Here is a 72,089-nt window from a genome sequence, read left to right on the forward strand (position 1 = left end):
CCTTCCATCTTGTTGTTTCTTGTCACACGAACTCAAGCAATTATTCGCTTATCAGTTCTTAAGATTCTTCACGTTCAATAGCAACTTAGCCTTTACAAAGTGGAGAATTGGCATCCGAAAAGTTTGCAACGGACCATGCCGTTAGAATCCGGAAAATTTACGTTGACCCCTCCAACCTTTCAGGTCTCTCAGACGTCCACGAATCCAATGGAAGGATTCGGATTTATTTTGGAAGCCATGCGGGCCTCCATGAAACCAAAGCCTTCAGTTTTCAGGATGACTTTCTAAATTTTTCCCCTTTCCTGCTTCCAAATAGCCTAATGATTCAACAAAATGATTGGACATAACGATGATTGGATTTTCATTAGGTAAAAGTGCACCTAATGAAACAATATTTCGGATATTGATATTGAAGATATAGATTTTACAGAAGACATTAAATCACCACACTCTCGACCCATCTTGTCTGTCGAAAATATCGCCATTGGGAATAATAGTGTTATTGCAAGTCTCCAAAAAGTCCGAAACTTAGAATCCTATACGGATTTGTTAATGTGTATTAGAACGAAATTATTAGAACGAACGAAATTATTAGAATTAAATTAGAACGAAAGAACTTAAGAGGAAATTCAGGGTGTCACTAACAAAATTAATACGTAGATATATGAAAAAGTAATTACGAATTTCATTTAAAGGCTGCGGTGCTGCAGAGCAAGTTATGTTAAGCGTACTTCAAACATTATGTTTGATTCTTGAATCGGAATATTTAGTAAGTATGTGAAAATGTTGTCCATTTTCTAAAATAAATAAATAAATAAAAAATAAAAAAATAAAAAAAAATCAGCATATTACCAAAAAAATATTCGGCATATTAAATCTCCCTTTTTTGTCGGAATACCCTTTTTTTTATATAAACAGTATGATTCTTTATAATAGTCAGTCTACACTTTTAATGGGTCTGATTTTACTCGACTTCTTGGACGTAATTTATTCGGCACAGATTCTTTTTTATGTCTTTACATGCATTTGTGCTTTTCTATAAAAACGATGAAATATTTATCACTGTAGTTTCATGTTTCCAGATGCGGTAGATCAAATACTCATTACATTCCCTAGTTCACTTCGCTTCATTATATGTGTATTAAATAGGCAGCCGTCTGTATGCTCAGCTGTAATCCTTCATTCTTTTCAAGGCACCAAATGGAGCTATTTAAAGGTTCGCGAGATTTTTTACGTTCATAAAGAGCAAAACTTCTTTTTTCTAGACGTTATGCAGTTCGGATACTTTTTGTGCTTAATCTGTTTTTTCAGCATTTTAAATGGAAAAGTTCAAGGTAAGTTAGAAAATATTCCTTGATTTATATATATAGCCATAAAACATTATAAGATATTTCTGCCGTCTTCTTGGCGTCCCTTCTTGGTGTGGTGGTCTGCACGCTTTGCGCGTATTCCAGAGGTCCGTGGTTCGATTCCCAGCGGAGGCGGTTGCTAATTTTTCATCTTTCCTGATTCCAAAATACCTAATGTCTCTACAATGGCGCCCGAGCTAAAAATGGTTGTGGTTGATGATTCTAATCACCCAGGATTTGGCGATTGGATCCCCTAAAAACCCCAGTCGCCCTTTAAAAGGGGGAGTATATAAGATATTTCTCCTGACATCTTGGCATGCCTTCGTGGTGTGGTGTTCTGCACGCTGGGCGTGTATTCCAGAGGTCCGTGATTCGATTCCCGGCGAAGGCGTTGCTCATTTTTCATTTCTCCTGTTTCAAAAAATACCTAATGTCTCTACAACATTATCTAATTACCTATATTCCCAGCAGCATGCATTCGTAAATTGCACGAGAAAAATACGGGAAGTTTACGAATGTCCCGTCGTATAAAAACGTTCAAGCTGAACGTAAAAATATCATAAAAAGTGTCCAGGAAAATATAGTAAATATTTACGTATATTTTTATGTGATAATATATGTAAGTTTTACGTAAAATTTAGGTATATTTATGCGAAAGATTGAGGTTCATTCGTGACTTTTACGCATAATATACGTAAATTTCAGGGATTTATGCATATTTTTGGTAAAAATGTACGTATATTTATCAGGTATATGTAAATTTCTCCAATTTTTTGCTTCACAAATTTCATAAATTCGTATATGTTTAGTAAAAATTTACGTAAATCTTCCCGATTTTTTACTGTATATAAATGTATGTATTTCATAGAAATTTCAGTAGATATTCTACGTATTTTACGGTAAGAAAACGTATGTATTTGATAGTAATTTATCTAAATCTTCTCTATTTTTTCTTTGCAAATGCGAATGATTTTGGTAAAAATTTAGTTCAATGTCCTCTCCTCTTTACCATGTATAAATGCACATTTTTAGTAAAAAAATTGCATAAATCTTCATTTACGTTTTTACTGCATTTTTCGTAAAACGTACATATTTTAATCTCTTATTTTTTATATAGATCTATGCAAAAATGTTCTGTATGTTATGATTAAAAGTGAAAATGACATTTTTATATCAAATTATTACATATCCGCCTTTTAGATATGTACGGCAAAATGGAATATATATGTAACTGGAAAATTTAAATGCTCCAGTAAATGGAAAAAAAATTCTATTAAAAAACTACGTTACAGTTAAAGGCTGAAAATCACTTTTAATATTTCATATTTCATTTCAAAGTGACTACAAAATATGCAATTAATTTCGCAAACTTGAATTCTATATTTTAAATCAATTAATGCTATCGTTCTTTTACATGGCATGAGAAAATGTTCTACGAAAAAAGAAATTTATTTAAAGTGTTATTTTGCAAAACTGAATTTAGTAAATAACTGTAGCAAACAGTTATTTACTACAATTACCGAATTCAGTAAACGACTGTAGCGCAAAACGAAACATCATACATTTAGATTATTTTAATGTTATTAATGCTAAATTTTAAAATTGTTAAATATAGACCAGGCGAGATATTATAGAAAACTTACCTTTTCCAATAGTTACGAAGTTGATTTTTTTGCTTACGTTCCTTTAAGACGAATGTTTTAATGTTTCAAATATTGTATTCATATCTTCAGATAATACGAATATATATATTTTTTCATTTGTTAATATTAAGTCTATCAAAACCATGTGGAAGAAAATATTTTGAATTAGCATCTGCAAAGTTAATCGAGTAACTTCTGACAATAAGCTTTTGTTTGTAAAGACAGGAAATAAATGAAATATAAAATCCAATCGCCAAACCTCCCAAGCAACCCAGAAAACTATAGAAATACTTAAATGCTAAATTATTCCTTTGAAATTAATACATGGCGATAACGTTGGGTTCTAATACTTAAAAGTATTACGGACATAAAAAAATTGATGTTCGAGGCTTATAAGCACTTTTAATGCTAGGTTTGTAGTTTTCTATTAAAGCTCTTAAGCCAAATTATTTTCAACGTAGCTCCTAATTTAAGCTATAGTCAATGTAGTGGTGAATACAGATGCTAAAAAAATTTAACGATTGAAATAACAGCAAATAAATTTACTTAGCCTTTAATTGCATATTCAGAAATTAAAATTGCGTCATGGCAGTGATAGCATATAAAACACTTATGCAGCATAAAAAACTACTGTCTTAAATCAGATCTCTATCCAGTTTCTAGACTAGATAGATAACTGGAAATATTTTGAATACCATAGATCACATTCGACTATTACCGCTGATACAGAAAGTAATCTTCACCAGCCATCATTTAAGCATCATAATTAAATCTCTTGCTCACATAATTCAAATTATTTTCATTCTTCTGGATTTGACGTAACTTGCGTTTAAGAAAACGAGGAAAATAAGAAAGTGAAATATCTAAAATTTCATTATTATAAATTAAATCAATTGTTATAAATTTATCTTAGTATTACTAACATGTTCAAAAAAGTAGCAAATTTTCTTTTGTTATTCTGAATATATTTGTCACGTTTAACCCGACTGCGTGAAAGAAAGGTAAAAATGATCCATCTTCACGTTTAATTTCATGACCTCATACAGCAAACTGCACGAAAAAATTTCTTCCATTCTCCAGACACCACAGGGGTTTTTGACACTGTCCGAAGAACACAGGCATCTACCAAAGGGTTGAGGTATTACTACTAAGTTTTACTTCGGAGCAAAATAGTAGCCAAAGTAAGTAAAACAGAGAAAGAAAAATAGGAATATATCATTACCAAACAAAATAAATAAATAAATAAATAAACAAAAAATAAAAATAGAAGTGATACAATGACTAGTAAGCTGACTAGATTTAATTTAAAAAATTATAATAATAGAGGAAATGTTTAGTGCATTGTTGCGTTCTACGGATTCGTGGATTTGGAGTGATTGATGACAACACTTGATGAAGAATCAAAGAACAATTTATTTGTCAGTCCTACACAGGAGAGTTCCAAAAACACGTTTACAGTCGTCGAAAAACTACGTTAAACACGCTGAAACAATTAGCAACACAGACTTCAGACTATCAAACTATTACGGTGAAAGCCAGCTTTACGACAAGGCTCTAAAGAACAGTTCCCGACTCAGTCGGCTGTTCTCGGAGCTCAAGACGCTACTACTGAATTCAACGTACTCAAAATACTCACTATGATAACTCAAGACACACTGCTACTTTGCATACAGGCAGGGTTTATATACTTTCTGACGTGCCTTCAAGAAAATTCAGCGGTTAAAACCGGTAAGAATTCGTTCTAGAATGTTCTTGCTCCGTCTATGGCATATTGGAACCAGTTTTGTCCCCAAATGGGCGATTTCGCACCAAATCTGGCAACCCTGTCTCTGCCATTTTCTGGCAACTCTAAACCCGCTTTGCGGGGAAGCTATCGTCCCACAGCTGGGGTTTTCGTAACAGTATTATAAATTAAGTAATTTTATAGGATAAGAATTAGATTTCCTATAAATTATTTAAGGCCTTATTAATTTGATACCTTTCTTGAATAATAATAATGAAATCTGAAGTGGACAGGAAATTTAATATAGCTGAATGACGTGATTATTCGTCAAGAAATTCTACAAAAGCGTGTCAGAAATATTTTTTGTTATTTAAAGTAATGACGTTTATAAAAATGTTAGTTAAATATATTTATTCCTGTGAGTTAGATATATAGTAACTTTCATTATTGATAGTATTAAAGATAAACGAAAACTTCATGCTCGTTGCTTTTAAATAGCTCAGATTAATTAAGTAAGGTTTTAATTTTAAACGTAAATTAAAGAATGTATATCAAATTTTCTCCCTTCTTTTAGCATGTGGTGCAACAGTTAGCATATTCGGCGCGTATTCGAGAGATCCAGGTTCGAGTCCGGGTGAGAGCATTGGTCATTTTTCATATCTCCTGCTTCAAAATAACCTATTGTTCTGTATTGGCGCCCGAACTAAGAAAAGGTGATGGATGATGATTCTTCATCACAGGATTTGGCGACTGGGTCCTCTAATCCCCAGTCCCCTTTAAATGGGGAAGTGTACCAGAAGAAGGCGCAGCCCGACCCACCTAATCAACAAGTTGGTCTTATGGTCATAACAGGCCACATCCAATTGCAGCGCATTTTCTCCCTCCTTTCTGCACGCCTTCGTGATGCAACGGTTAGCATACTCGGCGCGTATTGGAGAGTTCCAGGTTCGAGACCCAGCGAGGTCATTGCTCATTTTTCGTGTTTCCTACTTCAAAAATCCTAATTTTCTCGCCGAACAGAGTCTGGAAGGTAACGCAGGGCGGCGTCCAGATAAGTTTACGTTCCAGTTGTTGAGCCAAATCATTTCGGATGATAGTAACGTTGGCTCCTGTCAACGTTACCATCATTAGTCATATTGATATTGCAGGGAACTTCATTGATATGTCCCATGATGAAGGGCCCATCATTGCCGCCACTCATTGCAGAATCTGAAGTGTTTTAAAATAGGGCCTCTAATTGTCTGGTAACCTACGCCCCGCAAGACGGAAACTAATTAGATTCCCTGCTTCTTCCAGAGAGAGGTCTTAACTTCCGTGCCCTGGGGTGTTCTGCAGTTCCGTCGTATGTGGCCTTCAGCACCACAGCTCCAGCACTTAACGGTTGGTTTCTTGTCACTCCTATTCCGTCTCAAGGCATTGACTTGTCTGGTTAATTCGTCTTGACGAGCAGTCACTTGATTTACTGGTTCTTGGACTTGAGAAGATTTGATTGGGTGGCGGTCTCCACGAGTTTCTTGCTGGGCTGCCTCGAATTTCATGGCATACACAAGCGCGCTTTTTAATCATGGCAAAGCACTCAAGGGCTATCTGCCTAAGAGAAGGGATGCCTTCGTGGAGGACACTTTAAAGAAATTTGGCTTACATACATTTGGGAAAAACCCCGAAATGAATGACCAGTGTTCAGCAACTTTGCCGCTCAGCTGCTGGTGGACTCAAGCAAGAGTTTATCAGGGTTTTTTACACTCTGACCTAGCAGTCTACCAGTCTGCTCTTGCACTCACTTCTACTAACATTTTTTTTTCTTTTAGCATTATTATTAAGCCTAGTTTTCTTTGCATTTGCACCACATACAATTCAACAACACAACCACACACTTTTTAAAAGCTTAACAGCAGGATATGTTTAAAATTCCCGATGTAGTGTTAAATGTTAGCATACATTTTTCTATTTTTTCACTCTTTTCTTATTCATCATATCAATGTTAAATTTTCTTTTCCTGTTTTTATTATAAACTTTATTAAATATCACATTTTTTGCATTTAGGCCATATAAAATTCAATTCAATAGCAAAATCAGAAAATATTCGATACTAAAAGATAAAAATCTTACATTCCCAAATGGCAATAATCTCGTGTGTTGGAGATGAAAATATTTTATTTCAAACACTGTTGCTACATGTAGATTCTTCGTTATTTAATTTCTTATACAAAGAGATAATATTTGGTGGCAATAATTTGAAAAGGGATACAGCCATTTAATCCACTTTAAACGGCAAAATCCCAAAACGAAATTAAAAACCCTTTTGAGCAAAAAAGAGCCATGGATGCTTTAGCAAAGGTTTGAAAGTGTAAACAATTAGCATATGTTTGTTGCTTATCATATGCCAAATGCACACATCAAGTAACATATAATTTCTACATCCTAAATATTTTTCGCTTCAGTTATTTGAAGACAACACTTGGTTATTGAAGTACAATCAAAAAGTTGATAATACAGTTATGTAAAGAATATGATTAATCATCAATTTGATGGATAAAGCAATCCGCATTCACTCCTGGCATTCGGATATAAATTTACTGGCTCTTTTGCTCAACATTTTGAGAACTGACATGTTCACAACCAGAAGTACAAATTTACTTGTATACATACGTATGTTTATACTTAAGAACATAAAACATAAATCATTAAAAAACATTGCTCCGTTTTATTATTATTATTATTAAGAGAAGTATAAGTGCTAAAGTAATGAAATAAAAAAGAGAAAAACAAGAATTTGTCTATTTAAGAGTTTACTTGAAGAAATCAAATGTTTTAGGCTATTATGTGATTTCTGAAAAAAAATTTCACAATTTCACAATCATGTGTCATGTGTTTGACAATATATTGCTGTGGATTGCTTTACTTTTTGCTGTGATTTGCTTTACTTACTACTTGCATGATTTTCTTTACTTTTTCAAAATTTTTTAAATCTACATAATTTATTAATACAATAAAACATTTTTACATTCGGCTGCAACAACTACAAATAAATCAAACGCCAGTAAGTGCTTTTAGATAAAAACTTAATGCCAGGAACAAGTTAGGTGTTATTGGTATAAGAAACTCGTATATATTTGTGTATGGAACACTTTAATAAGCTAATCAGGATTTATGCTACCATGCACAGTGAAAACTAGTAAGCTTACAATATGTGGCAATTTTACTTAGCAGATTATTTTAACACCCAGTAACCTAATCCAGAAATTAAAATAACTATGGTGAAACACTATTCAATTTATATGTTTGTTTTCTTTTACTTATAATTCTTAATTTTTTAACGGTTTTTTTCAATTAGTAAAATTTAAAACATTGCATCGTTAGCATTAATTTCCTGTTTACATGATCTATGAGCAAAATGCATTCTCAAATGCTCCTGGCTTTGCCGTAATTACACAAACCAAACCTACTTCTGTTATGTGGCCGCAAGCCGCAAGGTACGAATTCCCGTGCCGGAGCCCTATCCCAGATTAATAAATATGCGATGCCTAACCTGTAAATATTATAGCATTCTTAGGGTGTAAATAGCATTTTAGATAAAAAAGTAGTTCCAATATGGCGAGGAGTAGGGCGAATCACTCTGCTTCCTGACAGGGAAAGGAGAACGAGACTCATTGTCGGCTTAATGTCATGTCGGCGAAGTGTCCTGTCGGCTAAGTGTCCTTGTCGGCTAAATGTTCTGTCGGCTAACTGTCCTTGTCGGCTAAACGTACTGTCGGATAAGTGTCCGTGTTGGCTAAATATCCTGTCGGCTAAGTGTCCATGTCGGCTAAGTGTCCTTGTCGGCTAAATGTCTTGTCGGCTAACTGGTGTAGGTTAAGTGTCCCATCGGCTAAGTGGTTGTCGGCTAAGTGTCCGCTACCGATTTCAAACGTTTTAGTTATGTTATTTCTAAACATACCATATCATGGAACACTACCATATTTGGAGATGATATTCAGAAATATTAGAGTTATAAATCAAACATTTTATGAGCAGACAATTATAAAGTAGTTGCTTCGCTTGCATAGACTTTTAAATCAGTTATTATTTCAAATTTTATTTTCATAATTGCAGGTGATGATCCCTTCAATTCGATGCTATCATTACGATTTAAATGTTTCAGCGAAGAACAGAAAGACTGCAATGAAGAATTCACAGATGTCTATAAAGATCTCTCTCGGTCGGTCAGGAATGATACTAAGGCTGATACTTACTTCTACCTCTTTACAAGGAGGAACTGGGACAAGCCAGAGTTGCTCCATAAATGTGGTGGCAAATTACCAAGCAGTACAAACTTTGATCCCAGTAAAACATTTATAATTTTCCTCCCAGGGTTTTTGTCCGGTGTATGTGACAATGCATTTCCAAGGGTAAGAAAACTAGAAATAATACCAATTAATATTACTAATTAATGTCCTACGAATAATGTCGAAAGTATAAAAACTGTTACGTCGTATTGTAAGTGTAAAAATTATTGCGTCAATATCATTCCTTGAGATCTTTTAATCATAATGTTATACGACGTTCGAAAACGTTCAAGTTTATATTCGAAACGTTGCAAGCTTTATACGAGTATTTGACGTGCTATTCCATTTACTAAATGTTTTAAAAATAAGATAAAAACTTTTACGGAAATCCTTCCTCAATTTGAAAAAAAGAGGATCCGGTAAATATGAAATGTTACTTTTTATATGGTCCTATAGAGCAAACATTTCAATTACTGAAGTATACCTAATTTTGTTTTACATGAAAATCTTTTACACGAATTTGATTTAACCCGAATTTCAAAATAAATATTCTCTTTTTTACGAGTGTCATTTTCATTTCACATGAGCTGACCAAGCTAAATTTTAAGAAATCACAGTTATGGATTATATCAATCAAGTTGAATTAGCGTTAACTGAATTAAAACTAGGAAATTTGAGCGCGTTTTGAAAAGCAGTTTAGCCATAACGTGTTAAAGCAAAGATACCATTATCTCTATTGTGATTGAATATCGCAGCATTATTACAATGACACACATAATCAGTGGAGAAGAATTTAACGATCTATCGGTTGAAGATATTGATGAATTATTAGTCAACAAAGCTTTAACGGAGGATAAAATGAAAGATTAGTCAAATTCCTTATCTAACAGAACGAAATGCTAATGAAGAAAATGATACACTTCTAAATGTAAATTTAAAAAAAGAATAAAAGAAAGTGAAAACTGGTTAGAAAATCGGTTAATCATTTTGCCAAATATAACTTTAATGATTAACACGTTGTGAAGTCTCAGTGTGAACGGAAGTCCTTGATGACCTTTTACGGAGAATTATATAACGACCTAACCAAAACACGAATACAAAGATAAAGAATAAAATTCTTTCGCAAAACCGGTGAAACATCAACACCAGACGAAATTTGTGCTGAGATTGGTTAAGAGCACGTGCTGACATTGATCACAGAAAGAATTTCATTAGTAGAGGAAGAAGATGATAGCCGCCCAGCCGGGGTAGTTGTTAGCGGCGCTGACTGCCGTACAGAAGGGCCCTAGTTCGAATCCGGGAGAAGGCATGTACGTTTGTAAATGTAAAGTGTCTGTGCGGCAGGGGGCACTCTAAATATGCGGCGACCCAAAATTCCTCTCAATAGGGTGTGGTAGGGCAAGAGAGGTGGGAGACCCTCGGACCATGTCAACTGTATGGTGCCCAAGGTTCTTGCACACGACAGGCTTAATCTTGCCTCCTTGTCACAATAAATTTTGTGGGCTTGCTCTGATATCAGACGAACAAGATTAGTCATAACAATGACAAACGACAGAAGATTATATCCATAATATTTCTGGTTATAGCTGTCGTATTTGGGGGGGGGTCCTGAAACATTTTTTCACTTGAAATGCAAATTTACTTTTATACATTTCATTATAGCATGCATTTTGTTAAGCTTAATATGAATATTTTTCAAAAGATTTGGTTTAATTATTTTTGATGATTTTTAGAACTAATTTTCTTCTCTCTAATAAATGCAATTTTTTTTTTACCGAATGTTTTTATATATATTCTTTAAGAACGTAAGTCGTGTAAAAACAGAATCAGGTGTGTTCATTATGCTATAATAAAATATTGCATACATGTATTCGCGAATATCACAGATATGCGCGCCAACTTTCGAATTTTGTAGTGAGGACATGGAGTATTTGTTTTTTATATATGAGAAGATTTTTTGCCCTGTACATCACTTTCACCAATGCTAGGTAATCAATCGTCTCCACCCTTCTTTTCAAAATTCGAAAAATACATTTTTCTTAAATTTTTCATATTTTTAATATGTACTATAGATTAAATAAGAAAAATATAGAAAATGTGTATAAATAACAAAACTTGAATGAAAGTAGTTTTTTATATGCATAAACTAAAATTAAATGCATAACATGTGACTACATTCTCTCCTGAAACTATGAAATTGCACTCTGGTGGAGAACACCTGAGTTAGGTTTTATACGAGATATTCCTAATTCCAATTACATAAAATACATAAATTTACATAAAATTCATGACCATATTTTTAAAACATTTTCAATTAGAAGTAAAAGTCAAGATTATCATTTAAAGAAAAGACACCTGATATGGAAACCTTGTTTTTGAATGCCATGTATATTTAATATTGTTTAATGCACAGTCTCATTAAAACAAATTAAAAGTAATGTGAATATATTGTGAAATACCCAGCTGAGGTAGAATAGCATTCCCGCAAATCGCGGTTAGGTTTGCTAGAAAGTAGCAAGGAAATGCAGGGTTGCAAGATTTGGCGGCAAAGTTGGCCATATGCCATAGACGGAGCGAGAACATTCTAGAACGCACTCCTCCTGCCTGTTTTCCTCGGGAATGTTCTTGAAGGTAAGATAAAGCTATACATAACCTGCCTGTACGCGGACTAAGAGTATCTTGAATTCAGCAGTGTAAAAGTATGTGGAATTCAGTAGTAGCGTCTTGAGCTCGAGAGCGATCGACAGAGTTGGGAGCCGTTACAGCCTGTTAGCCTGAAAGTTGTTTGTCTAGTTTTTCTACTACTGTAACTCGGCTTTGGAACTGCCTTGTGTAATACTGACGAATAAATCGTGTTTTGATTCTTCATGACGTGTGGTCATCAGTCACTCCAAACCCACGAACCCGTAGAACGCAAAAATACTTTTAAAAAATACAGACGAAAGTTAAATACAATTCCTTCTCTTTTGGAAAGGAAATGTAGAATACAGATCATCATAAACTAACATTAAATAAAGCTAAAAAAGGTGGTGGATGATGATTCTTCACCACCAGGGTTTGGCGATTGGGACCCCTAATTCCTAATCGCCTTTTAAAAGGGGAAGTACATAAGGTATTTTCTTCCTTCTTTCTGCATGCCTTCGTGGTGCAACAGTAGCATACTTGGCGCGTATCTGAGAGGTCCAGGCTCGAGTCCCGGCCAGGGTACTGCACATTTTTCTCGTCTCCTGCTTCCCTTTAAAAGGGGAAGTATATAAGGTATTTCTCCCTCCTTCTTAGTATGCCTTCGTGTTGTAATGGCCAGCACACTCGGCGCGTATTCGAGAAGCCCGTTGTTCGAATACCGGCGAGGGCATTGCTCATTTTTCACATCTCTTGTTTCAAAAATAGGCTAATGTCTGTGCAACTGTATATAACATTTCAATTCTAGACAGCACATTTTTCCTAGATTCACATGTAGAAACAACTAATAATTCTATTAGATCCTCAAAATGTTCTCCAGAAAGGCAACAGCGTTTTGATAGCGAAACGCTATCAATCAGCGCTCTACAATCAAAGCATCTACAAACGAACAGCTAGGATCGCAGCACTTAGAAGATGAACTTTTAGCTAACGCCAGTCAAGTGCTGAAGGAAGTGCAAACATGTTTGAGTAATACAGATGGATTTCTCATAAAAGAAGGAATTCCTAAGAAATTGGCTAAAATCATCAGGAGTTTGTTTTTTTAGTTTATTAAGAATTAATACTACACAAAGGCCTCATATTTCAAAACTAGCAGGTCAAATCGAACATTCCTAAATTCTAAAGAACCTCATTCAGCAACCCATAGTGCAAGAGCGCATATCCTGTGTAGAAATCGCAAGATCGCCAGCTGAATCAAGAAACAGTTCACAATATAGTAGATGATCACAGTCGGAGAATAGTCGATTAGAACAAGAACATATTCTATTAGTGTACTCAAAACAGGACAGTACATTAAAAGAGGTGAAAGGTAAATTTTTAAGGTAGGAGTTAAAAGTGTAAAGAAAATTAGCAATGGAAGACTGCTGTTAGAGGTAACCAAAAAAAAAAAAAAAAATGACTTAACAATACTAGAGTAAGCTATTAAAGAAAACATACAACTAAAGGACGTGCTGGCAATGAAATATCCAGAGAAACTGAATTAAAAAGTAATAATATATAACGTGAATAAAGACACTGGCAAAGATGAGGTTAGAAAAACTAGTTAAAACCCAAAATATGAAATTCGAAGATGCAGAGATAGTTTTTCTTAATGAAATCTAAATACGGACAAGCTAATGAAAAACAGAAAACTCAACTTGCTCAACAGAAAACTCAACTCAAGTGGATTAGAAATAATATTACAGAATATTTGAAGATCGTACAGCGCATCAAATATTTGAGCTACAACCACACAGCTAAATATTGTAAGGGAATAAAATATGCACAGGGTATGGCTCTCATAAACAGGAAGCGTCAGACACTATAATGAGGAAATTAAAAAGGGTATAAACTGCTCAAAAGCAAACCAAAAACTTAATGCAGGATACAAAGCGTATCACTACGCTAGGAGTAAATAATGCCCATGCTGTATAAGGAAGATATCGGCAGATATAGAACTGCCCCCGCCCTCGTTTTTTTTTTTTTTTTTTTTTCTTTTCTTTTCTTGCGCAGTGTACAATATTATGTGCCGTTCACATATTTGCGGAGTTCCTGTGTAATATTTGCTTGTCATATTCATAGTAGTCGATTGCGTTATTCACTTATTTACTGTTCGCTTACAATTAACTTATGTATAGTCTGCCTGATAACTGAAGGGGACGCTGAGAAATACAAATCAGTGCGTAGAGTTGAAGATTTATGTGCTCGTTGAAAACCATATGCGGGTCACTTATACACAGGGCATCATTTTATATCTGCTTGGCATTTTGTACTGGTGCAGAACAGTGCAAGATCGGACTAGAAGGTTACTGGTTACTTATAGGTTACTGGTGCAGAACAGTGCAAGATGGGACTAGAAAATATTAAGTTCATTATACTACCCCTCATCCGCTAGATCTATGCTGAGAGCTGTTTCGTTTTTTAATTCTAGATTACTTTTAGATTTTCGCAGTTCATTGCCAGGTAGTCTATGATAGTTTTAAATTTGTTTCGCAGTGGCTACTCTTTTGGAGTAGTTTCAACCATAACTAGGCACTTTCAGCTGTATATGGCCGGAAATGTAGGTTTTTGGTGATTTCGCATGAGAACATGTAGTGATCGATGGTACCTGTTGAGCTGATCTGTGTGGTGCAATTCGAAGCGAAACGGATAGGCTGCAAAATGGCCCTGCGCCGTCAGGAAAACTGTCACTGCTCTACATGTAGTGGTTAATTCGCTTGAGGGCACCAGGAAGAAGTTAAATGTTCTTAAAGGGCGGAGTATACAATAAAGCCGACACTTGAGCTTTGAACTAAGAGACTAAGAATAATACTAATTTAAACTAAAAAGAGATATTGCCAGGAGATGTATGTCTCTTCACTTGTTTCGGGAACATACTGTATCCTGAATAAGAACAGTGAGCTTACTAAAGCTCTGTTTCAGATGGTGTGGAATAGACGACACCAGCAGGAAGGGTATACTAAACCCTTTATTCTCTATTAATTTACAGGTACTCCTGAACTTCGGGATACAGAGACCAACCACTTGTGGTCTGAACGTAAAAATATAAAACAACTAACTAAAACTCTAACTAAAAGCTAACTTTGAACTAATATACAAATGCCTAGCACTAAGACTGGCCTTTATTTAAAAGGGTACGTATGTAGTACGCCGAGCTGTTGAAACTACAATACGTTTTCAAATATCAAGAGGGCTAAACCTCTAGCCTTAAAGGTAAACAGCAACCGAGTGGAAAACCTCGTAAGACTGCAGTGGCAAGCGGTTCGCTTCCTAAATCTCCTTCTCTCTCTTTCTTGGCAAAAAGCCACAACTTAAATACTTGGGCGTTAGCAAGACAATTTACATAAAAAAGTTAAAGCATTTAATTCTGGCCGGAAGTAGAAAATAAGAAGTGATAGTACAGTTTTAAAATAAAAATAAACGTTAGTAAAACTTAGGATCCTTACAATATAGCCGAAGCTATCAAGATTCTAACCGAGTTGGCCCCTTAACATTAATAGACTGCGAAGCTATCAAGGACCTAAAGTACGGCTGAGCGTAATAATAGCTTAATAGAGAGTAGCCTAGAAAGGCGGACCCGTGCAGCCAAAAACCTGGTATCTCTCTCTAAGACCGAAGAACTTGTACTGCTCCCTTAAATACCGCTCTTCCTCATTATGTATTTAGACGTGATTCTAAAACTACGTTCTGGCCGGAAGTAGTAAGTTGAACTTAAGAATCGACGGGAAAGGAATTTTAACTCAAAATTTAACTGTTAATAAAATTAACATAATTCTTACACAGTCATGATTTAAAAGATGTGATAATGGAATTGACAGAGAGATGGCTAGGGCAAGTTCTTCGTTTGCACTACTTTTTTTATACGAGGCTTCTCAACCAAATATATTTTCAGTACGCGAGGTAGCAGCTATCAGCTGAGTGGCAAGCAGGCCAATGTTAATCTAGAATCCTATAGAGTTACGAGCTATGCTAATTTCACACAAATTTACTCGCCACTCAGATTTGCATAACGAGCTAGCTCGTGACGAAATGAGGCAGAAAGAAAGATATAAATTAAAACAATTTTGTTAGTGAAACTCAACTCAAATATAATTCCACACTGTGATCTCGCAATTGTAAAGTCCTACGGTTACCAAATTTAAAAACTCATTTTTATTGTTCAATATATTTAAAAATAGTGTTGCGTAAAAGATGCAATCTGCTTTGTTCGTAAATATTAATTCATATTTCCTACTAGACAATGCACTATTTCATCTACTGTATATTTGATAATTAGATGGAATTTTAAACAGAAGAAAACGATGAGCAGTTTACTTACACCGAAGGGATAGTAGCAGAATCTCTAAATGAACTTATATCTTTTTATTTTTAATATAAGTATCTATCACGCGCATTTAATTTTGGTATTGTAGTTCTCGTAACTATGAGGAAGTATAGTCTTTCAAATAGGAAATATGCTTAAGACACAATAACACGCCGAATAAATACTAATTCAGAAGTCAAACAACAAAAATCAGCGTTAATTTACAAAATTTTGTAAATTAACGCTGATTTTTGTTGTTTGACTTCTGAATTAGGAAATATGCTATAAAAAATGCTCTCAAAATTTATTTCGAAGTTAATATATGACTGACCACTTCTTCTGTTTGATAAATAAATGAAGGCTGATTTTTTTTTCTGTTTGTAAAAACACTATTCACACGCTATTAATCTATCTCGCTCGTTAATTCTAAGTAACCTGTAGATAAAATTTTAAACAGTATACATTCTTCCTCTATTTATCTGCACTTTAAGAGGGTTACAGGTGAAAATACCGCGCTTGAAAGAGTCTCGGAGAAAAGAACGCAGGGTGAAAACGTCGTCATACAACACAACGTGAGAGGAAAGAAAAACATCGCAGTTATAACGTCGTGGTCGAAAATACAGCGGTTCAAAAACATTGCAGTTTTAAAACATCGTCGCGGAAAATATCGTTGCAAGTAAAATAAATAAATAAAAATAAAGCACCTACAAATCATCGCATGACGATAACACTGCAGATTGTGGTTTTCAGATTTTAAAAATTGTAAACGTACATTCGCATTGTCAACGCAAAAAGAAATGAAAAAATATTTTTACCTATATATTTCATAATTTTAAATTAATTGATTTTTAAGTACTAATGTACTAATGTAGATAACCTTCTGCATGATAATAGAAATAATATTATAGTAACCTCCTGCAGTTATTCATCTTCCCTTTTCAAATCTTTCTTTGACTATATTTTTCATGGAAAACTACCAGTACAACTAGACAAGAGAGATTAATTAAATAAAATGAGCTTTAATAGTGAACTATTAATTAAACTTAATACCTATTATGCGTAGCATTAATATTCTACTCATTGTCAGTTTTTGAATGCTCAGTTTTAATCATTTCTTTTATTAGCAAAAATTATTAATTATTTCAAATATATGAAATAAAGAGGTAAAAATATTTCTCATTTCTTCTTGAGTTCACGATTTATTATGCCAATATACATTTACAAATTTTAAAATCTGAACAAACACATATTTGCGATGCTGTTGTTATTCGATGATATTTTTGCAACCATATTTTTTGCAACGATGCTTTAAAACTGCGATGTTTTCAAACCGCTTTTTTTGTGACGTTGTTTCATACAAATATGTTTAGAACTGTGATGTTTTATCTTTACTTTTCTTCCACGTGTTTTGAAGGACAAAGTTTTTGCCCCTGCGTTATATTCTCCACGACGCTTTCGTCTGCCATGTTTTTACCGCGATAATTTTGGTAGACACACTTTAAGAAATCAGATTAAAGTAATTTACTGAAATAGTATTTGATGATATTGACGATTTCGATTTCATGTTGTGCATGCTATTATCAATTTTCTTTTTTTTTCCCATGAAACTAATCATTTAGCCTTTTTTAATAGTGTTGCTGCTCAAGTAACTTGATTTTTTAATGTGTCTATATGATTTTTAATAATTTAACTTAATTTTCCGCTCTTGTTTATAGGAATATAAGAATGAATTTCTGAAAAAAGGAGATTACAACGTTTTATTACCAGATTATTCTTGGGCTCATGAGTTTGACTACTCCTCCGCTTTAGCAAATATACAGCTAATTGCAAAGCAGATAGTGACAGTTCTCCAGAATATTCAGGTAAAATATCCAACATATGTAAACATATATTTACATTTTCGCTGAGCTAAGGAAATTTTTGACACAATTTACTTTCAATAAAACATCATAAAGAAATGTAGTTGCGATTGTATAAGAATATATAACAATATTATTAATCATAATTAAAAAATCTTAGGAGAAAAGTACTCTTTCCCCATTTTGCTGTGTCAAACAGGGATTATATGGACACAAAATAGTACAGGGATTTCCAAACTTTTTCTTACATCAGCCCCCTTTAAAAGAACGTTTTTCCCCCCCGTTGATTTCTTACAGTTTGCTCTTAAATATGCAGATTAGTACAGCATAATCAAAATACCGTTACGAATTGTACATATATGTGAATAATCTTTAGTGAAACTGTACGTAGTATCTTTTGTATAATGTAACATGAAATGTCTGAACAGGCGAAGCTCTGCAGGAAAAATAAAGATACAGGTGCAAGTCTATTTAACATTAACGTAAATGGCTATCTCACTAAAATGACGAGATATCGCCAACTTTCAGTATTTAATTTAGTGATGATTTCGGAGTATTGTGAGATTATGTGACTTTCGATCTTTGGATGTGCTTTGGAGTGGTAACTACTGACTGTGCTTTGTTATACTAAGAGGAGCTGTACGAGTACTTTTGCGGAAAGTTCCAGAACTGTAAAGTGTTTCTTTTGAAAAAATAAATTTAATCAAGCTCTCATCGGTTCTGTATGCATTCAGTCCATTACGAACCCGTACGCACGTAACAATACAAATAATTTCCCATAAATAATTTAAAGATAGCAACTAGACTAAGAATATGAAAAAGTTTTGAAAAAATGGTTCATTAAATTTATGTTTTATTACTTTTTTGTATGTTGTTATTTTTAATGTTACGAATATAAATAAATTCCGGGGAAGAAAATCATAGATTCTAATTGCACGGAAGTTTGAGTTTTATTAAATATGACGGCTTTTCTTGATGTATTGGTGCAATTTGTTTAATATTTGGCGCAAAAAGGTTTAACTTATTCTTAAATCGTCTCGTTCAAAAATATTCAACCTGTTTCTCGCTTTCTGTAGTAAATTATTATTAAGTTGATTAAAGGCTGCTTCTATTAGGTAAGAAGAGGGTAAAGGTAACAATTTTTATTTGGAAATATTTCTGTCGGATCACTTTTAATTTCAAAATCTTAGCCTATTCAAAATCTATGTGTTTTGAATAAGAATTGTGCTTGAACATCTTCCTTCAATGAAATCAACTCTTCTTGCCTCATATTTGAATACACTTTCCACTTGTATTTATTCTATATGGGTTCTTATTTATTATATGATATAGATTTATATCAATAAAAAATTAATTTTTTAATTCTATAAATAGATTTTAATCAATGGGATTTTAACCATGCCCATGAATTGTCAGTGCATATTCAGCTGTCCACCCCTTGATCATAACTGATCGCCACAAAATTACATCGACTAACGGGAGGGTCAATACCGACCCCGTTTGGAGCCCCTAAATCATTATTACAGTGTTTATGTAACTTATTTTTTTATGCGTTGTATGAAAATGAAAGTGCTGCTATACTTTTCTTGAAACCTTAGGACTGCACTTTCTGATATTTCAGATTGTAATTTGAAATTTTTAGTTTTTTTCCCTGTTTCTCTATACACTCTTTTGTCCTGCTTTTGTTTAACTTTTTCTGTTAGTGACACTAAAAAAAAAGATGTAGTGGGTATGTAAAAGAAAATCCTTTGAAATTCCCTGACTGTCTTACACAGAAGAGAGTTCTAAATTTTTCTTGCCTCGAACCACCTTTTTATTAAAATTAACATGCCGAAAATTATTAAGAAATTACTTAACATGTTTTCTGTTTGAGGTTATAGATATACCTTTAAGAATTCACAATTTTCTTCACGAATGTTATCACAGGGTGCTGATTAGAATACCGAATTCAGTTTTTCGATATCTTATGTTCAATACTTTGCTAGTGGAATGAAAGTTTCTAGATTTTAGTCTTAATTCATTTACTAATTTAGATACTCCTCTTTTGGCACACATTTAAATAGTAACTGATTAGATAATTTATCCTTTATTTAATCAGAGTTTACACTGTTAACATTTAATAAGTTTCCCGAATAAGATTTAAAACAATGCGGAAGTTAGTCTTAGGAAAAGGAGTACATGTTTGAACAAAACAATATATAATTAGTTTACATAATTCACAGTTTAGCCCAAGCTAAAGGAATGCATAATTAAACAAGAGAATTTATAATTAATTTAAATAATGAATAGTTAACTTAGCGAACTAAGCTAGCAAGCGGTCAAGATTTTACGACCACTTGGCTGCTCTAATTTCTACGAGCATCCCATTCATGATGGCAAAATTTTCAGCTCAAATAGGATTTTTTCCCCTGAAATTTTCCATGTAAAAAGCAAAATTATAACGCAGCTCATTTGATCCAAGAAAACATCCTGCCCAAGAATGCTAGCTTTCGTATATTGTGGGAATGAATTGCCTGTCGATTTAGAAACCTGAATGATAATAGAGGGTTAAGAAAGTTTTTCGTAAAACGGCGGGAAATACTGCTTAATAGTTTAAAATCCTTTTAAGTTTATTCTTTGGCAGTGTTGTATGCAATACATGATTATTTTATTTAATTTCTTTTTAACAGGACCAAACTGGAATTACTTACGATAAATTCTATGTCATAGGACACAGTTTCGGTGCACAACTTGCCGCTCGAATAGGAGCCATTTTCAAAGTGCACAGAATTACAGGTGATTATTTTCACATCATTTTGAACGCATATAAGCTTTACTTTGACAGGAAAGCCTGGATCTTCACCTACATTTCAGCACATTTTTTTACATTCATTAAGGCATGTGTCGTATTCTACGAACAGCTTCTGAATTTTATTTGACAGTACTCTGTAGCTTCATTTGATAACTATTTATGGTGCCCAGAAAAATAACAACTTTCGGTAATTTGAGCGTGCTGTTACAATTTCGAACAGAACGTTTCTTGAAACTTGAGGATACTTCGTTATACTAAAATGATGAAATCAACTGTTTCCTGGAGCTTTTTTATCAAGTTTCTGCTGCAGGTTATTATTAATAACACCCACTTCGTTTTGAGGCAATTGCGTGAGATAATTCTTAATTTTAACTTACTCTCTATAAAAACTATTTTGCCAAGTCTAAAATACTTGATATGTGATACTTAGTATTTAATTTCATAAATTAAGTGGCCATTGATGCAACTCATCTAAAACTGTTTGTCATTATTAAGTTTGTTTTGATTGGTTATGGTAAATCACTTAAGGGTTATCTTCAGGAAGGGATGCCTTCGGGAATGATTGTAAGGAAAACTGGCTCGTATACACGTTACACATGAAGAATACTACTAAAACGCGCGCGGAGACAGTCCGTTCATCGGGATTCGATCCCCGAAAGAACTACCAATGTTCAGCGACTTTACAGCTCGGCCGCTGCAAAGACTCATTGTCAGTATTATTAAGATCCTCAGGTAAAACGAGGAAGGAACATTCTCATTCATGATTAAAAAAAAAAAGTAATAATAAAAATAAAATAAAATAAAAAAAATAGATAAATAAATAAATAAAATCTGAAAGGTTTCAGATTTTAAATTACATCCAAAGGGACTTTTTTTAACATTTCGTTTGTTATCTGTATTTATTAAATATCACGTTATTCGCACTTAAATCATAAAACCCAGTTCAAGAGCAATGTCGCAAAATAGTTTTAAATTGAGTATGTTTTTAGAATTTCCGATACAGAGTCTCGCGCGCTGTAGATAAAAATGTTTTTCCTGTACAACGTTGCGATTGCTCGCTTTGAAATCCTCGAGTTTGTTCATCAAAAATCCGTTAATATTTTACAAAATATGAAATCGATAACAAAACAAGTTCCAAATTTCAAATTTGGCTTCCACATGCCCAAATTCGCAGTAGGATTACGTCATTCAAAATTCGATGGCTCTATGTACCGTTGTTTTATCACAATGCGAGAAATATACATACATTTATGCAGATTTTTCTTATTTAATTTCTTCAAATACATTGCAGGACTCTAACATTTGGTGGCAACAGTTTGAAAAGTGAAACGGACATTTATAGTGAACCAACGCAAAATCGCAAATCGAAAACAATAGTCCTTCAGGGACAAAGCCCCTTTGGACTAATAAAAAATCTCATGCAGCTTTTACCTTTTACAAACAGCGAATATTATGTTATTTGTAAATACAACACAAATGTGCATCATATGCAAACAAGACCTTATCCGGGATTTATTTTCGCAACTTTTTTTTCTTTTTTTTTTTTTTTCGATAGATACATATCTCCATTTGGAATGATGTCTTAAACGACTCAAAAAATTTTGTTTTGTTATTTTTAAAGTTAAAGAAAACAATTTTGTAAATTATGAAATCTATCATTTTATATGTTCCTTCGGTCTCTATACATATATTTAGGAAAATTATATACCTGGTATAGAAAATAAAACAATGTAAAACATTTGATTGCCGTAGGAGAAACATTGACCAAGATATTTAATTTCAAAATTTGTGAACTTAAGCATCTGTTAAATTTACAATGAGAGGTCGGTTAATAAATAAATTAGATTAATTCAAGGTTGATTTATTTTTCGCATAAATGGCCTTAATAATATTCTGTTGTCTTTAATAAAAAATTTTGCTACATTTGCTGAACACAAAAAATTTTCAGACAAGTAATTTATATAATTCTTTTCTAAAATTACAGTTAGTTTACACATAGTGTTTACACATTTTTAGAATAAGTTTGGGGCTGTTTAACTAATGTTTAATATGTAAAGAGCAGCTCTAAAAATGTTCGATCCCATAGTCTTTATTATAGATTATAAATCTACGTTGTGATTTCCATGGTAAAAGAGATTTTTTCAAATTTTCAGGGTTATTGGTTTCCCTTCCTCTTCCATTACTTCCTAGAGTTCATCAATCGTAGTAGATTTGCGGTTAGAAAAAGCTCTTTTCAAGAAAGCCGAGGCAATAGGTCCATAGGTAAAACTTCAGGGTACTTAGCAGTAAAAGGTTAAAAAGGTATATTTGCAATACGCGTATCAGTCTTCATTTGTTCAAGGAATGTAGTGGCATTTTTCGAAGTATGACTTTGTGCTTTGTCTTGATGAAATTTCGTTCTTTTAAAGTCATTGGGACAAAGAAATGAAATTTCTCCTACAAATTTCGAATGAAAAACTTTCTCTTGATTGTACCTTGAATTAATTTTAACATTTTTTGCCACTTTTCATATTTTGCGCTTTACGAGAATAGTATGATAATCATATAGTCCTAACTACAAACAAGACCTTGCATTGACTAGGCCAGATGTGTACAATTTTTTCTCTTCGTTTTCCGTAATAAGTAGGCCTTTTTTTTTTTTTTTTTTTTTTTTTTTTTTTTTTTTTGTTGCAGACATTTAGGAAAACCCATGCTTCATCAAGAATTACTTTCATTTATCTCCTGGTAAATACTTTCATTTATCTACTGGTACGAGCTAAGTCACTTGCCTTAAGCTTTTGTACGTTATGTTTTTAAGTTGTAAATTTTGGTTTGTTAATTTGTCTGTTGTTGCTACAGATGTATTTAAAGACTTGGGAATTGATTTCTGCATCGGAGAATTTTCTCGTTACCAAAAATTTAGAAAAAGTACGTAGCGTTTCCTGGTATTAGAAATAGCATTTGAAAATTCTTCCGCTTCGGATTAATCAAACTGATTATTTTGTTCTTGGGAATTTTAATACCATGCATTTTACGAAATTTTTGAATTATGGAATAGCGATAATTCTTTTCGGAAAGCGTAAAAACGTGTCCTTCAAGCCAAAGTTTGTTTCATGCAATATTTTGAAAAACAAATAAATGTAAAAGCAGCAGATGATATTTCTCATTTCAGTTAATAAACATTTGCTTTTTTGAATTCTTTATCGAAAAAATAAATTAAAAAAAAATTTGTCACTCTAAAAATTTGAAAACACCTTCTTCTTATTCCCACGAAGTTTTATTAGTTTAGAATCACAGTCTAGTATTTGTACAAAAAGTTCAATAAATTAAAATTTTTTTAAATATTTTAGCCCAGAAGAGCTATTAATTTCGTTTTAGCATTTTGCTTTGGTTCACTATAAATGGCGTTTCGCTTTTCAAATTGTTTCCACCAAATATTAGAGTTCTGTATTATAATTAAAGAAATTAAATAATGAAGAATCCGAATGAATGTATGCATGTTATTTGCACTGTGCAAAAACAACAGTTGCTAGAGTCATCAGATTTTGAATAAGACAGTCCTCCACCCGAACAGGGGAACCTGGAATTTGTTTTATTGTCTATTTCATATTTGTAAAATTTTAAGGAATGTTTCATTAAAAAACTCAACAATTTCAAAGCAAGCAGTGGCAACATTGTAAGGAAAAAAAAAATGATCTCCAGCGCTCGAGACTGTATCGGAAACTCTAAACATATTACCGCGAATGTCTTAGGGCATAAAATTTAATTATCTTTGTAAAAATTCTATGTAATTGTATGCCAGTATTGAAAGAAACAACCAATCTGATAAGAAATGGCTGCGACTTGTTTTGAAAATGAAGGGTAAAAGGTTAAGGTTACCAGCGAAGATATTCCGTTTGGCATCAGTTGTTCCATTATTGGTGACTTTATCGTTTGCGCAAGCAAAACGGAAAAGTACCAAAAATTATATTTGCACCATTTACGACATTTTTGTGGTTGGAAGTATATGTGTACGAGCAACAGTTGCGAAAATAAAAACTCTGTAATGACTTTGATGGACACGGTACCTAAGTATTTCTAATGAAATTTTGAATTTTCACTTTTTTCTTTATGTTCTGCAGGCTTGGATCCTGCAAGACCAGGGTTTCCTGAAAGCCTCCCTTCTTCAGAAAGACTGGACCCGAGTGATGCTGAAATTGTAGATGTTTGGCACTGCAATGCTGGAGCATGTCTTCCAAATTGTAAGTTACCACACATAAAGGTGATTTAAACATCCATTTCGTCATTTCTTATGTAAAATTTACCTTACTTTTCTTTGTCATTTCTAAACTCCTTCTTCTAAGCCATCGTCACTTATTTAGATATTATAGGGTGATCGTGTTAGATGGGGTCATAAATGACTCCTTTGTCATGTAACAATAATTTATTTTAGGTATTATGTTAAAGACAGACTAAATTTTACAGAGCAAGGGTCTAATACAACCTAACGTTCTTTATAAACACAAACCCCGGCTAGCTCTAAAAGTATTTACTAACACAGCACAGAAACAGTTACAAAGAAAATATACATCAAAACAAAGCGTGCACAAAAGCGAAAAATCGGTACTATTCTGTTTTGAGGGCCGTAAAAAATCGCCAAACTATTGTTGATGCCAGTGCTGCCAAAAATAATTGCGGCAACCCTAACGCAAAAAAGGAAGTATAATAGTAAATACTCGTAATTATCTAAGATTGATGTTTTAATTTAGATGAAAGGTTAATTTCATATAATACTTTTTATTATTATAATTTATATAAAAAAGGCTAAACATGACTGAAGGGAAGCATAAGAGTAAATAACTATTTCAGATCATTATTATAATTTATATAAAAATTGCTAAACATAACTGAATGAATGCCTGCATCGCTATTTCGCTAAAGAGTTATCGCTAAAGCATAATTTTATCTCGTTGGTTGTTCAAACATAATTTTCTATAATGAATGATGCCTTTTCTTTGAAAAAATTCTCGGCAAAGTGCAGAATCGCTCACTTATTTGTTTGCCGCTTTTTATAAGGGAAAAACAATTGGATTTTGTCAATTTTTGTTTACTTTTTAAGTGAAAATAGGTCGATGTGTACATAGATAAAGTCAAGGGTGTGCGCAGTGCCATTTCTGTGCAATTCTGAGATTTTTTTTTTAAGTGAAAATAGGTCGATGTGCACATGGATACCTAATATGAGCAATTTTAAAAAAATGCGTCAAGCAGTGGATAATTCTGCTCTTTACCCAAAATTCAATTGCCTACTTTTCGTCATGGGCAGTTCCCAAATTGTTAATCCATAGGATATCAAAAAAGGATTTAAAAATTAAACTAGTATTTCAATGGCGTCTTAAGAAATATAGAACTATATAAACTTACACAATTTGAAATTAGCGCGTACGCTAGATTTGGCGCGCCGCGTTTGCTAGATTTGGCGCTTTTGCGCATACATTTTCGCTGTAATTTTTTTACGATCCTCAAAACAGAATAGTACCGAAAAATCTAACATTTAGAATTAATGTTCGAGTTACAGAGACATAATATTCAGAAACCTATCCTCATCGCAGTTGGAGGCCGACTGCCTGTAAGTTGTTCTAGTTGCCACTAGATGGCGTTCGATAAAATAATTCGGTTGCATTTAAATAGTTTTGTGACAGAACTACATTGATTCAAAATTATATACATAGAAACGCATCTTAATTTCGTTCTGATATTTCTAGCTTGTAAACCGTTTCAGTTACTTAAAAATTGGCCTCTAAAAATTGTAAATTATACATATAACTCACAAGTAAAACTATTTTCTCAAAGTTTTCAAGTTACTTTAATTTAAGTTAAACTTAAATTACACAACACATTTAGAAATGTACGATAAGAAATATTTTGATATTTTCTTAAAGATCGTATTTTATTTAATAATTTTTAAATGTCGTACAAATCATGTAAAATAATACATGAAAAGTTTTTGAAAAATTAACTAATTCCTTTTTTTAAGTGTAATATATCTTGTATCTCATACTAATAACTCTTTTTTTTTTTTTTTTCGATGAATTAAGTTGGACTGGATTATGATGCTGGACATGTGAACTTTTACGTAAACGGAGGAAGTATACAAACACCATGCTACACTTCTGCACTGCAATCCTTACTAAAAGGGGATTTAAAAATTGGTAAATGTATTCGCTTGCGTTATAATTCAGTTTCTATCAAAGAATTTTAATTCATTATGTATTATTGAACTGCAAATTAAAATTATACAAAGTATTTTAAGTAGATTACAATACTAAATGTCTATTGGATGAGCATCCTTAGATTTTTGATATTAAAACGATTTGACTAAGACTTCCTGGCTAACTAGTGCCTTGACCAATTACTTATCCTCAATCGTTACTTTTTAACTTCAGTGGTGAATTATCTTACTAAACTTAAGCGAACTGGGAAAGCAACAAACACACAAAGAAATAAAATATAAATTTTATTTTCCTCACTTCCTGTCAGTTAGCTGCTCAGGTGGTAGTGAAGCTGATTGCTATACCGGCAGGCTCGGTTTCGATCATGGAGAATGCATGTATTTTTATAAGCGTATAGTATCTGTGCGTCAAGAGGACACTCAAAATACATATCGAGCTGAAACTCCTTTAGAGCAATCATTCTCAACCTTTTGAATAGCGCGTACCATCTAAACAAAGTTGCAAAACCAGCACTACATTTTACAAAGATTATTTTTTAATTTCTCAATAGAAATATTTAAAAAAATATTTTGTCATTTGCACAATTTGCATTAAATTGTATTGTCTGTTTGTATTAAATATGCAAATATAAAAAATGTAAGATTAAAAATTGGTTTCCATTTTAACTATCAAAATTTAAATTATAAAATTTTAAAATTTAGTGTGAAATTTGTGCCTGTTTAAGAGAAATCAATTTATTTATGTCTGGCCTTATTTCACTTATTTTTATCTGTAAATTAGGATCCAGGTTTTGTTCTGAGCCCATTTTTCAAATATAATAACATGGAAGAAAATCCTTGTTCAAACAAATAGATTGAGCAAAAAGGCATTAAAAATTTACTGGCTTTATTTGAAATGTCTTTAAATTCTTTTTTTTTTCCGGTTCAGCCAAAAGTTAACAAGTGTGTTATTTTTGGAATCTGCAGTTAGAGTTCGATCACAGAAAATTTCTATCAATTGTTCGTTTCGTCGCGAGATAACATTTCAGGCACACTGCGAAGAAAAAAAAAAAAAAAATTACACTTCTTTATATCTTTATATCTCCCGTTCTACTGCGCCGATTGGCGAAATTCAAATTGCCTTTTTCATGCCTCAAAATCGCGACTTAGGATATAAATTAGATTTATATATAGCATTGTTCTAGCATCGGTATTTTGACACAAAATGGGTCTTTTTCTGAAATAAGATACCAATTTTTTCCATATTTCGATCATACGACTCAAATTTTGCCTAAATATTGAATTTTGTAAAATTGAGTGCGCTTAATTTACGGAGAAATACAAAAATTTAGATTGGCGTATTTTTTTCAGTTTGCGCCGAAAATAATTCACTTGGCGAACTTATGGCAACCTATTTTCCTTTCCCTTCCGTTGCTGCATGAGCGGGAAAAAGTTACATCGTTCCTACTTTCAAATAATTTTAACAAAGTGCGTGAACCGCATTAGATGCTGCTTTCAACAAATATGCCAAACTTCAAAACGCGCTAATATATAAATTCACGTACATCTTTGGAAGAAAAAACCCAAATGATAAATAACTTTTATTATATTTTCTATAAACAAATTTTTTCAATATTCTTAGTCCTAGCAAATTGCTCTGGATCCATCACCTGCGAATCATCCCTTTTCCAATTAGTCAATCCTAGCCATTTTTCCATTTTGAAAATCTAGGTTTATTTTTATTATTTTTTCACAAATATTTAAATGCACAATATATTACGAGATCTTAAAAAACAAAAGACGATGTTCTCAATTCGCTTAGAAAAGTAAGGAATACAAAGCAGCAAGAAGACGAAATACCTGCTGTTAGAGACAGCAACTCGACGTAAAAAAATTATTCTAATTGAAAACCACCATTTCGATATGAATCTCGAAATGGTGACCAAATAAAATGTAAACCTAATAAATCGATCATTTCTAAAAGAATTAATAAGATACTATTTCCTTTTTCTAGGTACTTTTTTATTTCCTATTGAATACAACATCCATTTCTATTCCACCTTTTAAAGACATTATTTATGAAAAATTTTGTTATGTCTATGGCTGAAAGAATATTCGTGAAAATAAAAACGGATTATTTTGCTGAAGTCTTGATCTTGAACAAAGATCAGATAAATTTATGAGTGTTGAGAACAAAATATAAACAGGATGTTGGGGTGCTTAGTTTTTGAATTTAACAGTTAAAAATACTTTGTTTCTTTTCGTACCACATATTTTTCTCTTGCGCACCACCGGTTGAGAATCGCTGCTCCAGAGCGATTGGTGTAGGGAAAGAGGAGTGATAGTTTCGGTAATCATCCCCAAGATGTTCTCCATTTGCAAGCCGGTGATACTTAACACAGCTTCAGGAATGCGCAGGTGCCAGCCTTGCTTTAACTAGATGTATTAAAATAATTCACACATTTATCTAAATTTCCTCGACTTCTGGCTAGCACGTACAACAACTTAACTGGCTGCAGTACTAGTAGGATTTCTACTCAAGGTTACAAATAACACTTGAAATGGACAAGCTGACTCTTAATTAAAGTCATAGTTACTGACCTCTGCCTAATAACTAGCAATCATTCCTAATCTAACAACGGTTTCTGATGGCAAGGCGACTGTAGCAACAGCAGACGTCTCGACGGCAAATCGTATAGTTCAGTTTCTTCTTTTTCTCTCTACAGATTAAATGACGCAAAAAGAAAGTTTGAAAATTAACTCTTAAACTTTTAGTTAAATGAAATGAGATAGCTAGCAAACCACTTTTCACTTTCTGATACATTAAACTAGTATTATTAGATTCCGAACGAAACTCATGGACGATTACTAGCATTTAAATTGCTGTTTTCTTTAATACTTTAATTGCTAACTTAATTTTATATTTTTCAGGACTTGGATCCCTATTAATTCCAACAGTATGCTTTCACATCCGATGCTTGGAATACTATAAAGTTTCTATTAACCCAGAGCACTGCCAGTTCGTAGGAGTACAGTGTAATAACTATGAGGATTTTGTGAATGGAAAGTGTAAGAGCTGTGGGAGAAGCGGGCAGAAATGCGCTATTATGGGTTTTGATTTTGAAGCATTTTCGCCTGAACAAGCTTTAAGACGTAGAAAGAAATTTAAAAAGTACTATGTGGAAACAGATGATATTTGCCCATACTGCAGTAAGATATTAGCTTACATATTATTAATTTATTCAATTTTATTATATTTATTAGTTAATTTAGTTCAAATCATTTAATTAAGTATTTTAAAGCAATTTGTTCCTTGAAATGTGTTATTATGGTTTAGTTTGGTTTATTTGATCGCACAAAGCACATGAGGGCTCTCTCCCTAAAGAGAGGAATGCCTTCGAGGAGGACTTTCTAAGACGAACTGGCTCATATACATGTTACATAAGGGAAAACCACAAAAATGGCCATGCAGCCAGCCCTTTTCCCGGAATTCGACCTCCCTGTCCAAACTACCAGTGTTCAGATACCGCTTGGCCGCTGGAGGGGCCCTGTGTTATCATGAAATACGTAATTTGTTTTTCAGCAAAATGGTATCTTTTAGTTTGTTTGCGTATATTTTTGTCTCCTGAAATCTACTTTGATGGAACTTTTCCAAACTTAGAGTTAACCTATGGTTAGAATTTAGATTAAGAATTTACGCTCCGTTTTCTGCAAATAAAAGAATAAAACTGGAAAATATTTCTTTATCTGCGAAAAACACTCTGCAAAATAAAAAGTTTTTTTCTACAGGATTTTTCTTGTATTATAAATAAGAAACTTTTCTTTTTCTATTTTTTAAGCTAGGAATTAAATTTTTTAACTTATGTATTGAACGAAATTATATCTTCAGATTTCTATTTTGCGGTTTCTTCACGCTATGGATTCCCAATCTTTTATAAATGACAATACAATTAATTCAACAATCATGATTTTGAAACATTTTGAATTATTATTATTATTACTATCACTCTTATTAGTAGCAGGGTTCTGAATATTGTATATCAACATTCATTTAACAATGAAGATTTTATTCGACATGTTCCTTGCGGTTTTGTAAGATTGTATTTTAATGCCAAATCATTCAAGTCACAAATTACCTTCATGGTTTTCCTATTTCTATAATTTGAAAAAAATTCTTTCTGAAACTGGTACTTGAAATATAAATTTTTTCCTGTTTTCATTTGCTCTGTCGCATTCTTGTGAAAGAAATGTTCTTTTCAAAGGGTGAAAAAGTTCTGTAAATTATTTTAATGCTTCAGCAGATTTCTATTAGATTCTGAGCAAATATAAAGGTGGAAGATTTTTTAATCTTTTTAATTATTGTATGTTCAATGTTAAAAATTCTACATGTCTGCCATAAATACGTGTTAAAAATTAATTACTAGCAGAGCCAATTATGCATGCAGTTTTAAGTACATTTTTATTGACATTTCTGATGTATACATTATGATAAAAATCGTATCCTATAACTACAGACAAATTTAAACAAAAACCGGGGAGCATTATGCTGCTGTCTTCGAACAATAATGATAATAATTTAAATTAATTAAATCTGCCATAAATACGTGTTAAAAATTAATTACTAGCAGAGCCAAAAGTGCAATTATGCATGCAGTTTTAAGTACATTTTTATTGACATTTCTGATGTATACATTATGATAAAAATCGTATCCTATAACTACAGACAAATTTAAACAAAAACCGGGGAGCATTATGCTGCTGTCTTCGAACAATAATGATAATAATTTAAATTAATTACAATAGATTTGAATTGTTAAATATATTATTAATCACTTGCGTATCTACATCTGTTCCAGTTCCAGTTAATTTGTAATATTTGTATGTGGAATTTATCATATTCATTACATAATATACACTAGTAATGCTATAGCGTAAATATTCATTACATAATATACACTAGTATGCTATAGCGTTTCAATCTAGAATATTACACCAGGGTACCTAGGTTCGAGGACCTTAGCCTTGTAGAACATGCTACATTTCGAACTACAGACGACAAGAATATTTGAGATAAAAAAAAAAAAATATATACAGTGACATAATGGAAGATATATAAATTTATACTTAATATTTTTCTAAAATATTTATATAATACTACTTGCGAACAGTAGGGTATTAGTAGTAAATGAAATTCTAGAAATAATATGTAATGTCTAATAGTGAATCACTTGACGCCACAAAAATAAACACCTCAAAAATGCTCCGAAAATACTGCATGGGCAGTTCGAACTAGCGACCAAAAGTCTGAAGGAAGAGTGAGTGCGAAGTTAAAGGTGAAATTAAAAGCATACAAAACAAAATTACTAATAGTTATTAAGAATACACAGTAATAAAACAATAAGATTTTTTATAAACAAACGAGGATTCAGAGTTAAATATTACTTTACATTACTTAACATTGTCACCAGTAATAAATATATCTTCGAAGACTGAGAAAATGATAAATAGCTTGTCAGTAGAACTATCAGTTGACTATAAACCTGGCATTTTTTCAGTTATATTTTTTAGAACATTTCTAATAGAAAAGCCTTTAAACAAGTTAGCTAACTCTTTAAAAAAACTTTACAACATCAACAATGGTACTTAAGATGGGTTCAAATGGCTGTTAAACAGAGTTATTGGTGGTATTTTTAACATTTTTGTCAGCATTGGCATAAGAATTTACGCTACTGTTCATATTAGAGTTGCATTTGTAAAGTCATACTTTTGTTTCAGGTTTCTTTGTTTCTCTGTTTCTGTTAAGAGCTCTTCAAGGCGCAAAGGCATCGAGTAGATAATTTTCCTCGACGAGGAGTGGCTACTCAAAGTACACTTTCATCTAGTATATTAAATATCTTTTTAAAGATTGTCCTTTAAAGGTTGAAGAAAAATATCCGGAGGTAATTGTCAAAACTGACCAAATCGATCCCCGTAGAGCTACGATTTCATAAAGTGATATCAGTCTGGAATGTATGGTTGCTAGTTCTAGCTTTTGCTATGCTGTTGGCAGAGCCGGTGCTAGATGTTTTGTCGCCCGGTGCAACTTGAAAATCTGACACCCAGTTCCTTCCAAAATTAAAAAAAATTGCCGGTCCCAAATTCTGCCGCCAGCTGCGGCTGCACCGATTGCACACGCTCTGGCACAATCCCTGGCTGTTGGTTCCTGATTTTATTCTATAGGTGAGGTATGCACGTCTGTAATGATAGCATATGCGTGTCATGGGAAGTATTAAGACAAAAATCCTCAGGGAATTTTGGAGGCACGGAAACAGAACTTGCCCAACTCTAGGATTGCATCTTCCAGGAGTGCTTAGATCATAACTGAGAGTCAGTTCAGGCGGATAGCCCTCGTGTACTCTACCTAAATTTAAAATAAACTCATTTTGATAAGATACATTTCATAAGTGCTAGGGAATAGCAAACAGAGGTGACTGATCTGCTTTCTCTCCTGTTTGTATCAAAAACGGAATTTTTATAGATACAGTCAGCTCAGTCATGTGCTAGAAAGTCTGGTACACGAAACCTGTTTAATACTATGGTGCTATTAAGTACCATACTGTAAAACTGTTAATGAGATATTTTCAGATATGTTGTGAACATCTTTATATATATAAGCGGCTAAAGTGTGTGTTGCCGATAGTTTATTGTTGCCACTCGGAAAAATGAGCGCAAAAATTAACGTTTCCGCAGTTTTTAATTAATATCTCAACCGGTTAAAGTTGTACGAAGATTAGAACGGTATCGATGGATTCGGAAAATTTTTTGGAATGCGAGGATACGCGTCTCGAATTTCAACTGTACTAGCCAATGGGGTGAAGTTGCCACGGCCCAGGGTTGCCGTTTCTATTGAGACGTGGACAATTTCCTGTAAAACTTGCCTTTGCTATGACCATCAATAAGTCTCAGGGGCAAACACTTAAGCGTGTTGGCATTTTTTTTATCTGAGCCTGCATTTGGATGCGGTCAACTTTATGTTGCCTGTTCAAGAGTTTGTGAGAGAGAACGGACGTAAAATTAAAAATAATTGATGGTCCTCCGTAAGGCGAGCTTAAAAATGATGGAAAGATCTACACAAGAAATGTGTACTAAGAGATCTTTGACATGTGAATTAACATTTTATTATTTAAATCACCTTTATTTATTGAGCTAGTGGTGGCTCTTAAGAAATGTACTGCCAGTGGTTTCCTTCATTGCACTCTACTTTAAGCAATTAAGCAAACAGAAGGGGGAAACCCCGTGGGGCAGTAAGCAAAGAGGCGTCCTCGCCGCCTGCCCTGGATAATTCAGTTTGAATTACAGACACCTTTGCACAAATCATTTTAATTACAATTTATAATATCTAGAACAGTGGTCATTTCGTATGACCGCCGGGCTTTCTAGTTATACTATAAATATCGAGTCATCGCGTGAAAAGATAATAGTAATTCTTTCTATTTAACCGGTATTTAATATTCTGAATGATGTACTAGAAACTGCGTATTACACGTACACACAAGTACTAATTTGAAATCATTCTAAAGCTGAATTATGTATATTTTATTTATAATAAATTTCATAAATTTATAATATTTCTTCTTTTTTCATGTTTTATATTCAAAATGAGATTTTAAACTATTTTTCAGAAACTGATGCAGTTGATCTTGATGGATTTAAGGACCTTTATGAATCTTCACTTGGAAGCAATAATGAAGATTAAAAGAGATAGGGTTTACAAATGTAATCTGGGAAATATTTCTCTGTAGTCTGCGAAACGGAAATAAAACCTTTTTTTAAACGAACTAGAAATCTTTAATAATAGACAATATCTTTTACAAAATATAACTATTTAAACTTTTGTCAGTGGCGGCTGTTAGAAAAACAAAAATTTTTAAAGGAATTTAAATTTTCAGCTATAATTGAGTGACCAGATAAAATTATCAATTAAGTGCATTATGCACACTTTTAGAAAAATATAAGCTGGGACTTTGCAATGATCTTGAGGTAAAACGTTTCAAATATGTAATATGATTTCGAATACATGGCATTTTAAGACTAACAGAAATAACAAGCAGAAATCAGTAAGATTAAATCTATCTAAAACAACTCTTTTCATTTTACATGAACACTTTCGCATGAACAAATTTCTGTAAGACAGATACAACGATTTTTTCAATAGCGGGGCATTTGTTATGAGCAGCTGCTGCAGCTTTACAGTGTAAATTACAGAAATAATTTACAGTTGTAACTGTTGAAGAATATATTGCGATCCTCTACAGAAAAAGAATCTATGGATTGAAGAAAACCGGTGAAGCACCACCAACAGAAGCAAATATGAAGCAATCAACGAAAAGATAATGGCTACTAGTTTTGGGGACTGTCAAAGAATCCTCTTGGTAGAAGCTAAAGAAATAAATACATTTCTTAATAAGAAAATTAAGCAAGGTCTTTTGTGCTAACTGCGCAATAAAATTAAATGGAAGAGGCGTAATATGCCGTATCTATCAAGTTAATCTATTTTCCACGATAATGCTCATATCCATTCAGCTGTCGTTGTTAAAGATCATAACGAAGCTTGAACAAGCACTTTATAACTCATCCCAAATGTCATTATTATTTGTTCAAATCCAAGTCATTATTATTTGTTCTGCAAATTAGAATCTGTCCTTCGGGGAAAAGGCTTAAGGATGAGGATTATCCAAAAACATCAGTTATGAAATATTTTAAGGACAAACAGTGACTTTGCATTTTCGGAAACCAGGAGTTGCTCATTAAAAGGTGTAAAAAAGTTATACAGAAGTATAAGGAAACTATTCTGAAAAATAAAATATATTAAAATTTTCTCTATTTCCTTTTGAAGTATATCAAGCTAAATTTTTTTTACCTATCTGTACAGACATTTTTTCATATTTTTATGGAGAGATGCTTATACAGATCTGTAAGAATAACTTTAATTCGTCCTGTTCAAAATGATCAAAACGAAACAACGAGGGTCAAGTGAATCAGATATATAGCATAGGGTTTTATGTTCCCTTTAAGTAAAACCTAAAAAACATTTTACATATACACATAGGATAGGCTATAGGCATAAATTCAATTATAAAATTTAAAATATGGGAACTTAATAGTCCCATCAAACACTTCTAGTATACTGTGTAGTATATTTCGAAAATCTAAACCAAGAAAATCGATCTACTCATCTTTTTTACATTCTGAAAACGTGCAAACAGGTCGAGTTAATAAATCCAGCAAACGGACTTGTTACGCCATCCTTTGGTAATATCAAAAAATATTTCTTAGAGCCTTCTCCACCTGAACTCTGATGAGAGCTCTTCTAACTGAATTATAGATGAATATACATAAATATTTCTTCTGTAGCATGCAAAAATTCTACTGAATCAAAAACTTCAATTAAAAACTTCAATCAAAAACTTCAATCAAAAACTTTCAATCAAAAACTTAATCAAAAACTTCAATCAAAAACTTGATATATTATGTTTAGTTACTATGTAAGGATTTATATTTATTTTAAATAACCAATTTAATTTAATTTTACGTTCTTTCGTATAAGCCTTCATTCAACTTTCAATGCCAGAATATTTAAATTTGATAGCGAGCGTGAAGTATAATGCAAATTCTACCTTGAGGAGAAAAAGTTTAAATACTGAGTTCTAAAAGGAAAATGAGAGAGTTTGGGCATTCGCCGTCACCTCGGGTCCGTGAGCGTCTAGTTCTTCAGTTATTGCTGGTTTACGTGGCATAACAGCTTTTACTTTGCTGCCACTAGTTTTCGACGCGGTTTTAAGTAACAGGAGTTTTCTGAGCCCTGCCTACTTGCTAATATTGTTAGGAAATGTCCAGGCGCGGTAAGATGGCTTCCCCGCAAAGCATGTTTAGGGTTGCCATAACATGGCAAGGAAAGGCAGGGCTGCCATATTTGGCTATAAATCGCCCATTTGGCGACAAAATTGGCGATATGGCATGGACGGATGGAGAACCTTCTGGGAAGACTTCTTACCGGTTTAGCCCAGAATGTTCTCATTATTCACTCCAAATCTACGAACCCCTTACGAAACGTGGTGTCAGAAAAAAAAAAAAAAATCCTAACAATATCTTCGACTTTTTAGTTTAGTTCTTGTTATTTCAGTTACCGCCCGAGTTACCGACTAACTTTAGGACAGAAAAGAGAAATGCTTAAATTAAAATGAAGAGAGGCCATTGCCAGTTAAAATTAGAATCTTGCTTTTCCTATTTTTATTTTGCACACACAAATTCACGCACATATCTGCGTAAGCCTTTACCATAAAAATAATGACTAAAATCGTCACTTACATGTATAATTTTGTAATCTTTTATTCATAAACTCTTCATAAAACGTAAGCACCTAAAAATAGAACTTGCCCAAATTGTAGTCTCCAGTGTTTGTTCTCTTTAGTTAAAATAAAAATATTTAATTTTTGCAGCATTATTTTTGTTGAATAAAGTCCAATGAACAAAACAAAATATATACAGATATCCAATGATTTGCATCAGATAGTAAATACGTATTTGGTGTGCAAGAAGAAAAGGCAACCTAATTTTCTGCATTTTTCACGTAAATACATGAATACATGATAAATACACAATCTAAATTCCTTCCTATTTTGAGGGTCATTTATAAAAGCATTCAGTTAGAAAATCAATATTAAAAGATATAATTATTCGGAAATGGAAGTGCTTCACAGAACATCTATATGGCTACCCAGAAACTTCATTTTCAGTAATGTCACAATAATTATCTATGTAGCTCTCCTAGTACTGCAATATTTTGAAAAAGAAAAAGCAAAAAATTTCATTGAACGCAGTGTGAAGAAAAGAACAGAAAAATCGTTTAATCACGAGAGTGTAGAGCAAATTGTTGGGAATTCTACGCATCAGAACGTTATTGATTGACGCTCATCTCATAACATCCCAGGTCACGCAATGGGATATACTTTTACGTTTATTAAAATGCAAGAAGTTTTCGCGTGCGCATGCGCTCCAGGCGAAATGATGCGCGTCTGAATCACTGCGGTTGAGTTAACGCTCCGGATTTCTATGAAATTTGTTTTTTCGATTGAGATAAACATGTTGTCGCATTGAATACCGAAGGAACCGTTGAAAATGGGTAAGTACTATGTCTTAATAAATTTTAATAAAACATTTATAAATATTTTTATCATATTAGCTTTTAATGTCAACTAAAATTGTTTCTTAAAAATTTTTCTGACATTTACAATACAGTTCTAGCTATTTAAAAGAGAGTACTATTAGTGGATCTTAAACTTAGTTAGATTGTATTCATGCGCTAAGTTGCACGTAACTCCTGATAAAGGTTCACAAAATTACAGGTTTTAAATTTTATAATTATTCACTTATCGAGTGTTTTTTTTTTTTTTTTTTTTTTTTTTTTTTCCTGTTCAAAAATTATGTGTAATAAAATATGACATATATAACAAGCCTAGCTATATAACAAGCCCTTTTTTACTGCCCTAATATTATTGAGATCTAGAAATTGTTATGATGAGCACAATATTGTGGAGAAGGGATTACAATCTGAAATTCCAGAATACAGTCTAATACTTCTGAAAATTAACATTAAGGTTTCAAAAAGTTAAAGAAAATATTAAAAAAATATTTTAAAAATAAAAGTCACGAGATAAAAAAGGAATTGCAATTTCATTTGTGCACTCAATTTATTTTAGCACCTAAAATGATTTTAAGCAATCCAGTTTGAACATAAAACTGTAAAAGAAACACCGCAATATAAAACTTAATATAACTCAAAACATCCACGCTATTTTAGCTATGGCATGTTTAAATAAAATTCTGTCAATTTCAAAGACATTCAGACACGGGTCTGCCTTCTTTAGGAGGAAAACTATTCTTAAATTCCCACTGATCTGATGATAAGAATCAGCCTTCCAGAAATTGAAGATATAAGCATAAAATTTTACAGTTAAAATTATTTTTTCAAAATGGAATTATAAATTTTACTTTTATATTACTTTTTTCTTAATTAAAGCCAAGCTGATAGTAGTGCAATTATTTAAAAAAAGGCGATTATTTATAGAGTAGCTATGATTTATTTCGGAGAATCACGTATGCATGAGGCTTGCACCAACTATTTCCTTCAAATGGTAAATACAGTTGATAGTAGAAACACGTCAATAGACTGAAAAGAGTAGAAACACGTCAATAGACTGAAAAGTTGTTTAATTACCATACGTACAAATGTTTACATTCCCTCAATATAACCACCAGCCATGGCCATAACTTCTGCCAAATTATTGGAAGACATAGTGCACCATCAGTAAACTATCTTTTATTGATACTTTCACAGTGACCATCCTAATGCATAGATTTTACTGTGACGAATCTACTGCAATGTAGTAATGGATTCTCCATTTCGGTGATGACATCATTGTCCATACAGACTCATAATGGTGGTTATGTACGGTTTAAATTTCAGTGTGTCCAGCCGTCACCATCGCAGGAAATCGGTAACAGTCCTCGTATTATGACACTGAACACTATTATGAAAGATGATAAGATCTGGTACGTAAGAAATCCTGTGTGTCCAAAATCTGTGATATTCGTCATCTTCCATTATAGCGTGCGGTATCATCATGCAAACCTTGTCACAGATCTCCTACGACGATGATAATGTAATAATACCGCATAGCCTGGCCCACCTAACCGAGAAAAAGCCGTCTTCTTCTTCTGAGGAACAACAGCGTACTGCTGGCTATGTCTCAGTCAGTCTACGCCCATCTGGACCTATTCATAGCAATACTCCTCCAGTCTTCCCTATGTATAGTATTAATGTCATCCTGAACAACATCAAGCCACCTTATTGGTGGCCTTGCTCGCTTTCTAGCTCCCATAGGTTTGTAAAATGTGAGTTGTTTTACTGGGGTTTTGTCTTCAGTTACCATAAACAGGCTAGTCCAAGAAAAAACACATAGACAAAAGAAAATGATCACTAAACACGAAAAACAATCAAAACCTAATTCCTATGGGCATGCGATTTGAATTGATAACAGCCATGATTTCAGATGAAATTTTCTGTGCCATTTTCAAATTAAATTTTCCTAAAATCAAATTTTTTGTTGAGAAGTTTATATGCATCTCTTTCTCCCTGGATAAAAAAGCGCATCTTTACTGAGTATCGTGCAATACTAAAGGTAATGCATCAGCGCCACAGGTCGGAGCCTTGAAAATCTAATCTTTTTAAATATGGATGACAATGGTTATGAAAAATACTGGAATATCCATCATGCCGACTGAATATGAGCTCATGTGAATATGATTTCTTAGCCAAAATGAAAAAAACCACTGGCAATAATGGAATTCTAGTTCTGTAGTTTGAAGAAAGACATGTTCCTATCCTTTACAATAGTAATGAAGAGGATGAAATATAGGGTTGTCGCTGTGGGCCATCAACAGAAGTAAACACGCTGATTGTGAGCAATGCTTTCTAATAATTTGGCAAAAGGTGGTAGACATGGAAGGCGAATATAATAAAGGATTGTAAGTGAAAATAAGTACAGTGGTGGCCAAAATTGTGGACTTTGGAAATTTTTATGTTTTTGAACTTTGTATGCTTATAGAAAATTTTACGTTTCGCAAAATGCAAACTTGTATATATCATTTTAAAGAGAATTTATTACTGAATTCAATACAAAACACGAAATGCAATTATTTGCAATACAAAAAAAGTTAAACAATAATAGTTATCGATATACATTAAATAGTGATGATTGCAGTGAGTTATCAGTACTTAGTGGGGTACCCTTTAGTTTTGATTACAGCTTCACATCGACGTTTCATTGAGTTGATAAGAGTTTTAAGCTCTTCTTTCGTTATTACATGATGCCAGGAACTAATTATAGCTTCAATTAGTTCCCTTTTATTTGATGGGCCCCTCATTCGGACAAGAGTTTTCAAACGGTGCCACAAATTTTCGATAGGATTGAGGTCAGGACTGGCCATGACAACAATTTAATGCTCTTTGGACGAAACCACTCTTTCGATATTTTGGCCGTGTAGCAAGGAGCAGAATCCTGCTGAAAAATAAACGAAGCATTGTTGGGAAAGAGATCTCTGTTGAAAGGTAGAAGTTTTGGTTCTAGAATAGTGTCAATGTACGAGTATTTTCTGGCATTCAGTGTCCCATCGATGACATGAAGTCGACCAATACCATCTGCTTACATGCATGACCAAATCATAACACTAACTGGGTTCTTCACAGTTGCTTGAATGCAGTCAGGATGTAGCTCTTCTCCTATTCTAGGTCTTACATATTTTCACCCATCACTACCGAATAACGATATCTTAGTTTCATCACTCCATATAACATGTGACCACTGATCATCTGCCCAATTAATGTGTTCCTTTGCTCACTGTAGTCTTTTTTTCGTTGCTGAAAATTAAGATAATGCTTTTTTTCGTGGAATTCTACCTCTCAGTCCAACATCTGTTAATCTTCTTCTGATTGTTCTTGAACTGAAATAAACACCAGCATCATTCAGATCACTTCTGATGGCCGCTGATGACATTTTTCTATCTTGGAGACATAGTATTTTTATTCTTCTGTCATCAATAGACGTGGTGCACCTTTTCGGCGTTTTCCTTCTTTGTTTTTTATTGAATTTGTCTCCTGATATCGTAAACAAAACTTTCGAATGTAGTCACTGAACCATCCACCTGACTTGCAATTTCAGCATAGGAAAGACCACTTTCTCGTAACACAATAATATTACATCTCTTTCTAGGTGTCCAATCTACTCTTTTATTTGATGTCATTGCTTCTTGACTAAATATTAAAAATTTTTACAAAAATTCCCACTTTTAATTGCAGTGTATAAGAAACAGGTCCTCCATCTACAACAAAGCAAAATAATGAATCGTTTCAAGTGTAAACATGATGTCAGCTTCTACTGGCAGTTACTAACATTTGCTTGGTTCTCAGAACAAGAACAGTGATTTGCCAGGAAAGCTAGACAATACAAACCACTTCATAACTGTGTTTTTTTATTTAGATTAAAGTACATATAACTTTTTTGTATTGCAAATAATTGCATTTAGTGTTTTGTATTGAATTCAGTAATAAATTCTCTTTAAAATGATATATACAAGTTTGCATTTTGCGAAACGTAACATTTTCTATAAGCATACAAAGTTCAAAAACATAAAAATTTCCAAAAGTGTCCACAATTTTGGCCACCACTGTATAGTAATAAAATAATTACTGATATGTTTCCATCGCAATTTATGGAATCCTTGTATTTTACCATGCCACGAAATGGTAACAATAAAACTCTCGAATATGTTTCATTTGAGGGTTTTAATAAATATGATTTTACTATTAACATTTATGTAAGAATTTAAGCATGTATTTTAAGAAATTTGTCAGAAATAAACTTTAAAAAATGCCAGATTACGAGATTTTTATAAACAAAACATTTTATTTCTAATTTCAGATTAAAGGTTGTGGATTCTCATATTTTTATCTTAGAACAAAAGGAGTTTTCATTGATTTGATATATATTGACATTTCCAATCTTTAATTTTGCTTTTGAATCTTTCAGGAAAGATCAGAAGCACCTACCATTTTGACATAGATATGCCAATCAGGGAAATCTCAAAACTTGAATGGCACCATCAACTGTAGGATGACACTTATTTGTATCTTGCCGCTAATTGCAATCCCTTCTTTTTACACCTTCAAAACTCTTGTAAATTTTACTCCTATACTTTTTATAGCAATTAACGATTCCAGTTACTTTATAGTAAATTAAGATGGTTATTTAAATTTTGAAATATCAAAAGTGTTGGGCTACATCGGCTTAATTCTGGATTTATTTGTCACCTCTGTATATTATAGCAGTGGATTTTCTGTGGGTTGATTGTCAGTTCCTATATTACAATAGTGATTGGATTCTAGGCTATCAGCACTACATCAGGATTGAGAAATGGTATTTACTGGTTCAAAATTTATTAATATCTATTTTACTGAAGCAAAAACTTGTGAATTTGGACCTGCTAAAGCTAATGTTTTGAAGGCCAGGAATGCAATTTATACCTGATCTCTCTTTTGTAAATGAGATTTGTTAAAGGTATTAGTTTAAAATCGGACTTTCCGATTTCAGCAGAGGACAGTCGGTAATATTCTTAAAAGGCACTTATTAAAGACAGGCAATTTTATGAGGGATACAATCTGCCTTCCCGTGCCGGGTAGCCCTTGCCTACTATCCTAACCTTCCACACTTATTGAGCAATACTGTGTTGAAAGTAGTGATCACATGGAATCAAATAGATAATTTTACCGGCAAAACTTATTTGTGCTTAATTTTATTTTTACGCTTAGGCTTTCGTTTCTTTCTTTTTACGCTTAAGTTTTCGTTTGGGAAATATGTATGTATTCTTGGAAAGTATCATATATGTTGATCATCACTTCCTTCAGCCTCTATTTTAAGATAACTTGTTCATATTTATGTGTGGAAAATGAATCTTAAGGAGTACTTGAGGTTTCTTTCTAAGCAAATCAACTGGCAGTTCATATTTTTATTTTAAACGCATTATATTTGAAATCTGAGACTTTTCGATTATATTTTCTACAACGGTATTTCAGCGATATTCGAATTTCTCGTCAATTCACTCCTAACAACTGCTATTTTCATTTCGTCTGTATAGCTTCGTAAAGAAGGAACGTCCAGTGATTTAAAAGTTAGTTATTTTGCTACTTTAGAAGTGACGAAAAAAGCGTTAGTGCAACAGATCAGTCCAAGAGCTCCTAAGATGTGCGTAGTAAATAGGTTATTAAAATACAGAATAACTCTCAGTACCCTGATTTTAATTATTAAAAATGATTTATTTGCATCATTCAAGGATTAAATTTTACGTAAATTAGATTAAACATGAATAATTTTCTTCAGTAACTTTTAGCATTATAAAAATGAATTACTCAGAATTTAATTTTCAGAAGTTAATGCAAGTTATTTATGCATTCCATTATAAATACAAATAATTCTTTGTTTTATGTGTAACGTTTCTAGAGTTAAAAACTGTATATTAAATTTATTCCTTTTTCAATACTTATTAATCATTTATAGCTAGCCTTTGAGGTCTAAAGGTTTTTATATCTAAACGATTATTTATATGTTGATTAATGGCCTAAATATTTATATCACTTTTTATTCACATTTAGTTAAATATCCATAATTATAAGAATGTGAAAAATTCCTTTAAGGATTAAAATTTCAGAAATGGGTCGTTTACTGAGAATTACCGTAATAAGCATATAAAATTTTCTAACAGCTATAATTAAATATGCTATGCGATAGCTATTTTTAAAAAAATGGTCAACTGAGTTCCAGAATTCTACAATCTCCTTGACATCGACTTAAGAACTCTTCAGCATTTCCGCTAGAATTTAAAACAAAGTATTGATCACCAGTGACGGCTTAATGGAAGTCTTTAAGTTATAACTGATGGACTGGGTCTATTTTTTATATATTATGTCTAGCATTTCCAAATATGCAGCCATATTGTGATAAACGTGGTAGCGTGGAATCCAAGCTTCATAGTCATTTCTCAAAACCATATATGACCTGGGAATATTTCGCAAATTATGAAACATAGTACTTGCTTACTGAAACCCCACTATCAAACAATTACGTATTATCGCCCAACAATATAAACAGGATAACATAATGCAGCTAAATGACCGTGAACTCAGCTAAATGACCATTTTTCACTTCGACACACATTTCAGGCGGTCCCACCAGAGACTGACCGGTAAAGTCGCTGAACGTTGATAGTCAGTCACACCTAATCACAAGATACAATGCGGATTCTGGAGTCAAGAAACGCCATCGATTCACTAATCAAACAGGTAAACAGCAATAAAGTAAATAAATTGCATTCAGTAATCATGCGTCTGCACCTCACCAATGCCTTTGACTCTCTCAGATGGCCAACGGTACTCTAGGCATTCAAGAATATCAACTACCCTGAAAACATGTTTTTGATTACTGAAGAATTTCTCTACTACCGTAACAGTATCTTTCTGAATAATAATGAAATAATCTCAAGAAACCAATTCAGAGGATGTTAACATGGATCCTGCATGAGTGCAGACGTGTGGAACATTACATTCAACAGAATGTCACACGTCACTTTTAATTGGCCTCCTCATTCCAAACGTTTTGCCTATATAGATGACGTAGCTTTTGTCATAAGTGGAAACACAGTAACAGGCACTAAAGAACAATAGTAACGAACCACTTAAAATGTCTTCAAAAATAATGTGAACAAATAGAACCAAAAATCGAACCTTTGAAATCTCAAGCGCTAATAATTCAAAAACCGAGAGAAAATTCACAAAAAATACACCTCTTAAAATTGATGGCCATGATATTAAAAATATGAAAATCATGAAATATCTTCGTATAACAATAGATTAAAAACTCCCTTGGATTCGTAACCCCAAACTCTGAACTCCGGAAAAATGCAGTAATACTAAACTTAGCAAGTAATGAAGGAAACTGAAATCCAGAGGTCAGAATGCTGATACTCAGATCATTGGTGTATCTGACAAATGTAAAATCATTGTGGGTATCTGAAGGTACTGTATTAAAACCATCTCAACATACAATATTCTCGGAAAACCATTGCCCGCGAAACATAATTGTGAGAGGCAAACGAAAGTCATTAAAGAAGGCTGTTATGAAAAAGAAAATCTGCTGTAAAAAAATGGCGACTGCCGAACTTTTTTCAGGACACAGTTTCGAAATGCACACTGCGAAAGGAACATCATTCGCATAATATGGATCTAGGATCATAAAATGTGAAAGATTACGTTTTATCAAAATAGAGATTGCAATGGATCTAGATTATCTGATTCCTGCGGTTAAACATAGTGGTGTCCGGTTATTCGTTTGACAGTTATGTCATACTATAGTTCAAGTGGATGGTACAAGTGGAAGGTACAAGTGAATGGGCAATAGAATTTAATCATTGGGCTGTACAAGCCAAATGATTAAATTCGCAAGTCCCATCGCACCCACTTTGCTGCACTGCTCCAGTTTTGATGGAGAGACTTTGGGTACGGTCCGAGGGTCTCTTGCTCCTCTTCCCATATCACCAAATCACTTGAGAAGACTTTCGGCTCGCCAGGATTTTAAGTGTCTTCATGCCACATAGACAGTATACACTTACGTCCCTTACAAACATACATGCCTTTTCCGAGATTCGCACTCAGGCCCATCACTATGGCAGCAATGATTGTTAACCACTAAACCAATTTGAGAAACAGTTATATCGCAATATGCAACAAGAGGATATAAAAAATTAATAAGAAGAGCATAATAAGTTATCTCCTTATAAGAAAGAATAAATATTGTTGACTATATAACTGTTTCAAACGATCATGTTCATTCAATGGCGCAGGCACTGGTAACTGTACATGGTTAACAACTGCATCTTTCACGATCATAACGTTTTCGTTAATAAAATCAGATTCCTCCTTCGTAATTTTAAAAACATGAAAATGAAGTTCACATCTTTCCTATACTGCGTAATCACCAGACTCAAGCATCATTGAATGATCGTGTTCTGTTCTGGGAAAGCAGGGTAAAATCCCGTTCTTCTTTCCCAAGATTCTCTCTCGAAGATTTAAAGTAATTTCTGATAAGGGATGAGGATGGAATATATATTACCACCACTAAGACTGTTTAAGATTCCATTTCAAACAATTTAAAGCAGTTTTTAATGCAAAAATTGTTCCCACATGTGATAAGCCATATAATTCTTCATATTTTTACGTGCTTGCCCTATTTTGAACAATCCTGTTTCTAACTTTTTTTTCATTGATAAGCTATTCACTTTCTGTGAACTTCTTAAAACATTCATCTCCGTGAAACTATTCGCTTCCTTCTTGCCTCATTCCTCAGCCGATTTATATAGAAGCAGAAAGTTCTCCTTACATTCTCAAATTCTACAGCTAATTATTATTTGATTTTTAACCCAAAGGGGAGTTAGAACAAACAGCTCTGAGTCTCAAAACGGCATTTTGCTTCGTTTCACTTTCTGCGATGATTCACTTTTCAAACTGTTGTCACCCAATATTATCGCCATGTATTATATTTAAAGAGACTAAATAATGAAGAATCTGCATGTATGTTTCTCGCATAATGAAAAAACTATGGTGCCTAGAGCCATCAAATTTTGAATAACTTAGTCCTCCAACCGGACATGGAAGTTGGAAGCCCGAATTTTTAATTTTTAATTACTATTTCAAATTTTGTAAAACTTTAACAAAATTTGAGTAATAAAGTCAAAGATTTCAAAAGGAGCAATGGCAAAACTATACGAAAAAAAAAAAAAAAAATTACCTCCAGCGCGCGAGACTGTATATAGGAAATTCTAAAGGTACGCTGTTTTGCTGTTTTTAAATATTTTGTGATATTGCTGTTGAATTGAATTTTATGTGGTTTAAGGTCGAAGAACATGATATTTAATAAATAATGTTAACACATTAATACATAAAACGTTAGAAAGCGCCCTTTTGGGCGTAATATAAAATGTGAAAGCTTTCAGATTTTTTTTTTTTTTTTCCTTTTTAAAAAAAAAACTCTCTTTGGTTTTTCAGTGCCGAGAACACCGATTCCGAGCGCAGCATCGGTCAACTTCGGAATTGGCCTGACAATGGTTTTGGTTGGTTGCGTGATGCTCGGTATAGCTGCTGCTTTGTTATGCCTCAACAAACCAATTTTGTACTCTCGTGATGGACGGTATGACCAGTTACTGATGTCTGTCATGCCTGTTGACCCACGACGCAGAAGAATGGAAGTTTTCCATCCAAAATAGTTCATACTGCAATAAAAAGATGGTTTCTAAAATTTTGAATTTTTGGTGGAGAAATTTTTAAAAAGTACATTTTTTCATATGTTCCCCGATGGACTTGAGATATAACAACGTTGAATATGAAACTATATAATTTGCTATCTTTTCTAAAATGCATCATTATTTGAAATGTATAAATTTGTCTATTGTTTTTAAATAAAAAATGTCTATATTTTAATAATTTCGAATTTGGTATCTTTGATATATCAAATATTTTTTACCGCGTTGAAGCATTCTATAGAATCACTTAAGAAACAATATTAATAATTGTAACAACAATTTGCAGTCCGAAATTTCATTACATTTTAATACCACAAAAAACAATTTGCCGTTACAAGTTTTAAAAGCATTTTATAAAAAGGAAATTAAAATATGAAATATCGGTCGAAAGTTTCATTTTTCATCGTTAATATAAATAAAATTTAGCTTATACATTGATAATACATTCTTCCGTTATTTTCATAATTTATGCAGACGTTTATTATTCTTCATAAGTACAGTTCTCCACAATGTATTGAGCTAAGCAAGTTTTGTTTTTGATCATTTTACTGGATCGCTTCCTCCAAATATAAATAATTTCAGTCTCTCTGTTCGAAACAGCCACTTCAATGTCGTAATGATCCTTCTTTATTTAAGATCGTAACATTTTTTGTCATCCCAACACAGACGGGATTAGTAGATTCTAACACACGGGTGTCTAAACTATGACCATTTGAGAGCCGTATTGAAAAGAATAAAAAATTTGCGAGGCCACACATACAATATTTTTTAACAAATTGAAATTAAAATTAGCTCTATGTTGTTTTATTAAAATAAAATAACTTTTTTTTTAAATTTGAATTATATATGAATAGGTATATAGTATTTATTATTAATTTGTAAAAGTTTCCTTTCATTTAGTTTGGATTTTATAAAAATGGAAAAAATTCAAATTAATGAGATGGATGAATTTGCTTTTACTGAATAAGCAAATTGATATCGGGTTCAATAGATGAGGTTGCAATTCTTAATGCATTTTCAAAATGTTTGTCAGTGATCTTTGTCCTATTTTTGTTTTTTGTATGCTTCATTCTTGAAAATAATTGTTCACAAATATAGGTGCTGCCAAAAGCTGAAGACATTAATAAAGTATGATTGTGAAAATTAGGATATTTATTTCGGGGTAGATAATCTTTATAAAACTCCAGTAAAGAAACATTTTAAAATTTTTCTTTTAGTTGAATGTCACTTTGCAGTTCAATGCATTCCATTTGAAGGTTTGAAGGTAATTACTTATTTCCAGAGAAAATGGGGGTAGAAAATATGTTGAAATACTCCTGTTCATTTTTTTGAAAATCTTGAAATCTACTTTCAAACTCTTGAATTAAATCAAAAATTAATGAAGCATATTTTACGCATTTTGTGCAACTCACGGGTTTATGTGATGTACTGAAATGTGTCAAATCGTTACTTTTATTTGATTGTGACAAAATTTAAATTTTCTTACAAACGCTGTTATTGTTTGGAACATATTATTAATAAGTTGATTTTTTCCTTGAAGTCTCAAATTTAAATCATTCATATTTTCTGTTAAGTCTACTAAAAGAGCTAAATCTAAAACCCAATCTTCATCTTCAAATTCAGTCACAGGTTTCCCTTTTGTTTCCATAAATATTTTCATTTCAGTTCTTAAATCGTAAAATCTTTTGACCATTTTCCCCTCACTGAGCCATTTCACTTCTGTATAATAAATAACATCTGCAAATTTAGTGCCCATTACCTTAAGAAAATCTTGAAATTGTCGATGATTAAGTCCTTTTGCTCTTATAAAGTTAATGGTTTTTACAACAACGCTTAATACACTTTCCATTTATAAAATTTGTCACATGAATTGCCCTGATGTACAATACAATGATATGCCATTAAGATCATATTGCCGGAAGCGATGGCTTCATTATTAACCATTTTAACGAGTTCCCCATTTTTACCAACCACGGCAGGGGCTTCATCGGTTGTGATAGCGGATAAATTTTTCATAGATAAGGAAAACCATTTCTTCGTCGTTTTTAATGCATCGAATAAATCTAGACTTAGTTGAGCCTTTTTAACGATATTAAAGCAACCATTTCTTCCGGATGTTATAATGTTTCACTGATTCCTCTGATAAAGATTGAGCCGTATCAGAAGCGTCAATGCTTTCGTCCATGGCTAATGAATAAAATTTAAAATTGATGCAATTGCTTTTTAAAGCCTTTTCAACTGAATTCTCCAACTCTTCAATTCTTGTGGCTATCAGTGTGATATACTGATTTTAGAAAAATCCAACTTTTTTTAGGGCAAATTATGTTTGCCCTGAAAAAAACGCATACGGACGCTTTCCATACTCAATAAAGGGTTTTGACGTTTTCGCTATTAAACTTGCTACGACATAACTTGCTTTTGCAGTGTTATTATTTTGAGTAACTGTCTTTTTTACATCAGGGTCTGAAATTTATTCAGACGATAGCCCGTTTTTTAGTTCTGTTATTTTATTTTTACAACAAATGCCGAGATATACATCATATTTTTCGGTATGCTTTTGATTATAATGTCATTTCAAATTGTAGTCTTTAAAAACTGGTGCAAAGACCCTACAAATTAAGCAAAGTACTTTACTATTCTCCTCAATAAAAACATATTTATCCGCCCAGTTTTCATTTTAAAACTCTTTTTTTTTTTATTTTCGGCTTTACTTTTTCTTTTTTCTTTTCTTTTTTTTTTTTTTTTTTTTTTTTTTTTTCCTGTTCTGCTTGTTTTTTTAATGGCATGGCGGAGATCTAAAAAAATTACATAGTTTAATTTTATAAGCAAATATCGATGATGAATATGAATTATTCATATTTTTTAAGAATTTGACACAAGAATTAGGAACTTAAAATGCAATGCAATATACTGCATACAAATGTTGTAATTCGTCGAAAATTTGTATACATGTTTAAAATTATTAAAAGTTTAACGACAGCAAAAAGATATTGACAATTAACGGGCAATTATTTCTGGAAATATAAAATCGAGTAGATACACATATAATTTAAAACGTAAATTTTCATGTGTGGTAAAACATACCACATGAAACGGTTTTAGGATGTATTTAAATATTTGGTACTCTTCTGTTTTGAGGGCCGTAAAAAAATTGCAGCGAAAATGTATGCGCAAAAGCGCCAAATCTAGCAAACGCGCCCATTTAACAGCGCGCCAAATCTAGCGTACGCGCTGGTTTCAGATTGCGCAAGTTTATATAGTTCTATATTTCTTAAGACGCCATTGAAATACTAGTTTAATTTTTAAATCCTTTTTTGATTTTAAATCCTTTTTTGATATCCTATGGATTTAACAATTTGGGAATTGCCCATGATGAAAAGTCGGGAATAGAATTTTGGGTAAAGTGCAGAATCACTCACTGCTTGACGCGTTTTTAAGAATTGCACATACTCGGTATCCATGTGCACATCGACCTATTTTCACTTAAAACAAAAATTCCCAGAATTGCACAAAAATGGCGCTGCGCACCCCCTTGACTTTATCTATGTACACATCGACCTATTTTCATTTAAAAAGTAAAACAAAATTGACAAAAATCCAATTGTTTTTACCCTTGTAAAAAGCGTCAAACAAATAAGTGAGCGATTCTGCACTTCAGATTCTGAATATTTTCAAAGAAGAGGCATCATTCATTATAGAAAATTACCTTTGAACAACCAACGAGATGAAATTATGCTTTAGCGATAAGTCGGTAGCGAAATAGCAATGCAGGCATCCATTCAGTTACGTTTAGCAATTTTTATATAAATTATAATAATGATCTGAAATAGTTATTTACTCTAATGCTTCCGTTCAGTCATGTTTAGCCTTTTTCATATAAATTATAATAATAAAAAAGTATTATATGAAATTAACCTTTCATCTAAATTAAAACATCAATCTTAGATAGTTATTTACTATTATACTTCCTTTCTTGGCGCAATTATTAGGGTGGCCGCAATTATTTTTGGCAGCATTGGCATCAACAATAGTTTGGCGATTTTTTACGGCCCTCGAAACCGAATAGTACGAAATATTTTACAAGTTGCGAACTTTTGTGAGTTGCAAGAGTAAAAATTGAACTACATGCTAACTAATTTGTATAGCTAATTTGTATATTACTTGCACTTACTTATTATTATTACTTATAAACCTGAAACTCTGGTCGCGTAAATGACACAGTTTCCGCCAAGAATGAAAGAAGCAATAGTACTACTCCTTTACAATAATATAAACCTGTAGCGCCATCTAGGTGCAAAACGAGACGTGAAATACGAACATTAATATTCTTAGCCTACACGGAGAAAAAGGGGATCCACATTGAAAATTGGAGAAATAAACTTACGCACGCTATTTTCACATGACCCGTATTACGAGACGGATTTTGCATCCCGTGGAAATCGCGGGAGCCGTATGCGGAGGGTTTTTAATACTTCATGACATACTAAGATGTTTTTTTTTTTTATTTAAATTTTTATTTTAAAATAAATGCCAACGAATCGATTATATATGAATCAAATTCAAACATTTATTTCTTCAATAAAAATGTGTAAATTTTAATACTTTCATAATTTGCGTTTGGTCCGCATTTTAAATATATGTGAGTCGCACTTTAGACAACCATGTTCTAAACACATCAGAGAGTTCGACCATCATTTTTAGTTGTCTTTTTCATGCGGTAGTGCAACAAAACTCTACGACGATCACTACTTTATTACCACAAATTTTACTGAATAGTAAAATTTTATTGGAATTTCGCCATGCAGTTTCTTAATTTTGAAATATCATCTTTAATTTTCCACATTCACGACACCAGGCATGCGCAAATTTCATTTCAAACATCCGTCACTTTAAAATGCCGTCTTCTAGAACCTGAAGTGAAAATCTGCTTTCATCTCAGACTTTCAGCTGTAAATAAAATAGATTCATACAAATTGTTCTCACGTTAGGAGTTACTATGAATTAATTTTAGGCTTAAAAGTGCTCTGGAGTTTTCAAATCTAGGATCTGTCTACTTCAACATCAAATAGGCTTATCGAAAGATTAGCACAACTTAAAATAACGTTAGTGAAAGTAACATTCGGGATACTTAATTATTCTAGACATCCTTATACTTCTTTAATTCACAAAATGAAACTTCGTAGGCCCATTAGTTGATATTTCTTTTTTATATTCTTTGAAATGGAATAAATTTCAGAATAATATTAGGAACATCAGCATCCGACACGTAATATGTATATGTACAATACCTTATTTTAAATCTTCCATAATAAGTCAGAAATAGTCCATCATTAATATAAGTGGAATTCAGATGCCTATTTGAAGTACATTTTTATCAATTTTGGCAATTTTAGCAATTTGTCTCTCTTTTCACGGTTGGTAATACGACCTGTTCTAACATTCAGTTTCACTTAACTCACGAAAATTCATTTAAATTGTCTGTACTTAATTAAATACATAATTAAACTCTTAATTCTCGAAATTCATTTTCTCAACATAATTTGACAAACATATCTGGCATTTTAAATTTGAATTAACACTTCGGGTATGGCTCCCGTGATATAGAGCAGGAGAATTTAGAGTTCTCGTTTATATTTCTATGCAGCTACGGTAATTACATAACTGCAATGAAATTCGCCTTTTTCAAATGTTTCTTGCTATGAAAATCGTTTTTATTACTTTAAGACACCGTAAATAGGGAAATTGCAGATCTTTGAAACTGCTGATGAGGCTTTCGAAATTTCTGAATCGTAAAATGCGACTCCTTGTGTTATGCAGTTTGGCCACCTACAGAGTGTAGCTTTAATCCGTTGAGCACAATCGCTGCGGATATGCATCAGAACAGGTGTCGTGCTTGAGTGGCGTAAGACACCGTATGTTTAAAAATGGATGACCCGAGGGAAACAGAACGTTTGTGTACCATAATAGTTGGTGTATAATTTTTATTTTGTATCACTAATTTTTATTATGTCGCTCTAGTTTTTATGATTTTTTTTTAGCTCATTCGTAGTGATAAACGCTATCACTAATTTTTATTATGTCGCTCTAGTTTTTATGATTTTTTTTTTTAGCTCATTCGTAGTGATAAACGCTATAGTCAAAATCCTGTCACCGTTTATTAAAAACTTCCTGCCATCCTGTCGAGATCAAATTTTGCAAACCCCAATTTGTGGATGACAATATTCTGCGGTGAAATAGTTTTTAAAATCCGCATATATCGTATCGTATTTGAACGATTTTTCACACATATTTTCATTTAACGAAAAAATTAAAAATCTGAGGATTTCAATATTTGCACTATCCGATATAGTTCTCAATATAGATATCCGATATCCGTTATAGATATCAGATATCCTTTGAATGAAATTAGTATGGAAAATTTAATTTCTGACATTTTGCGAATTTTCAAAATCGCTTTAATTTTCCGATTAACTGACGTCTATGATTTTAAAATTTCGATATCTAAAAATGTATTTTAAAGCTTTGAAATTTTCACAGATTACAAAACAAACAATTTGCTCTCTTAAAACAAGAATAACAAAACATTTTTTGGAAAGTTTTCTACATTTTTTCAAATTGTATGTTGTAATCTGATACAGAATCGCGAAAAAACGGTTCTTCCTTCGCCATCGCTTTGAAGTACACTTCTAATATTATAATGCCGTTATCTCGTATGATTCTTCTTCTGCACAGATTTCCCTAAAATCATTTTTTTAAAAATCCTTATAAGATTTTGTTCAACTCACTCCTGGTGTTGGTCAAACTTTTATCATCGATTTTTAAACTGCTTCCTGATAATCTTTCGAGCTATATCGCAAGTTAAATTTTGTACAACACTGTTATTCGATGATAATACATAATGGTGAAACGATTGTGTCAAAATTTGATTTAGATGATTTTTCGCACATGACGAACAAATTAAAAATCATAGAATTTTACTATTTGCACCATCTGATAAAGGAGAACAAAATCTATTGAGTTTACATGATATTTTACCGTAATTTTCAATTATTTTGTAAAAATTACAAGCTGTTTTCCACTGTTCGATCTAACGGATTTGCTGAAAGTAAAGAAATTAAGAGTTTTTTTTTTTTTTTTTTTTTTTTTTTTTTTCCCGACACTAGCCATTTTAGGCTTTGGTCACTATTAAGGACAGAAGCGGTGGTTGTTTCATTATGGAGGCATCATATAAGCGGCCATCGTTACATCCTATGAAAAAACAGACAATTTACATCCATGCCTTCTCTGGGATTCGAACCCGGGCTCTTCGATACTTCAGTCAGAGTCACTAAGGACTTTCTTGTCTGGGTGGCTTAAGAGCAATTAATGTGTAAAGCGAAACGGTAATTAATAACAGAAGTTATTTTAAAATTATTTATTGTTGAAAAATTGTTTTTAAATTGAATAATTTGATTGATAACCTGTCACTAAGACTAAAATGATTAAAGTAAAAATACATTAAGTTTTAATAAAATACGTCCTTACTTAAAAATTAATAAACTAAAAGTATAAAATTTATTAATCGGATTGTTTAATGGGAACAAGAGATTAAGTAATTATCTACAGACAATTCATCTGCAATTTCATATTATGAGCAATAAAAGGGCAGGCTCCTAAATAATGGAATTTAATAATCGAATTGTATTGTCACAGTAAAAGTCATTATTTTTATAAATTTATCAAGGCTCCCGACTCTTTTTATTAGTCGTTATATAAAATTTCAGATGAATTTAGGAAAATGAATTAGTTAATCTTTTACTCTCAACAAAATACATAGTAAATAACTTTTCTGTTTTCATCTTATTTATCAATTAAGCTAAGTAATTAACTTTTTTTTCGTGCGTGTAAAGTGAAGAATACATATTTCCAACAGGTAAAAAAGAAAAATTTCCTCAAATCAAACACTGGGCTTAAACCTCCCAATGCAGGACAGATATTATTTTGCTTAGGCTGTTTTACCACATTTTTATTTTATGTTCCTTTTTTTCATTGTTTTCGAAGGAATATGCTTCACGTGGTGTAACCGATGTCAAATAAAGGAATAGATATGTCAGAAGGGAAACATGGATCAAGACAATTCTACGTCACTTGGTGCGAGAAGGTACTTTACTTTTACTATAAAGATCAGGTAATAATGAAAGTGAAGCAGATACGAAGAATCTTAGACTTAATCTCTAATGCTTTACTGTTTCGTAGCCGCTTAATTAAATGAGATCTATACCTCTGAAAGTTTTAATTATGGCAAAGCAATCGAGAGCTATCTACTTAAGCGGAGATATGTCTTAGCGGAGGACTTTCTAAGGGAAACTGACTGATATGTTACATATGAAAAAAACCGCAAAAACACCCACGCAGCCAACCTGTTCACCCGGATTCGAACTCGGAACGAACTACCAATGTTCAACGATCTTAGCGTTCGACCGCTGGTAGACCTATCCCCATGAAGGCTGGTCGTCCATTGTAGCGTGCCTCTTCGTCCATACACTGCTTCAGAATTAAATTGTTGCATTATATCGCCTGAGTTACATTTTATATGTTATACAGCAAAATGTACTCCATGTGCACCACGTTACTCGAGTGCTTTGCCATAATTAAATAAACCATCCAGTTGCAAAAATGTGTTAAGTTACGCAAATACTCACGTTTCGGCATTTTTACATTTAAAGAAATTAATTTTATAAAATTACGAAATCTTAACTTTTTACACCTTTCCCCGGTCAGCATACTTTTATTTAGGAAAGCTGTGTACTCATTATAAAAAATAAAACTCAGAAAGTTTGATTCCCGTACGACAAAAATCCACCGAGATATTTGATATTAAATTCGGCCCGTACACAAATTGAAAAGTAAAATGATTACATTTGTACATAACTAAAAAATAAAGTTACAGTTTAGAGAAAGGTTTCTGGCGTTAAGAAATTAAGTGAAGAGCATTTCTATGAAGATTATTGCAAAAAATATTAATCCTTATAAATGTTTTCAAAATGGAGAGCTTATTTACAGAACGTTATAAGATTCACGCTCTGGTAAATACTGGCAGGTTTCAGCATTGGCACGCACCTAACTCGTAATATTATTTGCATGAATTATAAATGAAAAATATTTGTAGTTCAATGAATTTTCTGTATAATTACTCTATTATGATTCTCAAGTAATATAGTTTGATGCGAATATTAAAAATATGCTTTTAGACCTCGAAAATTTATAAATTATTTGTGCGAAAATATTTTCTCTGTATTAAATGTAGGAAAATTATAAAGATACCAGTAAATCACAAAATAGTATCGTTGAATGTTATTTAGGATAGGAAATTTTCGTCAATTTATTCCAATTTATTTATTAATAGATCCCTCAGTGCAAATTAAATATGACATCAAACATCGAAAATTTTGGTATTAAAAATCTAGGTCAATTTTTGTCGCAATGAAGTCAAGCTTTATATTATATTATTTTTATAAAGAGTATAATATTTTCCTGAATATAAATAAAAGCACTGAAGGAACGTATAAAACGTTATTTCTTAATTTTCATATAAAATTGATTTCGTTAAATTTAAAATTGCCAAAACATGAATCTTGCGTCATTTCAACCATTTCTGTAATTGGAAGTATGACTACAAAAATAAAGGTCGGATAAGGATATTTGTTGTAAGGTGTATTTTAAATTTAATTATCTGTGTTTCAGCTCTTATTAGCAATATTAATTTTCTCTGTTTTTTCAACTTTAACAATAGGGAAACGAAAAATTTGTGTGTACATTAATAAAGTTATTAAGCCTTATAGTTTTAATATTTCGAATTTTGCACGTTTGTTTTAAAATTAATCATGCTACTTTATTATAATGATTAAAGTCGTCAACAGATGGCAGCACCACAGAATTCTCAACTGATTAAATTTGGAGCGAAGATGATCGACCACACATAGGAGGCGTGTTCGCTATCTTTATCGTTATCAGCATTCCAGATTATCATATGGAGATGCAAACCAACTTTTTGGGGGAAAAAAAGAAAGAAGTAAAAAAAGAAAGTATTGGTCTCGCCAACTAGAATAAAAGATGTCGGGGACATTGACATTTTTATCACTAATTTTTAATCGATTAAGTATTATTCCGGGTTTTTGCACTTAAAAACATTGCACAATATGATTAAATTTACTGAGACAACTTGACAGTTGTTGATTAATTCGGCTCTCCACGTGCTTGTAAGGAAGTCAGTAGTTTGTCCTCGAGAGTTTATTTTTTAAAATTTGAATTCTGATATGCAGTCAAGGACAGAATGTTTGAAATAATGAGATATGTCTCCAAAGGTATAATCTCTTAATGCAAAGCTTTATTATGCAAATCCTTTTTGTTTTAAAAAAGGAAGTGCTGATTCTGTTGAAAATAATCATAGTTTTGCAATATTTTTTTTCAAATTTGGATTCTGATATGTAATCAAGGACGGAACATATGAAATAACAAGACATGTTTCTAAAGGTACGATCTTTTAATATAACGAAATTTCAGTTGGCAGAATTAATCCGTTCTTGAAACCCGTGAATTAACCAAAACGTTCGTTAGCCGAATCACTTGTCTTCAAAAGAATTAATGTGAAATATATATTTTGGTTCCTGGACCACAGAGGCTTGCTTATTTGAACTTTACAAACGTACTTCGAGGCAAAAACTCGTAACTCATAACCGACGGAAATCAATCATTAAATATATAAAAAAAAGATAAGCACAATATTAATCAGATAAAATAGACTAAAATTTTATTTTATTTTATTTTATTTGTACGAAGGAGAGTGAACCGAGAAGATTGCATTAGTGGAAAATGACAAGAAAGGTGTTATTGTATAGAAACGAAATTCCTTTCCATATAAACGAGAGATAACTCTCTTTAGGAGGCATCTTCTTTGTTTCTGCTTGAGCCTAATCGGGCCACTCGGAATCGGGCCTAATGAGCCTAATCGGAAGTAAAAAATCTGATGTGTACACCGTACGACTTTCTTGTACGGAATATTAAATTATACGCATTTTTTCCTGCATTTCATTTAAACTTATTAAATTCAATTAAATCTGCTTCGTCGATAGCGCATAAACCATAATAGAATAAATGCTTTTTAAAATTCCCTATAATTATTTACTCGGCGATACTCTGGCTCTATGTTCACTTAACAGCGTTACACCTCATTAATTTTAACACTCAGAATGCACAAAAATTATATCATCTTAAGAATTATCTAATCGTTGCCACATGTTCTATTGAAATACTATAATAAATCTAAAAGGATGCATAAGAGAAATTAAACAAATAAAAAATAAATCGTTTTTCACAGACGATTCAGCGCTGCTTACCTAATGCACATATGCCGCTACTCGTAAACATTCTCCTCTGTCTGAAACAGACTGACGACAGTATTTTCTGTTAATATGAAACACTTATTTCCTCGAATTTCGTTACATATATATTTCTCATTCAATTAATTCAGTTCTCACTTCATGGCAAGACAAAAATAATAAACACTCAAAATATCTTCATTAAAAACTGAATGATATAGAAAAACATAAAACTCCATACGCAGTTAAGAAAATAAAAAAAAAAAAAAAAAAAATACAATTACAGTTTCTACGCAAAAGCAAGCAATTCGGTCAGCGGGCAAAAAGACAGATTTTTTCGGTGCATAAAACTGAAAGTTTACTTTTGGTCTCACTCGAGAAAAAGACACTGTAGGCGTAGAAACTTATTTAATTTGTTGTGGACGCTATGCTGAGTCAATATATGAGATAATTTAATAACTTAAATGCTAATTCCAGAATGGATTAAGCATAATTTAATACGCAAATTAAAAAAGACGTTTGTTGTTACGAATCTTAGTTTCTCAAGATTGGTAACAAATTCACTGTTCTGCTAAGGTTTCAAATGTAATTAAGTATGGCTGCTATGGTTAAAAAAAAATAGGCCTAGCTGCAATTAAACAACTTTTAAATTGTTGATAATTGTACACTTATAACATGCAGGTTAACTAAAGGCATAAAAACGTTAACCAGAAGATAAGAACAATACAATTTGGTCATTTTTAAAGCAACAATGCAAAATTTACAAAGCTATGAGAATAAAGAAACTGAGCCGAGAATGAATGAATTATGACAGAATAAAGAAACTATGGCAGAGTGGATACATATATACATATATTTAGGTTAACTAAAGGCATAAAAACGTTAACCAGAAGATAAGAACAATACAATTTGGTCATTTTTAAAGCAACAATGCAAAATTTACAAAGCTATGAGAATAAAGAAACTGAGCCGAGAATGAATGAATTATGACAGAATAAAGAAACTATGGCAGAGTGGATACATATATACATATATTTATAAATATTTGGTGCTGCCGATTGCAACCAAAAAGGGAGGTGCACATCTACATGTTATAGCAGTCCCACATACAAAATTTGAACGTTCTGAGGCTATTCGTTTTTGAATTATGCGAGATACATGCATACGTACGTACGTACGTACAGATGCCACGAAGAAATCTCTTTTGAATCCATTTTAAACCAGTTTTATAATTCGTTTGGAGAAAATAGTCTTTTATTTTGTTCTTATGTACAGACGTCACGAAAAAATATCGTTAAATTGCATTCGATAGCGATCAAAATGGATATTTTCGTTGAAATATAGTACGCGGAATTTTTCCTAATTACAATACTTCCCTTACTTTGTGCAAGGAAGTAAAAAGTAAAGTCATTTTTCTTTCTACCTCTTCTTCTGAAAACATTGCTTCCCTAATCGCCTTTTGTTGGTGCTTCTGAAATTGTAATTCTTTCTTCCCTTGTGTACATATTTATGTTCTTTTTTTAAATTCTGCACAGCTTCACCGCTCATTTCCTAACCCATGGTTTTATTTAGAGACAGAAAACAGCAACATTTTAAAAGAATTCCTGAGTATTAAAATACTCACAGTCTCTGGCTGGAGCCAAATCTGGTTATAATATCTCTTAGGCAGAAGTCATGGTTATTTGCTGCTGGTTTTGCTAATGATTTAAGCAATGTCAAAATTTAAAAAGAAATTAGAAAGCCTTAAATGCTAATTGGGTGGCATGAGTAGCTTAAAAGTCTTTGAAATTCATTTGCGTTTTTAACTTGAGAGGCCGCGTTTTTCTAAGGCGTTTTTCTTCAGGTAATTTGTTCCTGAACCGACTTGTTTGTGAGGCGAGGAATTTGTTATTCTTATGTTATGTGTTCGCTGTGATATCTCACTTTGCTTGTTCCTGAAATGCCATCTGCTTATGGACAGAATTTTCTAAGCAGAAAATCGTTTGCTTTGATCCGACGAAAATTTGCTGTCATGGATTAGAAACTTTATCAGAGCTAAGCAAATGATTTGATTGAATTGACAGACAATACTCCCGATTTTGTTTCAAGCAGATTTTCAATGAAGGTGAAATTCAGTGCTTAAACGCTGAGATAAAATAGCAATCATAGGCTTAGATCAGAGACGATCCACAACGAATACAAAAAATTAGATTTTAGAAATCTCGAGTAAAGACCTTTTTGAACTCCTTTTTGATTGGAAGAAACAATTCATAGTTTGTTCCTGATGAGCAGAAGCTGAACTCCGTATTTTACAAACGGACAGACGTCTGAAGTATGGACAAATTTACAGACATCTGAAGAGAACTCAGGGTGCGTTAGGCTTGAAACAGCTCTATCGAATAACAATACTTTGTTACACGACGAAGTGCAGTCATATAATTCTACTCTCGTGAAGCAATTTTTAGCAAACCATCATAGCTCTCAACCTTCCCCCTTATTCACCAAATTTAGAGCTTGCAGACTACTTTCTCTTTAACTAAAATGAAGTCTCATCGCAAAAGGTATTATTTTAACGGCACTGAAGAGATTTGAAGACCCGTAACCAGAGGGTTGAACAGTATTCCAAAAAGTGAGTTCTATGAGGAAATCATTATCAAGTGTTGTAGAGACATACAAGGGATTGGGTATTGGTGACTAAGAAGAAACAAAACTGTTTTCTTCTACTTTTCGATTTTGTATGAGCTCTGTCCTAAAACTTTGTAGATTCACTCTATCTATTGCTTTGCATTTCTTTCAAGCGCTAAACATTTTTGTTTGTAGATGTTTTTTATTTATATCCATAAACACTTTGGCGTCTTTTATTATCCAGAGGGCTGAAGAAAACTAAACTTCATTAAAACCCTCACCGAAATTAAATGTTATAGCGAATTTTGAATATTATAGCACTTAAATTATGTTTCGACAATTACGCTGTCATTGAGTAAAGTTTCATTATTGGAGAGATAGTCGAAATACAAGTTTTCCCACTAAACAATATAGCAATATCCAGTTTTTTTTCAGTGTCTAAGAATTTAATTGAGCTCTCATACTCAAAAAGTGATAAAGCTTTGCAAGTTGATAGAGCTCTGATAAGTTACGAATTTCAGAGTTAGAATCTAAAGTATCAGATTTTCGACTAGCTCAAACAGGCAACCTCACACTTATATTTTCAATACTGAACTTTAAATTGAAACTATTCGCAAAAATATAATAAAATTATGCCTTAAAAAAAGAATACCTGGAATTTCGGTGGTCAATTGAAAGATGTACTTTTATTTGATTGGCGAGAACTGTGATGATCACTCAATCGAACAATCATCGTTAATTATTCTTTCCTTTATATCAAACAGTATCATTTCTCTCTATTAAATGCAATATACTATAAAAGAATGCATATTCACAATTTATTTTATTTGGTATTCTTTTAACTTGGTAATTAGAAGTATATGAGCATGAACTTTATAGTCATCACCTAAATATGCTTATTTGCCATGTTTTACTTCCTTCGTATTTCCTTTTTAAATTAGTAAAAAAGAAGCTGCAGTTAAATGGTGTCCTTTCGCCATAAAAGAAAGTAGAGTTATTATAGCAAACTGTAAGAATGACATTCAAATGAGCTCTTGGTTTTAGGAAGATTGTATTAAGATTATTTATGCACAGTTCTTAACAGCTTTCTTTAACTCTTTTAATGTATATTTTAGCTTTAAAAATTATTTCAAGACAATACATCGTTTTAATGCTTCATCGTAAATCATCCGGAATTGCAACTAAATGTGCTTCTTTATCATTACTGTTAAAGCTAACTGCTTAGCTCTTTTAAACATAATAAGATATTATTATTAAAGTGCGCATTGTTCTTAGTATTACACAAAATTATTTTTATTGGCAGCTGTTTTAATAAAACAGAATATTTCTTTTTTCCTTCCGTTATTAACATGCTAACTGCTAAGGCAAATTTTCAAATTCCGGTCTCAGATGCCAGTTTGATTTAACCATATTGCAATATTCAAAACATTAATTATATTATAATTGAAGTTTCAGAAATACTTAGATTGGGTAATCTTCACTATTTATTAAGTATATTGTTCAATTAAAGGAATCATCTTGCGACAAAGACATGTCGAATTGGATCCAAATTGAAAACTGCCCAGAAACGCGTTATTTCTGTCTAAGCCTATGCAGAGATACTTGACTTCTGTGTGGAATTTTCTTTAACAAAATCATTAAACGTTAAATGTATTTTCTGCATTAGGATTTTCAATTTGAATAAATAGTAACATTAAGTTAATAAAATTTTCTTATTTCCTGTTCATTTTTTTTCTAAATTTTATTTTCGTGGAAGCTAGCTTTGATGTTTGTGTTTTTTTTTAAAGCAGATTTTTCTCAAATACTCTTATATTCTAAGAATATAAAATAGCTGCACAAAAATGGCAAGTAAACGTAAGAGAGTTATCTCGTGATTTGACGATTTGGATGAGAAAGTTAATTACTTGTTATTCTTTAGTATTGGGCAATCAACGTGCTAAAACTTAAAGCATGTTGACAATTTATAATAGTTCTGTACAATGCATAAAAAATAAATAATAAAAATAAATAAAAGAAATTTATAAAAAGAAACCAAATTCACTTATAAAATCAGTGAACAGCACTGAGTCATTTTACGATTAAGAATTGCTTAATATTTTCTTATAAAGCTGATTTATTTCTTCTTAATTAAAACAACCTCCTTAACGGACTACTTATATAAAAGTTCTAATTATTTAACTAGCCATAAAACTATAATTTTCACATATTTCTACTACTCTGAATGTTTTTACATGATTCCCATTTCCATTTGTTGAAACTCCTATTACACCTTTTTGAATTTAAAAATTAATTAGGTGACTTTAAACATTTTTCTATCCAGATTAGTAACCCATTCTAAGAAGTAATTTAAGGAATAGTTATGTAAAGCAAAAATTGTTCATTTTGGTAAATAACAATTGTGATTAAAGTTGTAGCTGGCTTAAAGAAAACACTTGTCAAGAATATCTCTGCGAGTTTTTCATATATAAATGTATACAACGTTTTGTCTTTAGCAACATTAAGCATAATGAATGCTATTAGAGCTACTGTAGCATTACGAAGATTTTCATAAATTAAATGTTTTACTGTATAAATATCATATAAAAATTTTAATATCTCAGAACAGGTACACCAACAAAGGTGAGATAATTTTCACAAAATTCTGCCTTTTATTTTATGAAAATCAGTAATTTAGAACATACATAGATGATCAATATATAAGGAAACAAAGTGTGATAAATAAAGTCAGTCATTAATTAGATTATTTCTTTTAAAAATGTTTATTATTTTTTTAATGTGCAACATTCCAAATACTTTAATAGTATCTATTAACTAACATTGCAAAATCATTTATATTTGCCAAAATAAATTGTGTTTTAATGTGGATAGAAGTACTCTTCCATTTCGCTTTGAACATTATTATTTAATATTGGCAAAAACCACAAAAGCGAAAAAATTCTGAAAGACAATGAAAATCTTATATGAAGACTTGTACAATGATCAACATAGAATCCAGACCGAAATACTAGGGTAAATAGACTTATGTGTTTGCTTTTACAGTTTTTAGCATAAATTTCTTTTCAGCTTTTTTTGCAAATTTATATTTTAAGAAATTTTTACCAGAATTATTAATATTTTTCCCCGACAAAGTATATTTATTAGGGGGACCGGAAAGTTATGTCGTTTCTGCGCATGTCAACAACAACATGTTAAGGACAGAAGTGGAAGCAAATCCATGTCAAACACTCTTAACCAACCTTGGTCGACCATCCAAGAACATTTAAAGCAGAATGAAAAAATAAGCAAAGCAGGCGTTTGAGTCCCCTATAATCTGTTCAAAAGAACAAAGCCAACCTATCCATCACATGCAACGTATTACTTTAGCGACACCATACAGAACCGTTTTTTGATCGTTTGATTAGTGGAGACAACAAAATAAGTCCTATATGATAATCCAAAACTCAAAGGGCAGTTTTAATAGGGGTTACAAAGGGTTTACATCCTGAAAAGGCGCTTCTGGGTGTTTGATGGAGTATTCGCGGAATGGTTCATTTTGAATTTCTGAAACCTGGAAAAACTGTTAATGTAGACCTTTATTGTAAACAATTGGATCTAGTGAACCAATCTTTAGCCGAAAAATATCTGGCGATTGTCAACGGAAAAGGCGTCATTCTGCAACACGACAATGCATGACCGCACTGTGCAAAACGAACACTGGAAAAATATAATGAATTGGGGTTGGAGGTACTGCCTCCCCCACCATATTTGCCCGATATCGTCGTACCCTCGTATTTCCATTTCTTCCGATCCCTAAAACATTTTCTTAGTGACAAAAAATTTGAAAATTTGGATGATGTCCAAAATGCCATCTCGAGATATTTTACTCTAAAACCAATTGATTTTTATCGGTCTGGGATTGAAGTCGGCATACTAGATGGCAAAAGGTTGCTGATAGTGAGGGTGATTATATTATTGATTAAAAATAAAAACTTGTTACAAATTTATTCGTTTGAATTTAATGTAAGAAAGCGACATTACTTTCCGGTCCCCCTATTATTATTCGGCAGTAAATAAATGATGAACTGCAAGCTTCAGCTTTTAAAAGATCACATACTCATTTATCAAAGAATACTTGATCCTTCATTGAAAATACTTGATCCTAGTAAAAGTAAATTGAACAAATTAGTATTATTGATTTCATTTTAGATCAACTATCACTCAATAATACTGAATATTTTAATATTTTAGTTTTGGTTCTTAGTCAGAATCGAATAATTAAATGGGCCTGTAAAAATCCCTCCTTTTCCCTTCCCTCCCTTTTTTATCTTTTTTTTTTTTTTTTTTTTTTTTTTTTTTAAGTTTTGTAAATCTGCATAAAAATTATGAACACCACTTTATGAAAGCGCAGAATAACATGGAGCATTGTCTCATTAAAGACTGTTGCATTAAAATAGGCACTTCAAAGTCGCAGTGACCTTCTCTTATTTATGACCGTAATACATGCGTCATATCCCACACAGGATATTAGGCAATTTTAGAAAATTAAATGTTTCGATCTTTTTTTTCGTAGTAGTTGTTACCATCATTATGAGACATGGGTTTTGGGGAGAATGGCTTTGAAGTACCTGTTGTAAAGTAATAAACTGCAACAAAATCACTCATTGAATTGGGAAATTTTGTATAAGCTTTCTCGTTATTGTGCTTGCAGTTAAAAAATTCATCCATGTACTTCTGTAAACACGATATTTTAGCAAAGGTGCTTTATGAGATATTTAACTATCATTTCTATTATTAGTCTTTAGTAGTTTTTAAGCGATTGAAAAATTCAGCTTTAATATTCAGGGCTTGGTATGATAGAGAAAAACCAAATTCACTGTTATATTCTAAAATGCTATTATATTATAAATAATTCATATCTTGCCTTTAGGTTTCAGCTAAGAATTTACACTTTTAATAGATTTAATGGCAATAAACCTAAAAAGTAAACTTGCTTTCAGTAATCATTTAAGCAATACTTTCTGTCTGCTTTCCGAATAAGGATAAATATGATATGCACGTAAATCTCTCTCTCACTCGTATTTTTTTGGTTCATTCCACTAGAAAGTAAAAAGGAAAAGTGCCATCTTCCGTTGTAAACCAGTTACTTCTAGTTATATCTAGTTTCTAAAGGAGCATGACGCTCTTAACTTACGCCAGTCGTTCTCTACAACGCGCATAATCCATACTAAATAACTTTGCAAGCTGTACATTCATAATGTTACACCATTCTTTCGGATACGATCTTTTCCTAAGCTAATTTTACATTTAAGTGAGAATTGAGAAACAAAATCTGTGCAGAGAATTTGGAAAACATTTTATAGCTGTTGGCAACATTATCCCCAATCGTGATATGATTAAAATGAGATTTGCTGGAAATAAAGCCACACATCAATTCAAACGCCAATTTTATGGCGTAGAGCTGCAATTAGAAATAGAATCTCATCACATTTTCGTGATTTACACTGAGAAAGGAGAAAGGTTTATTTTATTTTGTCAATAAAAAATGAGCTTATTTTTTTCTGTCAAAATTTTCATACTAATATCTATTAAAAAATAATAAAAATTTCTTTAGGATTAAAGAGTGAATGCAAGAATAATGTCTACTTAAACCGAAGTTTCTCAAACATGTTTCATTGGAAGAAGTTCATTTATTCAGAGACCTTTTTTTTTCTATGTATTCTGTTTTTCCGCAAACATTTTTTCGAGTAAAAGCATAAGTTATACTTTTAACAGCACTTCCTTGTCAAAGCGACCACTGCATAAATCTTTGAAATTTGCACGTTGCAAATTGTACAATTAAATTTGACAATTTTCCAGCGGCTTTGAAAATGAAAGATCCTTTCAATATTTTTATTACCACCTTTGAGGAGTTTGTTAAAAAAATACGATTTCTCAGAAAGAAAAGAACAATTTCTAAAACTTTAATTACAAATACGTAACTTGGTTAACTGAATGCGGCAACGCACCCAAGAGCTCTGAGCATAAGGAAAGAGACACCTTTAAAATAAACTATCTTGTATTTACGTAATACTTGAGAAAAATCATATAAACTCCCATGCAAATATCTCATACGGCAGAATTCAAACTTATCGAATTATCATCGTTCGGCTGTTCTTAAGATTTGGGCCATAGCATGTAAAAGACAGCTAGTTTATGAAAGAAAAAATCAGTAAACAATGCAAGGAATTATCGCATTTCCTCTGAGTGGTCTGTCGTGCTGTAAAGTGTAATATATTCAGCTAGTCGCTGAAAAAACACAAGGTTCAAATTTTAGTGAGGATGTAGGGTTTATATTTAATTTAACTAACATTTATTTTAAGTTTAAGCTATCTTTCCTGTCAAGTCTTTACTTTCCCCTAGAATTGCCAGAGTATGTAAATTTTAGTAGAACGCGCAGAGTATTCAAATTTTAAGTAGAAGTAATTTGAGTTAAATAGAAGGGAAACGAGTTTGTAAGTGTACTTCTTGATTCACGAGCGTGAAGGTTGCTAGGTAGAAATTTAAGAACCGCGCATTTCGGCCTGTGTGCCTACTCCGGCAGTTAGTTGAATCTTTCAACTTCTTATTCCGAAAGTTTGCTAAATCTTAGCCGTATCTTAGAACGCGGTTAAGATAGTTACAATTATAGAGCCTCGTAGATAGTGACTTCGTTAGTTATGCATCCTGTTATTTGGTTTTAGTTGTACTTTTCTATTTCCGGTTACACGGCCGGGTCGGCGTAGTTTGTGAGCGTCAAGTGAACGCACCTGTAACTTCTAAAGTGGAATAAAAAGGGAGTTAAACCCTTCTTAAGAGTTTGTGTAATTTCCAGTTCATAGCAGTCACTACTACTGTTGCGGGCAAGTTGGGGCCACGCAACACCACATTGGCTCCCGAACACTTTTCGAACTGAAATGGCCGAAAACCGGATAGAAGCTCCTGTACAAGTCCAACAACAAGAAATGGTGAACCAATTAGAAGGATTTGGAAACCTGGTCCAGACGATCAGAGCATCAATCAAGCCAAACGTCAATTTCGACGGAAAAAATTCGGTGGCGATATTCTTAGAAGGCCTAGAAAATCATTTCCAGCTATACCCTGTGCCTGAAAGACAAAACGTCGCCATTGCCACGTCTGCACTAAGAGGACAGGCCTCACTATGGTGGAAGAATATAGGCAAATTTTTATTAGGGGAATTCGGAGGCCAAACATATAAATTTGAAAATTTCAAAAAATCATTATTAAAGGCCTTTCCCATAGTGAAAGACCGAGCAAAGCTAGAAGCCGAACTATATAGTTTTTATCAACGAAATATAGAAGAGTTGACGGACTTTATTCTGCGAAAAATTAAGCTGACGGATATGCTGTATGGGAAGAAACCCGACGCGGAGATTATTGAAATCATCTTACCAAGATTGCTACCTGCTGTTCAAGATTACTTCGAAATACGAAACCCAAGCACCTTGCAGGAACTCTTCGAGTTAGCGGTCAAGTTCCAGAATCGCAGAATAGCGGAAAAAGCTAGAGGGGCATCGTATTCTCAAGGTCTCCGAAGGCAATCCTCAAATGAACAGACCAGAAACACAAATCGCTCTTATGGGGGAAAGAGCTATCAAGCTAACTCATCGAAGCTCGAAGGTCAAAGCCCAAAAAGGAAATTTGAAAACCAGAAGGCAGAAGATGAAAGGAAAGCTTTAAACGAGTAGAGGGGCCTGTAAAAGCGAGGGTCCAGACCCCGGAAAAACCCTCAAGAAGATACCTAAATACGGTCGTTGTAAAGAACTCACAATTACCGATTATACAATTCCTGGTTGGCGATGTACCAGTAGAAGCCCTCATCGCTACAGGGGCAGAAGGTAATTTTATGAGTGATATATTTTTTAAGAAGAATTTTAATAGGTTACAATTATTTAAAAATAAAAACACAGAAATCATAGCAGCGCAAGGACAAACTTGTCAACGTATTGAAAAATTATCATTACAAATACAGGTAAAAAATGAAAGCCTTAAAGTATTAATTTTTGTGGTAAAAAATTTGCAAAGTCCACTTATTTTAGGCATGAAGTTTTTAAAGGCCGCGAAGGCCAAACTGAATTTTCAGGAAAATTCAATTATGATGGAAATGGATCGGAGGGTAGTGGAGCCAGTGGAACAACCGCAAGTCGACCTTAGCCATTTGAATGACCATGAAAGCCAATCCATCTAGCAAGTGGTGAGTACTTTTTCGAACTTGTTTTCAGAACGGCCTGATAATTGTAAAATTGTTACGCATGATATACAGTTAACTGCCGACAAATCCTGTAGGAGTAAACCTTACACCGGTATGATAAACAGAAAGAGCAAATTATCGAAGAACACATTCAGGAAATGTTGAAGAACCAGATAATAACGCCCATAAATAGTGAGTACGCGAGTCCAGTCGTACTATGTAGGAAAAAGAATGAGTTCCCTCCTTCGGATAAAAGGGCTTGGAGGTTTGCTATCGATTACAGAAAGCTTAATAGTGTTACTAAATTCCCAGTTTACCCTTTGCCGGTTATAGAGGAAATTATTAGAAAGATTAAGTCTACGAGATACATGACTACGTTGGACTTAACGTCTGGCTACTATCAAATAGCTATGAGACCCGAAGACATACATAAAACTGCGTTTATCACAAAATCGGGCACTTATGCTTTTTTACGCATGCCCTTTGGGTTGTGTGGGGCCCCATCAACATTCCAGAGAGCTATGGACATTATTCTAAAGCCTGTCCTAGGAAAATCGACTTTAATTTATCTAGATGATATAATTATAACGAGTAGTACGTTGGAACAACATATTAAAGACCTAGAAGAAGATTTTAAATTATTAAAAGAGGTCGCTCTCACAATTAACGCATCAAAATGCAAGTTCGCTACTAAAGAACTTAAATATCTGGGGTATAAAATTTCGCAAAATGGTATAGAAACTCAGGATTCAAAAATAAAAGCCATCAAGAATTTCCCACCTCCCAACACCGCCAAGAAACTTTCTTCTTTCCTTGGGTTATGTTCTTATTATCGGTCATTCATAAAAGATTTTGCTAATATTGTTGAACCGTTGTTACTAATTAAAAGAAAGAAAAGTAAATTTACGTGGACAGCAGAAGCAAATACTGCATTTGAAAGGTTAAAAGAAGCACTCATCAATGCCCTTGTTTTGAAATTCCCGGAAGGGGACGAAAACCTGGAAATTGCAGCAGATGCGTCGGACTATGCCGTAGGTGCGGTTCTCATTCAAAATGGCCATCCTTTGGCATTTTTAAGTAAAACTTTAAACCCTACGCAAAGGAATTATACAGCTACAGAGAGAGAAACATTAGCCGTGTTAATGGCTGTACACAAATTTCGAGTTTATTTCGGCAAAGTGCCAGTAACAGTCTTTTCGGATAATGCGGCTCTTCGTAGACTTTACTCGGGGAAAAATCTAACGCGCAGGTTAATATGATGGGCTTTAAAACTTCAAGAGTATAACCTAGTAATTAAATATTAACCGGGTAAGGAAAATAATGTTGCTCACGCACTATCTCGTATAAAACTGGACGATGAAGGCAACTCAAATGCGCTGTGTTGACTTCAAAAATTTTAGATTCTAGAGAAACAATTATTGCTGAATTGAAAGCTGATCCTGAATTTGGAAGTATCTATGCGTATTTGAAAGACCCCGAAAGCTTTGAACACACAGATATCGATGCGATAAGAAATAGAGCAGAAAACTATGAAATAATAGATAATTTATTATTTTATACGAAAATAACAAACGAAAATTTCGAACATAAACCAGTCATCCTAGCCTCGCTTCGATTAAGCATTTTGAAGGAATTACACGACGCGAAAACAGCATGTCATTTAGGGGTCAGAAAGACTTTAAAAAGGCTACGCGAGGCGGTATATTTCCCGCAATTATACAAAATAGTAACTGCGTATGTCAGGTCCTGCAATCAATGTCAGTTAATAAATGATATTAATTACAGCCCGGACGGGTACTTAAATAGCATTCGTGCTACATTTCCGAATGAAATTTTAGGCATAGATCTTCTTGGTCCTTTCCCCCAGAGTGAGTTAAATAAAAATCGTTTTCTTTTAGTAATTGTAGGTCATTTTTCAAAATGGACAGAAATTGTTCCACTTAAACGCGCGTCAGCCAAAACAGTCGCAGATGCATTCTTACACAGATACATTTTAAAATACGGTGCACCGATAAAAGTCATTAGCGATAACGGTAAACAATTCGTTAGCCAAATATTTGAAAACATTTGCACTGGACTTGGCATACGCCATATCAAAATGGTTCCGTATAGACCACAGGCAAACATCGCAGAAGAGTTAATAAAAATATTGTAAAAATAATTCGAAGTTATGTTAGCACACATCACAAGAGCTGGGATGGCTACATAAATGAGTTAGC

General features: G+C 32.8%; 1 protein-coding gene and 1 long non-coding RNA gene across 3 annotated transcripts; both read left to right on the forward strand.

Annotated features, from left to right (window-relative positions):
• Window positions 1-1,178: 1,178 nt before the first annotated feature.
• Window positions 1,179-34,584, forward strand: LOC118204417 (pancreatic lipase-related protein 2-like). 2 transcript variants are annotated; one of them, XM_035376748.2, is made up of 8 exons: window positions 1,179-1,334; window positions 8,808-9,103; window positions 17,660-17,806; window positions 20,473-20,578; window positions 24,695-24,814; window positions 26,648-26,761; window positions 29,692-29,970; window positions 34,422-34,584. In XM_035376748.2, the coding sequence occupies exons 1-8, from the start codon at window positions 1,271-1,273 to the stop codon at window positions 34,493-34,495; spliced, it is 1,200 nt and encodes a 399-aa protein (XP_035232639.1). In that variant the 5' UTR covers window positions 1,179-1,270; the 3' UTR covers window positions 34,496-34,584. The 2 variants fall into 2 exon arrangements, with proteins under 2 accessions (XP_035232639.1, XP_035232645.1); XM_035376754.2 differs by lacking the exon at window positions 8,808-9,103 and having other exon boundaries at window positions 1,186-1,334.
• Window positions 34,585-37,779: 3,195 nt separating this feature from the next.
• On the forward strand, window positions 37,780-47,884 carry LOC118204433 (uncharacterized). Its single transcript, XR_004760793.2, has 2 exons — window positions 37,780-37,921; window positions 47,450-47,884. It is a non-coding gene; the product is annotated as an uncharacterized LOC118204433 (long non-coding RNA).
• Window positions 47,885-72,089: the final 24,205 nt, after the last annotated feature.

The sequence above is a fragment of the Stegodyphus dumicola genome, chromosome 10 (genome assembly GCF_044657685.1).
Source record: "Stegodyphus dumicola isolate Sdum_Otavi_A_Nest chromosome 10, ASM4465768v1".
Taxonomy (NCBI): domain Eukaryota; kingdom Metazoa; phylum Arthropoda; class Arachnida; order Araneae; family Eresidae; genus Stegodyphus; species Stegodyphus dumicola.

Excerpts from the sequence above, each read along its gene's own strand:
- LOC118204417 (XM_035376748.2), top strand. The coding sequence starts at position 1,271 with ATGCAGTTCGGATACTTTTTGTGCTTAATCTGTTTTTTCAGCATTTTA. Across the intron at positions 9,104-17,659 it reads GTGACAATGCATTTCCAAGG|GAATATAAGAATGAATTTCT; the intron begins GTAAGAAAACTA and ends TCTTGTTTATAG. Across the intron at positions 17,807-20,472 it reads CAGTTCTCCAGAATATTCAG|GACCAAACTGGAATTACTTA; the intron begins GTAAAATATCCA and ends TCTTTTTAACAG.